At 48.8% G+C, this 60,948-nt stretch overlaps 5 protein-coding genes and 1 long non-coding RNA gene across 7 annotated transcripts; 2 read left to right on the forward strand and 4 right to left on the reverse strand.

Annotated features, from left to right (window-relative positions):
- Positions 1–4,458: 4,458 nt before the first annotated feature.
- On the reverse strand, positions 4,459–7,830 carry LOC133920729 (endoglucanase 4-like). The gene is given in 6 exon segments (XM_062365325.1): positions 4,459–5,120; positions 5,210–5,504; positions 6,850–6,942; positions 7,052–7,122; positions 7,125–7,464; positions 7,547–7,830. Coding segments are annotated over 6 exon segments (1,515 nt in total). The 5' UTR covers positions 7,769–7,830; the 3' UTR covers positions 4,459–4,626.
- Positions 7,831–11,707: 3,877 nt separating this feature from the next.
- LOC133920730 (uncharacterized) lies at positions 11,708–12,647 on the reverse strand. Of its 2 annotated transcripts, XR_009910163.1 has the most exons (4): positions 12,462–12,647; positions 12,335–12,394; positions 12,149–12,268; positions 11,708–12,075 (listed from the first exon to the last, which is right to left on the reverse strand). It is a non-coding gene; the product is annotated as an uncharacterized LOC133920730 (long non-coding RNA). The 2 variants fall into 2 exon arrangements; XR_009910162.1 differs by having other exon boundaries at positions 11,710–12,075; positions 12,335–12,647.
- Positions 12,648–43,663: 31,016 nt separating this feature from the next.
- LOC133922780 (NADP-dependent D-sorbitol-6-phosphate dehydrogenase-like) lies at positions 43,664–46,682 on the forward strand. The gene is made up of 6 exons (XM_062368263.1): positions 43,664–43,912; positions 44,209–44,303; positions 44,844–44,961; positions 45,046–45,178; positions 46,003–46,222; positions 46,359–46,682. The coding sequence occupies exons 1-6, from the start codon at positions 43,759–43,761 to the stop codon at positions 46,587–46,589; spliced, it is 951 nt and encodes a 316-aa protein (XP_062224247.1). The 5' UTR covers positions 43,664–43,758; the 3' UTR covers positions 46,590–46,682.
- A 705-nt stretch (positions 46,683–47,387) lies between these two features.
- On the forward strand, positions 47,388–50,640 carry LOC133922781 (uncharacterized). Its single transcript, XM_062368264.1, has 5 exons — positions 47,388–49,063; positions 49,174–49,324; positions 49,434–49,581; positions 49,660–49,905; positions 50,225–50,640. Exons 1-5 carry the CDS (start codon positions 47,419–47,421, stop codon positions 50,486–50,488), a joined length of 2,454 nt encoding a protein of 817 aa, XP_062224248.1. The 5' UTR covers positions 47,388–47,418; the 3' UTR covers positions 50,489–50,640.
- A 127-nt stretch (positions 50,641–50,767) lies between these two features.
- On the reverse strand, positions 50,768–54,832 carry LOC133922782 (peroxisome biogenesis protein 16-like). Its single transcript, XM_062368265.1, has 8 exons — positions 54,532–54,832; positions 54,072–54,129; positions 52,403–52,616; positions 51,974–52,296; positions 51,600–51,871; positions 51,431–51,498; positions 51,291–51,352; positions 50,768–51,206 (listed from the first exon to the last, which is right to left on the reverse strand). The coding sequence occupies exons 1-8, from the start codon at positions 54,598–54,600 to the stop codon at positions 51,145–51,147; spliced, it is 1,128 nt and encodes a 375-aa protein (XP_062224249.1). The 5' UTR covers positions 54,601–54,832; the 3' UTR covers positions 50,768–51,144.
- A 2,028-nt stretch (positions 54,833–56,860) lies between these two features.
- On the reverse strand, positions 56,861–60,619 carry LOC133922783 (cyclin-dependent kinase A-2). The gene is made up of 8 exons (XM_062368266.1): positions 60,428–60,619; positions 60,090–60,274; positions 59,825–59,942; positions 59,508–59,681; positions 58,650–58,813; positions 58,463–58,550; positions 58,202–58,255; positions 56,861–57,338 (listed from the first exon to the last, which is right to left on the reverse strand). The coding sequence occupies exons 1-8, from the start codon at positions 60,434–60,436 to the stop codon at positions 57,252–57,254; spliced, it is 879 nt and encodes a 292-aa protein (XP_062224250.1). The 5' UTR covers positions 60,437–60,619; the 3' UTR covers positions 56,861–57,251.
- Positions 60,620–60,948: the final 329 nt, after the last annotated feature.

Here is a 60,948-nt window from a genome sequence, read left to right on the forward strand (position 1 = left end):
AATGGAATAGCACGGTTTTTTAAAATAATAGCAGGAGCTCCGACGTTCAGTTAGTACTGAGTGAGGTGAACAACAAGGTTTGAGCCTATGCGGACGTACGGTGCTTGACGGCATTATCTACAACCGAGCAGAGTGCTCGTTGGTCACTAAAAATGCACTGTTACTTGGGAAATACATGCCAACCAACCTGCAGAAGAAGCAGAAGAAAGAGCGACGTGGTCGTAGCTTTATCGAGCTAGCTGCGCTTGTGGTTATATATGGCGCTGCAGCTATGTGGTCTGACCGTAGCTTTGCCTCGTGTCGATGGGATTAAGCAGCAGCACATCGCGTAAATCGCCCTCGGTTGGATTAACGAAGTCATCGTCTCTTCACTGTAAACTCCCAAGACCAAATTCTCAGTTAAGACCGGCTATCGTTTGGCGACTGCAGATCTTCGATCGGAACGCTGAAGACAGGCCTCCTCCAGTATAGTCGATCGATGATCGTGGTCATTTGTGGAAAAAAGGTCGATATGGTCGAATAATGCTCCTCAGTTACTGTTGTGTTATTCCCGGTTATAATCTAAAAAATAGTAGAGTTATAATACATAAGACAAGAAGTTACAATCAAACGTAAATAATAAAAATTAAGTTGCAATTGCGTTATGAATGAACGTAACTCTTAACGAATTTCTTACCTAATGTTGTATAACCTAAGGACACGATGCAAGTTGACGCGATCTGGCATCGGACGGTCCCAGCCAGGAGGGCAAGATCACGCAGCTATAGAGCCACCGACGAACCCTCTGGTATATGTAGCGGTGGGTGGCTGAAACCCTCCGGTACATGTACCAGTAGGTGGCTGAGGAGTACTCGCAGGGTCTGCAGGTTTTACGCTGGTGTCATGGTCTTGTAGTAGGGATGTTAGGCCTGGAGCGGCGATAAGTCATGGGGAGGGGAGCCCTCGACGTCTAGATGGTGTGATAGTCTAGGCGACAATGCCACCGTAGACCGCACTTTACGCAGGGGCTCCTCAGGACGGCATTGGGGATACAGGGGTTGTTTTGAGGTGCCTGTCTGTCCGGCGCCGGGCTGGTTTCCCTCTGGGCGTATAGCCGGGGTTTCACCACCGGCGTTCAGGATAGGAGGGCCTCCGGTGTCCCCTGCTGCATGTTCCGCCATGCATACCTCGCGTTGAGTCTCGAAGCTCTCGGATTCTGGCTCGGTGTCCCATGCCTGTAGTACACCGGGTTCATCCGAATGGTACCCCATGATGAATACATCGCGGCGGCCAGGGTCCTTGGAATGGAACTCCGCGGTTACCATGGATTCAGCCATGGGTGGCCTGATTAATTTTCTTTGAACTTGTTGAAACGACGAAACGCATTCCCCTACTTGGCGTGCAAAATGTCAGGGGTGGATCTCTGACAGTGATTCTGGAGTATGTTGGACGGTGGGTGCGTGAACGGCACCTCGGGAACACATGATGAATGGCGTGTGTAACGAACTCTAAGACGCGAGGAGTTATATATGTTCGGGCCTCCTGGAGGATAATAACCGTACGTCTTGTGTGTTGTACTTATAGAGGATCTTAGTAGGTTACTGAGGGTGTTCTAGCTGGTTGCCAGACCTTCTTCTCCCTTCTACAAAACAGGGTCATCATCCCTTTATATAGGAGGGAGGAGGAGAACTTACACGTGGGTCCAAATAGAGTATTCCTGCCCATCCTAATATCTAACCCAAGCCATTATTACAGAGGACAGAGCGTGCCCACTTGCCTTGAGGGTTTGATACATCCCCTCGTCGTGCGCCGTAGATCTTTGCCTGTCACACTGTCTCATTCGGGTGCTCTGCCTGCCGCTTGTATGTGAGGTTATCAACTTGCCTGACCGGCCTGCTGATACCATCACATCCGTTGTGCGGCGCCGTGCTAGTCTGTACTGCCTCACCCCGTAGAATTTAGTGCCACGGGATGGGACACTGCCCTTCTGCACTGTCCATGACTTTGTTTGTAGGGGAAGGTGTCTGGGGAAGGAAAAAAAATACTTGATTAGATATCAATAAATGTGTTTGGACAGTTTGTGTCAGGTCCGACCCTGCGACTAGTGGGGCTGGTCGTAGGTTCAGGCGAGGTCCCAATGAAGCTGGTCGCGTAAACCTCGTACTGGTCATGGGACTTCCTACCCTGGTCGTGCGACCGACTAGTTTTTAGAAAATATGTATCTTTGATTCTTATATTTTTTTGGGGGACCCTTCTGCCATGGTACCCCTATACTTCATACATCGACAACTAGCATGTGTTGTGTGTATTTTCTTGGAGTGTGAGTGGGCAAGGTGTGCCCGTTTTAGGGAGATAGGTATGGCAGTTGTCGTGGGTTGCTGTGGACGGAGTGTCCAGCTACATTAAAACTTGAGTCCTAGTGACTTTCTTTCATGGCCAAACCCCCTTCATTTAATATTGATTATATCATGTTTTCACAAAATCCGTCTTATGAAAATGAATCCTTGCATGTGTAAGCTTGGTTTTTCCACAAAAGTTAAACTTATAGTCGTACCTTTCTCAATATTGTGTGCATATATTTATACCCCTTGATGTAAGGCAAGGGTTGTGATTTGCTGAGTATGTTTGTACTCACCCTTGATTATGATTTCAGAGGAAGATTCGTACTTCATCGATATCGACAGTGAGGCTGACGAATAAGTCTTGGTTGCGTCCGCATCTGAGTTGCCTGTGGAGTGGTATGTTCCACATGCTAACCATGTTGTGCCCTCTGGTGATGTGGACTATGTTGCCCGTGAGCCTTTGTGTAGCCTTAATAATGACTATGGTATCATCTATTGTAAGGCTTGTATTTAACAGCGACTGATTCAGGGATTGGTATAATAAAGTTTTAAGCACGGAGGATAACCCGGGGCGTTTCACTATTGCTATCTACTGCTATGTGAATCAGAAACGTGAGGTCTACGTGGTGATTCTACACTATTAGGTACACTAGGTGTAGCCATCCGGTGAAAACCGGATTAATTTATTATTCTATCTATTATCTAAGTTGAAGATAAAGCCTAATCAAATATAATCTAATTAAAGAAATTATACTAATTAACCAGTTGAGAGGTGGTTACTAGGGCTTCCTATGGGTTCAAGTGCTTATGTGTCAATTTCCCTATTTTCTAGCATTTTTATCTAGTTAACATGCATTTACTTACTGATTATTCTAAATAAGCTACTATTTATCCCAAAGAAAATTACTTTTAATTATTACCTACACAAATTAAACTATCATAAACTAGTCATTAAGATTTCATATATAGCCTAGGTTATGGTTATCTAATTATCTACAACTAAAACTACTATAAAACTAGCTAAAGAGTTAATTCTAGATTTTTGGCAACGCATAAACGATTGAAACAAAGCTTGATACTGATCAGTAAAATAGCTTGTGAAATTTCTACCACTAAATGACTCAAGCTGTACTTCAATTGTTTGGACATCCCATTCTTACATTTTGAATGAGTAAGAAATATCCTCACCACTGCCCACAGACATAGCCTGAAGTCAAATGATTTTGCAGATATTAACTCGCAACAAATTAAGCTTGACAATGTTTCAATAACTGAAGGCTGAAGCAAGTACCATCAGCAAACTTGGGATCACTGCGCTGCTTAATTTTACCATGCCTGCAGTCAGATCGATCGGATGATCCCTGGTTGTCGAGACCTGAACGCACGTCTCCATCCGTGCAGGTTCCTTGCTGGACGGACGGCATAATTAAGAAAAACTTGGGCATGGCGTATGCCGGTTGCCTCAATCCTCGGCGAGGGGTCCGGGATGGTGCGCGGCGTGCTCCGGTTCGCCCGCGATAATGCGCCGGGGATCATCTTCATCGACGACTACGAGGTGGACGCCGTCGCGACGGGCGCCGACCGCTAGGTGCAGCGCGTGCTCCCAGATCAGATGGACGGTTCGACGGCCGCGCGGACAGCTCTTGCGAGTGTTCACGGCGACGAACCGCGCGGACGCGCAGGACCCGACGCTGCTGCGGCTGGACGTACGGCAAGGTCGAGTTCCCGCATCGGCATCGATCCTTGCTTCTTCCTCCTCGTGATCAAGAACAAAGGCCGTGGGAGAATATTCTTGCGACCGCCGGCCGCCGCCTTCTTGTGCTTGTGCGGCGCCGCGGCACACTGGATGGAGCTCGGCGCAGCACATCGTCCAGGGAACGGCCGTCGATCGCGCGAGGACCGTGGAAAGGTCTCGCGGCCTGCAACTATTCACGTCGATCTTGCCGCACGTGTCTGATCCAATGGCTACGAGAGACCAAGGGTGGTCGGTACCTCGTGAACGAAATAACGACCACCCTAGGAGTCGGGCGTTTGTTTTCTCGTCACCGCCGACATCGCCGAAAATCGCATGCAGTGTCGTTCAGTAGCTACTACGGGCTTACAAGGATCGACATATATACACGATCTTCTTCTAAAATGTCATGCAATTAGATTCATATGCCACGCCGCGCGACAAACACAGTCACACGAATAGCACACCTTGCACGCATCGCCGGTCGATGCTTCGTGTTCACGCGATACAACCTGCACTAGCACACGCGCATTAATCCATTCCCTTTCTACTGCTAGTTAACTTGTGCTTAATTCAGCGGCGCCGGCCGCCGGCGAAGAAGGCGAGTGCGCCGACTAGCGGCGCGTTGGTGTAGGTGCTCGGCTCGGCCTGCGCGTAGTTGTCGCGGCTGTCGGTGAACCCGTCGCTCCCGTCGGGCCCGCCCACGACGGCGCCGACGAGCACGTTGGCGTCCGGGTCCGCCGAGTGCAGGTACCGGAACCCCTCGTCGCAGCCGATGCGCGCCGGGTGGTCGCGCACCGACGGCATGGACGCGCCGCGGTGGTGCACGTGCCGCGGGTACCGCGCCCCGAACCCCACCATGTACGACATGCTCGCCGGGTTCGCGCCCAGGATGTAGTCCACCTGTTTCTTGGCGATGGAGACGAGCGTGGAGGGGGAGACTGCGGTGGCGCCGCAGGAGACGGCGCCGCCAGTCGAGGCGAGGTACTTGGCGTAGGTGAGGAGGAGGAAAGCGGTGGACGTCACGTACTGCATGTTGCTGTCCCCTTCTTTGAACAGGAGCCCCCCTGCAGTTTGGTCAACGGAATTCGCAGTTCATCCTGCTGTACGAGTCTGGAATCTGAACTGATCCTAGAGACGATCTCGCTGATCTCACCTGGTGTGTACTGGGACTGGAAGCCGTTGACCCCCGGCACGAGGGAGCAGATGTAGTTGTCAGTGTGCGCCTTGTACAGCTGCAGCCCGCCCATCCTGCTCTGCAAAAACTCCCTGGAGAGGAGGACCTTGGTGCCGACGCGCTTGTCGTCCCAGCTGAAGGTGAAGTCGTCCTGCTCGGCGCCGAGGGTGTGCCCGTTGGAGCTGATGTACGACATGTACACGTCCGCCGCCGCGGCGCCCTTCCCCTGCGTCGTCGCCAGGTGCAGCCACGACGCCGCCCACAGCAGCTCGTCCTGCATGATTACCAAAGTTCTGTTCCAAATCAACCCGACCAAAACAGTCCATAAAGATTCCGCAGTTAGTAGCTAATCAGCGCTCAGCAGAAAGAGCATGCATGATTGGCCTAAATGGATCCAACTGAACTGAAGCTGCGACGCCATTGGTCGCCAAAAGCTCAGAACAGGTTCAGAGAATGTCTGTCCGTTCCTCGGAGCGTGCAGGGTCGCATGTGCCACCTCTGGGCCGGCCCTGGGCAAGGGCAGCAGGGGCGATAGTCTAGGTCCTCAAAAGTTAGGGCCTCAATCTAGGTATGTATGTAGTATATGACCTAACATATATATATATATATATATATATATATATATATATATATATATAAATAAAGAGAGAGACTATGGCTCAATCTAAGCTCCCAGCAGAAGAAGTCCATATCTTTGCTTGTCACATTGTCGCAACCAACGAACAAGATGATGGATAGCGCGTATGGCCGTGGCTAATCCCTCTAATTTCTCCTCTCTTTCCGAAAATCGAACGCCACAATAATTATCTTACAATCTCCACTTATGTCACCGTAATTAATGGAGGAGAAAATTTTAATTTCATAGATTTCCGATCTACCTGGCTTCAGTTACTTCGATTTGCAACGACTCTACTCTATAATCCGTCAATTAATTGTTGCATACAAGGTGCTACTTCTTTCCCTTCCTATTTGAGAACAACACTTCACCTCTTTAGTAATTCATCGGTCACCGGAGTCCAAAGTGTGGAGGTGAAGCTAGAACCACTTGGCAAGAAAGGGATTGCCGATTGCCGATTGCCGTTGCAACTTGCGAGTTGTGATGTCATGTCAAGTTTTTTCTTAATTGTTTATTTTCATTAGTATCTAAATTATAGCCTTGCACTAATTTTTTAAATAATTTGATTTCCCTTTTTTAGGTAATTTCCCAACTATGAAATATACCATGGTTGAAGTCTTCATCTTCCTATGGTTCCAGATGTTTTTGTTTCTTATCTAATTCTTGTATGATGCGCTCCTTTCATGCTTTGGCTACTATAATATTCTCTAAAAATACTGTCATTAATGCTGTAATTTTTATTTCTTAATGTATTGTCGTTGTGACCAAATAATGTTGTTAAGTGAACGTCTAAATGTACCAGATATTTGATTTTTAATTAAAATATGAATAATATTTTTCTCTGTGGGGCCTCCAATTTTTTTGGCCCCAACGCCGGCCCTGCTCTGCTGCCTTCGCATGCGCCGAGGCAGCAGGTTTTGGATGTTACCGGCCTGTGCATGCGTGAGTGATCGGATCCTGTTCCTATTCGACAAGGTGTCAAAGCTAGGGACAGGGAGCTTACATGGTAGCCAGAGTAGGAGCAGTAGAACGGGCACGCCACGGAGCTGAGCGAGTCGCTGTACGAGCCCCTGTACCGGTCCGCGAAATCAAACACCTGCACCAGCACCACGACGACCACACCGACACGCAACCAGTCACAGGCGCCGCAGCGCAGTAGGCATGCATGCATGTGACTTGATGAGCTCGTCGGATTAATTACGTACCTTTTGCGCTGCCCGGAGCAGGTCGGAGGAGTAGGCCGGGTCGCAGGTCCGGAACACGATGGACGCGGCGCCAGCGCGGCCGCTGTCTCGCCGGCGACGTCCGACCCGGGCTTCTCGGGCGTCACCTTGTACACGCTGCGCGGGGTGTCCATGTCCTCGGGCCGCTCCCAGCACCGGTGGTCCTGGTACGGGTCGGCGACCTGGACGTAGAGCGTGTCCGGCGTCGCCGTGGCCGCCTTGAGCAGGTAGTCGGCGCCCCACCGCACGGCGGCCTTGGCGCTCTCACGTTGGGCGTGCGGCATGGCGTCGCCGAACTCGACGACGCTCCACGACAGCATGGTCACGGTGAACGCCAAGGGCAGGCCAAACTTGACGTTGTCCCCGGCGTCGTAGTAGCCGCCGACCAGGTCCACCTATCACTCTTACAGGCACCAGTGACCTTCCACACACAGTACAAGTGTCATGCGCAACAATGGGAGCTGAGCGATCATGCACCTGCGCAGCGGAGCCGTCGGAGAGGCCGGAGTCGGCGCGCCAAGTGACGCGCTGGTCCGGCGGCAGGTTGCCGGAGCGCTGCGCCTCCAAGAAGAGGATGGCCTTGTCGAGGGCGTCGGCGTAGTTGAACGCCGCGGCATTGTTGCTGCCGGCCGTGAGGCAGAGGACGGCAACGACACCGGCAAGGGTCACCGCGGCCTTGAAGGAGCTCATGGCCATCATTTAGCTAGGTGTGAGTGTGAGTGTCACTCGATGCTAGGTGCATGCTGTCAGGTGTTAATCCGGTGGAATATATATAGTGGAGGAGGAGGCCACGGAGAAGAATGGAGCTGGGAGAATGAAGATGAAAAATTAGCACTTTCAGATTTAATTTAATTTAAATTTTTAATATATATGAATAAGAATGGTTGCAAATAATCAATTCCGACCAGGTTTCCAACTAGCCCGATGAGCCCCAATTAGAGTTTTAAGTAGGATTCCGACGAGTCCCGACTATACTCGACTGGTTTTGTGAGAAGAATTTTGATAATATATGTAATATATAATAGATCACAATATCTAATATATAATATATCACAGTCTACGTACCCGACGACAGCGTGAGATACAGAAACCCTTATGATGTTAATGTAGCAGACGACGATACCATAGATGAAGTAGATCATGATGGTGTGGAGAAAACAGATCGTAAGCAGTTGCATCGAGCGTTTCCCAAAAACCTTATTCGTCTCTTCCCGTGCAGAATTCAAAGAGCGACGGGTTCCAAGACCTACTCTTCTGTTCATCGGTGCACACCGACGCAATAGGATTGAGTAGACTACATGCGGTGGGGGGGGGGGGGGCAGAGAGAAAATAGGCAAAACCTTAATGCATGTATATACTTTGTGGCGGCTGCTAGTGTATATATATGTATATGTATATATAAAGTAAGAATCGCGCGGTTGAGATGCGTCACGATCAGACTCTTATAATTCGAAACGATTTCTATATATTTATCTGTTTCCTCACGCACTAAAAAGAATAAATTACAAAAGGAGACCGCAACTACATAAGTAATTAGACTCGATTTCGACGGATCATTCACGAGCTGTTGTGCGCCTGCGCCCTCCGCCACGGCAAGGAGAGATGAGCGAGCGCATACATGCAGTGTGTTCTCTTAATTCTCTTATCCACATATGCTAAGTGGATGAAGAGACCAAAAGATACACCTCTACTCCACTTATTGGGCCTTTAAAATTTATTTAAAATTTTCTTAAATATATTAGCGAATGCCCGTATATCTAACAGGATAAAGACGGTGCATAACTGGTAGTGTACGTCAGTGGCACCGTGTGCTGCAAACGACAGGTATGGTAGTTGTTCGTTGGAAGCAACCGAAAAGGCGGCGTCTGTTGCGGGGGCAGAGCATGCGCATGGCGTGCATGTGGTCAACCGTGTAGTTTTAGGCAGGGATCACGGGGCGATGGATGGACCGTCGTGCTCCGGGCCGCGCCATAGATAGGCTTGCCGTCCGCTCCCGACCTTGCAGCTAGGTATGGACCACGATGACGCAAGCGACTTGTGAATCAAAAGCTTTCAGAATTCACAAGCGCAGCTGGTACGGATGACTGAAGTTTTATGCATACTGCTCTTGGTTGGAACTTGCAATTGATGGGTTTGCCATAGACTCTTCAGTTCCGCTGGTACATCCAAGCATAGATAGCATTTTCAGTTAACAGCCTAAGCATTTCCGACAAAACATGAAATCTCGCCTTGACATACATACATGTTCTCGCCTTGATCTACTGACATTTGTCTGGTTGTTCGTTTTTCCACCAGGGCATTTGTCTTGTCGCGCTTGATTCAAGTGTCAAATGCAAAGGCATCTCGAGCACCGCACTGTCAGCGTCGAGAGAGTGTCTCGAGTGCAGGCCGACGCCATTGACAGAAACGGCCGATCTGAAAAATTCTTGCACACGTCGCTGTTGCGAAAAATTCTTCTCCTACGACAGCTTGATATGCGCAGGCAATTCTGGCTTCTTCAGTCAGCAGCTTAACTTAATTACAGGGGCCGGTGATATCGATCCTGTCGCTGCGCGCGGGCAAGAGGCAGGTGATTCGGCGGCGCAGTTACTGGCGGCGTGAATCCGGCGTCTCCTGCGTCCAGGCACGGGATTGGCGGTGGCTGCCGGCCGACCGCCGGGGCAAAGCGCAAAGGCAGACGCATGCATGGACCAATCGAATCGTTCCGCGCGCATGCGGCCGTCGCCATTCGCGGCCGCTTCAACTGCACCCATGAGCTCACGGGCGACCGCGCGGGATCCGAGGAGACGGCGACGGAACTGGAATCGGTGACTGCGCGAGGTGAGGCCCGTGACACCGATACCGTCCGGCGACGCACATGGAGTTTTTTTTATTTTTATATTTTTTAGTTAAAATTTAAATAAATAGATTCCCGGCGAAAATATTTACAAAAGTAGACGCCCACCGTCCTCTCAGAGGGCTGCAGCCCTCTGGGAGGGCGGGTACGGGTGCTAACCGCCCCCTGAGAGGACGGTAGGCCTAACCGCCCCCTTAGAGGGCGGCAAGAGGGGCTAGCCGCCATCTCAGGGGGCGGTTAGGCCCTGGGGGGGCGGTTAGCCCCTAGCCGCTCTCTCAGAGGGCGGTTAGGGGTTTTTTTCATGTAATTTTTTTTTCCATTTTATCCTATAAAAATATATTATTTTTGTAATTGAAGAAAAAAAAAAGAAGGGGTGTAAGGAAATTAAGAAATTAAATTTGGAGTAGGTTATGTAATAACGGGAGGAAAAAATCAGTAATTAGTAGTTGCAGCATTTTACGTGGGTATGGGGTGCGAACGAGGACAAACATAGTATTGAACACGTGGTGAAAACATTACAATACACTGTAACCACGACGACACGATGAGGAAACAAAGGTGGCATGTACGGTTCGCACTAAGACCTACTTATTAGTGCGTCGATCCTAATCATAACATGCCTTATGGAAGGAAAGTATGTCGGGTTACATTAGGTACTCTCTACTGCGTGCATCTAGGATACTTTCCCTTTCGGAGGGCATCGGGACCTGCCGCCTTAGCACGGCGGGCTCTCTCCCGCTTACTTTCCCTCTCAGCCTCTCGAGCCTGAGCCACGGTACGGTCGTGCGCCGCCTTCCTCATGCGCTCTTCTTCCTCCCGCTTGAGACGAAGTTCCTCTTGCTGTTGCTCGTACTCCCGACGTGCGTACGCTTCCCTTCTCCACCTCATGTTCATGTCGACCCACAGCTTCTGTGAGTCATTTTGCTCATTGTCGAGCCACTGAATAAAATCACAGAGCGGTGGAGGGGACTGAACAAATGGAACAAGATGAGCGGTTAGTAAAAGAGGGTGCGTAATCGGAAGAGATGAGGCGGATATCTGTTACCGTACCGGTCGATAACCAGTTGTTGCATGGCGAGGCTTGTCATACTCGTAGTTGGCACACATGAAGAAGAGTAGTCTATAGGTGTATGAGATGTCCTGCGACTCGCGGAGCTTACAAAGGTCACCACAGAAGCACATTGGTGGTTTGAGACCTTCAGGTACGGTAGTCCCCCAATGTTTCTTTGGTGGGCTCGATGGAGCTGAGGAAGACATTGCACTTGAGAGATATGAGAAATGAGCGATGCTTCTCTGTGAGGAGGTTTGGCAATTTATAGTTGGGGGAGGCAGGAGCATTGGATTCGCTCTTAAAGAAAGGAGTGAGGGCATGGGCGTAGCTGGCGGGAGGAGCATCGGATTCCATCTTGAAGAATGGGAAAGTTTTGTCGTTGCCCATGGTCAGAGATTCCACGTTTATTGGTACCCGTGTTGTCATTTACTGATTTGAAAAAGCTGGGTAATGTTGTCACATCTTGTTTAAAGCATGCAGCAGGAGGCATGTGTTGTCAAGTCATGGTTAAGTTTAGTGGTGTGGTCACTTGTTCATTGAACGTGTCTGAATATGAATTGCATTTACGAAATGCTAAGTCGACCATACAAAGTGAACGTGTCTGAATATGAAATGCATTTACGAAATGCTAAGTCGACCATACAAAGTGAACGTGTTTGAATATGAAATGCATTTACGAAATGCTAAGTCGACCATACAAAATGAACGTGTCTTAATACATATGAGCATATCACGAAGCGAATATGCATATGTTAGTTACAAAAAATATAAAATGCTACTCATGCCTCCCTCGTTGCCGTCGTCCGTGCGCCCCATCGTGGTCCCGATGCCGCTGGTTAACCCTCACGTGACCCCTGGAGTAGGTGAGGGGGTCAGGTGGGCCGACGTGTCTGGTAGGCCTAGTAGGGACCACCGGTGTCGAGGGCTCGTCGTGCGTGGGCTGGGTCCGAAGCGGTGCACTGGAAACCTGGGACCGCTGAAGGACGTCGTAGTCAGGTGTGCCCCCGAAGAAGTCACGGACGATGTCGTATGCGGTGTCGGGGCCAGCCTCATCCTCCTAACTAGGGTAGGAGGACTGTGAAGGCTCGGCAGGCGTCCATGTGTACTGGCTGGAGGGGCCTGTGAACAAATAATCACGTTAGATACAAACAATATGGTATTGAAAGTAGTAGTAAAAAATGTATAATTGTACCTGCGTGGTACGACGGTGCAGCAGAAGAAGGCCACGCTGACGTGCCGTAGTACGTTGCGGGGGGGGGGGGGGTAGGGTGTGGGGCCGCCGAAGACGGACCAGCCTCGTCACCGAAGTAACCTGAGCACAGTTCTAACTTATTTTGCTGAAAGTACTAGAAATTAGGAAGAAGGGTTCCCGGAGTACCTGACTGTGGACGTACAGGGCTCAATCTGCGAGGCTGCGTCGAGACTTGTGCAGACGGACCTAATGAATGTTTAATAACAATAAGTAAAGGATATTGATCAATATTATTCAAAAGTATAATTCGTACCATGTTGCTCGGACCCTCCAAGACGTGATAGAAGGGGTCGTGTGGGTGCCGACACTGAAGAACGTCGGTGCACGTCTGACGGCCGAGACGACTCGGCGTGTACACCACTCGTCCTGGGAGGTGGCCCTGCTACATCTGTGGTAGATCAGCAGGAGGTGAGCTTCAGGGCGCGTGTCGTCTTGTCGAAAACCCGTCTAATGAAGCTCGCAACATCCGACGCACTTAGGTGATGCCCTTGCCGGACGCGGTCCATGGCAGCTGCTGCATCCCTATTTACATCATAAATGATATCTGTCTGCGGATACGAACAAAAGTGAACAATTAAAGTATACGGTTATGTTCATTCAATATGGAGTACGGACTTCAAAAAGTGACTTACTGCTAAAGCGGCGTCCTCGTCCCAATGCACCGGTGTCGGTGTATCAGGAATCAGGGGTCCCTGAGTCCCGAGGCTAGGCCAGCCGTCCGCCACGTGTCACCATCCTGCGAGATCCCTCCTGCGGGATGAGAAAAATCTAAGTTCCGGGAGAAGGTGCTCGGGGCCACAGCCTCTGGTCCCCGAGCACCCCAGTTCCCCGATGACCCGTAGAGTCCAAGTACCGGGAAGAAAGTGCTCGAGGAGGTGCCCGCTCGCCCCCGAGTACCCTAGTCCCTCGATGGTCAGAAGAGCTAAGTACCGGGAGAGAGCGCTCGGGGGGCTGCGTGCGGCAGCCCCCGAGCGCCCGGTTCCCCGAGGGTCAGTACAAAAGTGCTCGGGAGAGAGTGCTCGGGGCTGCACGTGGCAGCCCCCGAGCACTTGGTTCCCCGAAGGATCGTTCAAAAGTGCTCGGGAGAGAGTGCTCGGGGCTGCACGTGGCAGCCCCCGAGCACTCGGTTCCCCGAAGGATCGTGCAAAAGTGCTCGGGAGAGAGTGCTCGGGGCTGCACGTGGCAGCCCCCGAGCACTCGGTTCCCCGAAGGTTCGCGCGAGAGCACCCGATGCCCCGACGACCCAGAAGGGCCCCCGAGGGTCCCGCCGACGAGGTGTCAACCAGCCAGAGGTCCAAGGTCACATTTAATGGGCATGCGCGGCCTGACATCCTGACATCCCCAACTGCTCCCGCCGCAGTGTCAGTCCCTGCCATGCTTTGACAGAGGGGCGTGGGGGCATTAATTGCACGGGTCCCGTCCCGTATCATCCGGTGTATCTCGGGATAACGTTGCCAGGATCAAGGCGTTCTGCCTGCCACCCTGCCCTGGCAGAGGAACAAGACAGGGTGGGCGCGCCGGGTGCCTCTGTGGCTGCCCGGTGGGCCCTCTCAACGGCGCCCGGCGCCGGGGTGTCCACAGTGACGGGTGGTCGGACGCGCGCCGCGTTTTTCCACCGCCCCTGTCACTTCGCCCAGAGGAAATGATGACGCCTTTCTCAGTCGTGGCGTCTTGGAACATGTGCCCCTTCTTTCCCGTTTGGTGTATGTCGTGGCCGGCGAGTGCATAAAAGGATGGGCGTACAGAAAGAAGAGCACGATCGAAAACATCACGGAGAAAGACGAAGACACCGGATTGACTCGGAGCAATCGACCGTGCCACACTTAGACGAAGAACACCACAAGCAAGCTTGAACAGAGCTAGAACAAGGGAGCCTCAAGCTCTCAGTTAGGCAATATATTCTTGTAACCAGACATATCCCTGAGGGATCCCCCTCAGGGAAGGATATTGCATCCACACAGGAGTAGGGTATTACGCCCCCGTGCGGCCCGAACCTGTCTAAACTCCGGTGCATTTATTTCTCCCTGCACTAGGTCGATCATCCCCCACCACCGGCCGTTGTATTTATTTCCACTCCCATTTATTTCTTCGGCGAACTCATTCAGGATCATCCCCCCGGCCGAATCTCTAAAAAGGGGTCTCTCGGGATCCCTGCGATAGGAGTTCACCCTCCGACAGCTGGCGCGCCAGGTAGGGGGGAACATCCCTGAATCTGTTCGTTTGTTTTCTTCCACAGGAAAAGATGGCCGGTGGGCACCGTCTCCAGCGTTCCGGCTTCACTTCCAGTGACGGAGTGCTGCCCGACGTCCAGGAGGCCCAGTCGCTGCTGCGTTCCAGCAGCAGCCACTATCTGCGCGCGCGGCTTTTCCCTCCCAAGGGGACCAAGGCGCTGGGCCCAGCAGGGCCGCCGCCGCCGCCGCCGGTGCACCCTCCGACCCCCAGCAGGTGGCCGAAACCCCGGTCGCCAGGTCCGCCTCTGGACAGCGCCGGGTGCCACTTCAGCGTAGACTCGCCTTTAGCGAGGCCAACCCGGGGAGCGCGCTGCTTGCGGCGCATGCTCTCCTCAGGCATCCGCCAGTCCAGGCAACGCCGAATACTCCGGAAGGCCGGTGGATCCAAGATGTCGTCGCCCTGGTCGGCACTGCTCGCCGCCAGGTGCTGGCCGTGAGTTCTCGCGCCATCACCCAGCGTGGCGCTGCCAAAACCGGCTCATCAACGGGCAACGTTCGCACAGGCCGGGGGGCCTCCAGGCGGAGTGCCGCCCCCCTGGCCGTATCCGAAGCTCGGGACCTCCGCTTGCGTCTCAACGAGCGGAGGGGCCACGAGGATGCCCGCGTCACTCTCGAGCGCCAGCGGGAAACCCGGCAGGAGGCCGAGGCAGAGGATCAGGCTTCCTCTTTCCCGGCCCACGATCACCGGGAATCCCCGGCTCGCCGGCATTCGCCACCAAGGACTCCCGCCCGCGCCGCGGGGTACGGCACCGGTTGCCGTGCCTTTACCACTGAGCTCCGTCGGGTCAAGTGGCCCTCCAAGTTCCGCCCCGAGCTGCCGGAGAAGTACGACGGGTCCATCGACCCCGTCGAGTTCCTCCAGATCTACACTACGGCCGTTCAAGCGGCCGGAGGCAGCGAAAAGGTGATGGCGAATTATTTTCATGTTGCCTTGAGGGGCTTTGCCCGTTCTTGGCTTATGAACTTACCCCCAGGGTCTATTAGCTCATGGGATGACCTCTGCCACCAGTTTGTGGCTAATTTTCAGGGCACATTCACGCGCCCCGGTTTGGAGTGCGACCTCCACGCCGTCAAGCAACAGAAGGGGGAGACGCTGCGGCGCTTTATTCAGCGCTTCAGCCAGGTTCGCAACACCATCCCGCGGGTGGCCCCCCACGCTGTCATCGTCGCCTTCCGGCAGGGCGTCCGCGACGAGCGGATGCTCGAAAATCTAGGTACGCACGAAATCGAGACCACTGCGGAGCTTTTCGCACTGGCCGATAAGTGCGCCAAGGCGGCGGAGGCCCGGGCGTGGCATGCTCCACGCCCCACCGCCGACCAGCCAAGTTCTTCCCGTTCCGATAGGCGGGAAAAGAAGAAGAGAAGAAAGCGTGAAGCCGCTCCTGTCGAGCCGGCCCAGGGCCCCGCCCATAGGCCGGCCCAAGAGCCTGACCGCTGGCAAGAGCGCCGGGGGCCGCCGACAGACGGCCCGCGCCCGCAAGGGCCCCGGCACCAGCTAGGGCACCGGCTCCCGCAAGAGCCCTGGCACCCGGCCGGGCTCCCGCTCCAGCGAGGGTCCCCGCTCCAGCGAGGGTCCCCGCTCCCGCGGGGTCCGAAACAGGCAAATGGTGCCCCATACACCAGACCAGATGGCACGATCTCACGGAGTGTCGTACGGTCAAAGGCCTCGTCGAGCAGCGCCAGAGGGAGCGCAACGAGTCCCGCAGGGGAGGCGACGCTGAGGCCGCCCCCGACAACGCCGAGCTCGGCTTTCAGGAGCCCGAGCATGCCGTCGCCTTCATCGACGGAGGCGTCTACACGCCTTCCTCGCGCCGTGGCATCAAGGTCATGCGGCGCGAGGTGTGCTCGGCAACCCCGAGCGAGGAGGCCGCCAGGCCCCTGAGGTGGTCGGACGCCCCGATCACGTTCAGCATGGCCGATCACCCCGCGAGTACTGCAGCTGTGGGGCGACTACCCCTGGTGGTGTCCCCCACCGTCTGCAATGTCAAGGTCGGCAGAGTGCTGATCGATGGTGGTGCAGGCCTCAACCTCCTCTCCAAGGAGGCTTTTGAAAAGCTACAGGTGTCCTCCAGGCGCCTAAGGCCGTCGCTCCCCTTCTGCGGAGTGACCCCCGGGCACTCCCTGCCCCTCGGGCAGGTCGAGCTACCCGTGACCTTTGGGAGTCGGGACAACTTCCGCACGGAGAACGTCCTCTTCGACGTCGCGGAGCTCCCCCTCCCCTACAACGCAATCCTCGGGCGTCCGGCGCTCGCCAAGTTCATGATGGCCGTGCATTATGCGTATCTCACGGTTAAGATGCCAGGCCCAGCGGGCCCCATCTCCGTGATCGCCGACTCCGGCGGCGCCGTCTCCTGCGCCGAGCAGTCGTACATGGCTCTGGTCTCAGCGCGGGCCGAAGTCGAAGGCTGCACAGGGGGCCCGGGACCCTCTTCATCCAAACCCCGACTCGCCGCCGACGCCTCTGTTCCTACGAAGGAGGTCGTGGTGGGCGGAGGCGCTACCCAGGTCGTCCGGATCGGCGGTGACCTGGGCAGCAAATAGGAAAGCGCGCTCGTCACCTTCCTCCGGGCTAACGCAGACGTGTTTGCCTGGCAACCGTCCGACATGCCCGGGATCCCTAGGGAGGTGATCGAGCATCACTTGGCGGGGCGCCCGGACGCCTGCCCGGTGAAGCAGAAGGTCCGGCGGCAGGCGCCTGAGCGCTAGGAGTTTATCCGGGAGCAGGTCAGCAAGCTCCTTGACGCCGGATTTATCCGGGAGGTTCTCCACCCCGACTGGCTGGCAAATCCAGTCATCGTCCCGAAGGCCAACGGCAAGCTCCGCATGTGTGTGGACTACACCGACCTAAATAAGGCTTGCCCTAAAGATCCCTTTCCCTTGCCTCGCATTGATCAAATTGTAGATGCAACTGCGGGATGCGATCTTTTATGCTTTTTAGATGCGAACTCTGGGTATCACCAGATCCGCATGGCCGTAGGGGACGAGGAAAAAACTGCTTTTACCACTCCGGTGGGGACTTACTGTTATATGTCAATGCCTTTTGGTTTGCGCAATGCTGGGTCCTCTTTCCAGCGCGCCGTTCGCATTACCCTTGATTCATAGGTTGGCCGCAATGTCGAGGCTTACATCGACGATCTCGTGGTCAAGTCCCGAGACCGCGCCACCCTGCTCGAGGACCTTGCCGAGACTTTCAACAGTCTCCGCACAACCCGCCTCAAGCTCAACCCCAAGAAGTGCGTCTTCGGGGTGCCGGTGGGCAAGCTCCTCGGTTTCTTGGTTTCCGGCCGAGGAATCGAGGCCAATCCAGAGAAGATCCGGGCCATCGAGCAGATGCGACCCCCGGCTCGACTCAAAAAGGTCCAGCGTCTCGCCGGCTGCATGGCGGCCCTCGGGCGTTTCATCTCCAAGCTCGGGGAGCGAGGGCTCCCCCTCTTCAAACTTCTGAAGAAGACAGGTCGTTTCGACTGGACGCCGGAGGCCGAGCAGGCCTTCCGCGATCTGAAGAAGTACCTCACCTCGCCACCAGTGCTGGTGGCTCCCTCCGAAGGTGAGCCCCTACTGCTCTACGTCTCGGCCACTCCTCAGGTCGTGAGCATGGTGCTGGTGGTGGAGCGTGATGAGTGCGTGGGGCCAGGTGCTGGGCCCCAGCTCCCAGTGACCCCCGAGCACTCACCCGACCTCGCGGCTCCCCCCGAGCAAGGGGTCAAGCCCGAGCACTCTGCTCCTCCCGACCAGGGAGTCGAGCCCGAGCACCCGGCCAGCCCCGAACATGCCGCCGAGCCTGGGGGCTGCTGCAGCCCCCCGGGTAAAGCCACCGTCCGGGCCCGCGGGGTACAGCGACCGGTGTACTTCTTCAGTGAAGTCCTCCGGGAGGCCAAAACAAGGTATCCTCAGGCTTAGAAGGTGCTCTACGCCGTGCTCAAAGCTTCCCGGAAGCTGCGCCACTACTTTCAGGCACACAAGGTCTCGGTGGTTACCACGTATCCACTGGGACCCATTCTCCGGAACCGGAAAGGCTCCGGGCGTGTTGTCAAGTGGGCGGTGGAGCTGGCGGAATTCGACCTGCACTTTGTCAGTCGCCAGGCGATCAAAAGTCAGGCGCTTTCCGACTTCGTGGCAGAGTGGACACCCGTCCCCGAGATCGTCCCAGAAGAGATCTCTGCGTATCCCGGGCACGACGCGCCCGGGTACTGGGTCATGCACTTCGACGGCTCCCTCTCGCTGAAAGGCGCGGGGGCCGGAGTGGTTCTCACCTCCCCAACGGGTGAAGAGCTCCGGTACGTCGTGCAGTTGCAGTTCCGCGCATGCAAGAACATGGCGGAATATGAAGGTCTCATCGCCGGCCTCCGGGCTGCGGTGGGGCTCAGGATTCATCGCCTCCTGGTTAAAGGGGACTCCCAACTGGTAGTCAACCAGGTATCCAAGGAGTACCAGTGCACGGATCCTCAAATGGCGGCGTACGTGGCAGCGGTCAGGAAGCTGGAAAGGCGTTTCGATGGCCTGGAGTTGCGGTACATCCCTCGCCGCGACAACACTCTGGCCGACGAGCTCTCCCGCCTGGCCTCCTCCCGTGCGCGCATCCCTGCCGGAGTCTTTGAAGAAAGACTCGCACGGCCTTCCGTCCTGCCTGCCGAACAGGACGAAGGGGAAACCTCGAACTCACTTCAGGGGACCCCGGCGGTGCCCTCAGTGGGAAGCCCCGTCAGGGCGCCGCCGTCCGGCGAGTGCGCTGCACTCGCTGAATGTTCTCAAGATGCCTCGTGGATGTCTAACATCCGAGGGTACTTGAAGGAAAAGTCCCTTCCCGGGGATGAGGCGTCTGCCGAAAGAGTTGCTCGGCAGTCCAGACGCTATGCCATAGTAGATGGGGATCTCTACCGGCGTAGCGCAGGAGGTGTCCTCCTGAAATGCATCTCCCGGGCAGAAGGCGGCGATCTTCTCGCTGAGATCCACGAGGGCGAGTGCGGTGGCCATTCATCGTTCTGCACGCTGGTCGGGAAGGCTTTCCGGCAAGGTTTCTACTGGCCTACAGCTCTCCAGGATGCTTCCGAGCTGGTTCGACGCTGCAGGGCGTGCCAGTTCCACGCAAAGCAGATTCACCAGCCAGCTCAGGCTCTTCACACCATCCCCTTGTCATGGCCTTTCGCGGTCTGGGGGTTGGACATTCTGGGTCCATTCCCCCGAGCAATCGGGGGCTATGGGTACCTCTACGTCGCCATCGACAAGTTCACCAAGTGGCCGGAGGCGGTCCCAGTCCTCAAGGTGACCAAAAACACGGCGCTCCAGTTTATCCGCGGTATCACCAGTCGCTTTGGCGTCCCGAACCGGATCATCACCGACAACGGCACCCAGTTCACGAGTGCCCTGTTCGGGGACTACTGCGAAGACCTCGGCATCAAGCTCTGCTTCGCCTCCGTCGCTCATCCTCGAAGTAACGGGCAAGTCGAGCGCGCCAACGCGGAGATACTGAAGGGCCTCAAAACCCGGACCTATAACGTGCTCGCCAAGCACGGGAAGGGATGGGTGGACGAGCTGCTCGCCGTGCTATGGAATAATCGGACCACGCCAAGCCGCGCCACCGGGGAGACTCCATTCTTCCTCGTCTACAGCGCTGAGGCGGTCCTCCCCTCCGAGCTCACTTTAGGCTCCCCTCGGGTGCATGCATATTCTGAGGGTGAGCAGGACCAGCAAAGGCGCGACGACGTTGACTACCTGGAAGAGCGCCGGCGGCGCGTCGCCGTCCGGGCGGCTCGGTACCAGCAGAGTCTGCGGTGATACCATCTGCGCTATGTCCGGACCAAGTCTCTCGAGGTGGGGGACCTAGTTCTCCGACGCGTCCAGTCGCGCGAAGGAAAGAATAAGCTGTTCCCCATGTGGGAAGGTCCCTTCACCGTGATCGGGGTCCGGCGAGAAGGTTCTTTCAGGTTGGCGGCAGAAGATGGGCAGCCGCTCCCGAACCCGTGGAACATCGAGCACCTGCGCAGGTTCTACCCGTAGACGGCCATGCTCGCGCCTCAGGTAACCAGGCCGGGGCTTCCCCCCGCCCAAGTTGACCGGGGGCTACCACCCATTGGGTAAGTCACCCAAACTTGTAAAATTTGTAAATTCAATATCTCAATATTCAGTCGTATGTCAATTTCTTTTTCCTGGATTCCGTATGTTTAACCTGTCTGGTGAGATGCTCGATTGTGCGAGAAAAAGTTCGCTCCCTCTTTTTCCCCGCTGATAAAAGAATCCCAATCGGTATGCACGCGGGCAGTTGCCGCTGACTTACGTCCGACATGGTAGGCTGTGGTGTTCGGTGTCGTGGCAGGCTCCCGGGCACTACCGAGCTCCGGGGCGCTCTGGGTAATCCTATCGCTCGAGCTGCTCGAGTAGTCCGGAGCCCAGGCCCCCGGGGCGGGCTGTCGGTGCTCGGTCTGGTCTGTCATACCCAGGCGCCACCGGACCATAGGACCTCTGGGTTATGCCTCTGTCTGCTCTCGTCCGCCGGTTTGGGTATTCGAGAGGTTACGGGTCGAAAACGAGAGCAGTCTATAACAAGTACCGCACTGACAGAGCGCACCAAGCAAAGAAATTCCCTATTCCCTCTTAAGTCACAGGCCGACAATCAAGAGCAGCTCGACCACGAGGGCCTCGATGCCCAGGTCGCTGATCGGCCCCAAGGGTCCTCGGGTGGTCCTACCGCTTAGGCATAAGTGGTCGAGATCACCCAACCCCGGGATCCTCATGTGCCCCTTGACGCTCGGGCGCTCCGGCTGAAGGAACCAAGTCCCCGGGCACCCCGAGCTTGGAAGCACACGCTCCTCCTGGATCGGTTGGCCGGAAGGCCGACAGCTGTCTGGTGAGTGGTTAAATTCAGACAAATTTGCGTTCAGTAATACTCTGTTCCCGAGTCAACCTCGAGGGCCCTCGTTTTCTAAATCTGCCCGGTGAGATGATCTCCTTGCACACAAAACCCTACCGTGTGTCTACTTTTTCCTGGGACGACAGAACGGTTCGTAGAAAGGTGTACCGCACGTACGGTAATGTCCGTCCGAAGCCCTTCGTGGTGATCGTGGTGTTCGGTCCGCTTTTAAGGACCCCGAGCACTACCGAGTCCCTGGGTGCCCTGGGTAATCCTATCACTCGAGCCACTCGAGTAGTCCGGAGCCTAGGCCTCAGGGGCGGGCTGTCAGTGCTCGGTTCGGCCCGTCTTAAGCCCGGGCACCACCGAACCACGGGGACTCTTGGTCACATTTCCGCCCGCGCGTGTCTCCGGTCTACTGACTGAGTGGTCGCAAGGTGAAAAAGTATTCACCGGTCACGGCGTGTTCCGTGCTGGATCGATCCATCTCCCGAGCAAGGAAGTTCGTGTCTTTGTCTTTTGACTTAGACGATGCGGACTCGCGAGGTCTCGGGGGCTGAACGCGCCAAGAACGACGATCGGGACGACTTCGTTCTTGGAGACGAAAAGGTCGGGAACGGTCCGACTGAGTACTCCCCGGGGCTTCAAGACAAAGTATCGGAAGGAACACTAATTACTCAAGAACACTGGAGTTGCGAGCCCAAAGAAAAGCTGCCATTATATTCACAAGGAAGATACAAGCATTTCTGAGGGATCACTCCCATATTTACATCCATCCAAGACAACAACAAAAGAAAAGGAAACTACTGCAAAAAGCCTAATCGGCGGTAGAGTCGGCATCCGAGTCGTCTGGGTCATCCCCGGGGGCTGGCGGCGGCGGCACTTCCCGCCTGAAGCCGGCCGCCACCTCGGCAGCGGTGCTCCGAACCGCTTCCCGGGCGGCCTCTCCCTCGGCTTCAACCACTCCTTCCCGCGCCGGCTCCAGCGGGAAGTTCGGGTCTCTGCTCCGATAGCAGGCCAGGACGTGCTCGGCCACCGCATGGGCCAAGCCGCGTCCTTCCCGGGCGGCGAGTTCCTGGACAGCCCAGGGCAGCGCCTCGAGGCGCTCGCAGACTTGTTGAAGCCCTAGGACTTGTCGTGCGGGGCTATCACTCTTCTTGTCCGCGACGAGTCGCCCAAGGCCGGCCCTCTCCACGGCCCGCCGCATCCGCCGGAGTATGTCCTCCAACATTTGCTGCAGGTTGACCCGCGAGACGAAGGCAGTCTCGAGCTTCTCCTTCGCGGCTCGCAGCTGGTTGGTTGCGGAGCCGGCGGCTTGCTTTGTCTGCGCCACCTGTTCGGACAAGGTGCGCTCACGGGCGGTTAGCTCCGCCTCGTGTTTTGCGTTCTCCTCCTCCCTGGTGGCGACCGCCGCTGCCGCCGCGGCAGCCTCCCCCTCTCAACGGGTCAGCTCCCCCTCCCGGCGGGTCAGCATGTCCTCCTGGTGGGCCAGCGAGTCCTCCCGAGCGCCCAGATCCGCCGCCGTGATCTCATTGTCCACCTCCCGGAGGGAGATGTCCTCCTCCCACCGGCGGATATCTTCTCTAATCTTCCGGAAGTCGTCTTCCCAACGCTGGAGGTCGGCGCGCGTCTGATCGGCCTCGCCCTCTCGGCGGGTCAGCTCGGCCCGGAGCTCCTCCGACGCCTTCTCGCGGACCGCGACCGCTGCCTCCCTCTCCTGCGCCTGCCCCGCCCTGGCAAGGGCCTTGGCAGCCTGCTGCCGCGACGCCTCAACCAGGAGGGTGGCGTCTTCTCGTTCCCGCGCGGCTTCGGCGCGGGCGGCCTTCAAAATCTCCCGTTCCCGCGCGACCTCCGCGCGGGTATCTCCAGGAGTTTCTGCTTCCGCACAGCCGCCGCGCGGGCCTCTTCCTAGGCGCTCGCAAGCTGCGCCCTCTCCAAAATCAGCCGGGTGCGCTCTGCTTCGAGCTGCTCCTCCTTCGCCACGTGTCACCATCCTGCGAGGTAGAGCAAGACGATCATGGGGGTCGACGTCGACGAAGAACCAGTCCCGTCGCCATTCCTCCCACTTGCTGCGCAGAACCTGGGGGATGTACTGCTCCCCCAAACCGTCTCGAAGCCGAAGGTTGCAGCACCCAGCGACGTCCGCCGTGGAGTACCCCCTCTTCTTCCCGGCCGGCCGCAAGACGAAGAAGTGTCGGAGAAACGTCGCCGAAGGCACCACCCCCACGAACATCTCGCAGAGGTGCACGAAGACCGCCAGCACCACGACGGAGTTGGGGCTCAAGTGCACCAGCTGGATGCCGTAGGTATCAAGAACTTGGAGGAAGAAGGTTGAAAACGGCTGCACCAACCCCGCCGCCACGAAAGAAGTGAATAAAACAATTCGCCCGGGAACGGTCGTCGCCGGCGGGAAGTTCGCCGGCGTCACCACCACGGCTCCCTCCTGCCCCTCGGGCACCAGCAGCTTCCTAATTTTAGCTGCCGCTGTCCGGCAGAACGCTGTCCGGAGTCCTCTCGCGACGGCCTCCTCCGACTCTCGGCATCTCGACGGGAGCGGAGGTGTTCTGGTGGTGGAGAGAAAGGAGGAGAAGCGCTCCGATCGCCTGAAAGGTCTCTAAGGGCTTCGGAGCACGAAAGAGGCAAGAGCAAGATTGCAAGAAGGCGTAAAGAGAGGGGCGGATCGATCCCCTCCCCCTTTTATATCTCAGAGTTCAAACATTGCCGGCCAACGGTTCGCTCGGCGGGATGGCCTCCTCGGTCGGTGCAACTGCCAGGCGAATCTCCCGCCGATCGTGCGGCGTCAGCGGCTGCCAGGCGTATTTTCCTCGATCTGCGTGGCAGCCGCGCGTGCCGCCCGTACCGTTGTCATGCCCTTCGGGAGTTGTGTGGACACGCGTCTACTCGTCTCCCTGCTAGGCCGTACCCGAGGCCCGGGTCTAAAAGGCCACCTCTTGAAAGCCTGCCATGTGGCGTCCGCGACGAAGGGCCCATCCGCAGTCTCCGTGCCATCACCTATCAATGGGCCCGGGGGCTACTGTCGGCGTATCAGGAATCAGGGGTCCCTGAGTCCCGAGGCCAGGCCAGCCGTCCGCCACGTGTCACCATCCTGCGAGGTCCCTCCTGCGGGATGAGGAAAATCTAAGTTCCGGGAGAAGGTGCTCGGGGCCACAGCCTCTGGTCCCCGAGCACCCCAGTTCCCCGATGACCCGCAGAGTCCAAGTACCGGGAAGAAAGTGCTCGGGGAGGTGCCCGCTCGCCCCCGAGTACCCTAGTCCCCCGATGGTCAGAAGAGCTAAGTACCGGGAGAGAGCGCTCGGGGGGCTACGTGCGGCAGCCCCCGAGCGCCCGGTTCCCCGAGGGTCAGTACAAAAGTGCTCGGGGGAGAGTGCTCGGGGCTGCACGTGGCAGCCCCCGAGCACTCGGTTCCCCGAAGGATCGTTCAAAAGTGCTCGGGAGAGAGTGCTCGGTGCTGCACGTGGCAGCCCCCGAGCACTCGGTTCCCCGAAGGATCGTGCAAAAGTGCTCGGGAGAGAGTGCTCGGGGCTGCACGTGGCAGCCCCCGAGCACTCGGTTCCCCGAAGGTTCGCGCGAGAGCACCCGATGCCCCGACGACCCAGAAGGGCCCCCGAGGGGCCCGCCGACGAGGTGTCAACCAGCCAGAGGTCCAAGGTCATATTTAATGGGCATGCGCGGCCTGACATCCTGACATCCCCAACTGCTCCCGCCGCAGTGTCAGTCCCTGCCATGCTTTGACAGAGGGGCGTGGGGGCATTAATTGCACGGGTCCCGTCCCGTATCATCCGGTGTATCTCGGGATAACGTTGCCAGGATCAAGGCATTCTGCCTGCCACCCTGCCCTGGCAGAGGAACAAGACAGGGTGGGCGCGCCGGGTGCCTCTGTGGCTGCCCGGTGGGCCCTCTCAACGGCGCCCGGCGCCGTGGTGTCCACAGTGACGGGTGGTCGGACGCGCGCCGCGTTTTTCCACCGCCCCTGTCACTTCGCCCAGAGGAAATGATGACGCCTTTCTCAGTCGTGGCGTCTTGGAACATGTGCCCCTTCTTTCCCGTTTGGGGTATGTCGTGGCCGGCGAGTGCATAAAAGGATGGGCGTACAGAAAGAAGAGCACGATCGAAAACATCACAGAGAAAGACGAAGACACCGGATTGACTCGGAGCAATCGACCGTGCCACACTTAGACGAAGAACACCGCAAGCAAGCTTGAGCAGAGCTAGAACAAGGGAGCCTCAAGCTCTCAGTTAGGCAATATATTCTTGTAACCAGACATATCCCTGAGGGATCCCCCTCAGGGAAGGATATTGCATCCACACAGGAGTAGGGTATTACGCCCCCATACGGTCCGAACCTGTCTAAACTCCGGTGCATTTATTTCTCCCTGCACTAGGTCGATCATCCCCCACCACCGGCCGTTGTATTTATTTCCACTCCCATTTATTTCTCCGGTGAACTCATTCAGGATCATCCCCCCGGCCGAATCTCTAAAAAGGGGTCTCTCGGGATCCCTGCGATAGGAGTTCACCCTCCGACAACCGGGTATGTCTCCGTTGTCGATGCGACGTGGCCCCGGACATCCTCAGGGGTGTAGGTGACACGAGTCCGCGTACGAGGTACGTACCACCGTAGGTACTCCCTGAAGTTTCCCTCGGTGTGGGGACGCGCCTCATCAACGACGTCCTGTAGCGCTTGGGCCCATGTTGCCACGTAAGGGGCCAAGCGGTCCGCCCAGAGGTGGCCAGCTGGCTGGCCTTTCCGCGCGTACCTGCATTCAAACCACGGTAAATGTAAGTCGAACTGAAACGAAGGTTGCTCAAACTAAAAATTTTCAAATGTACCTGTGGACGTGCAAGGTGACTGTACGGATGGGGACGAGCGGGAATGCCTGGTGACGGCCAAACTACCGCATGACGCGCTGCGGTGAGTACTCTTCGACGTAGATGTCGAAGACAAGGGGCGCCTTGGTGAGCCAGTACTCCTCATCGCGGGTGCACAAGGGTGACAATCCCAACCCTGCACGTGTATGCACGGACCGAGCGTTGTATGGCTCCCATACCACATTGTTAGGACGTAGCCTGTCAAACTGGGTACGAAAATGCTCGTACGCGCTGCGAGGCTGCTCGTGGGCCCAGTGTGGCTGAGTGACAAACATCAATACAGATATTTAGAGACTAACATAGTACGAACAAAACTGTTAATATAAATTACGTACCCATCGACGACACCACAGCGAGGCCATTGTCGGCGCGTCCTCGTCCATCTCGCCGTACCACTCCTCTGGGTACGGGGAGCTATCCACCACCGGCCTGCCTATGGCGAAATGCTCGTACGACCATAGCTGAAGAAGAAGTGGACACCCGGCAAAAGTGGCTAGCGCCTCCTTCTTCGTGCATGCGTCGCAGAGCGCCCGATACGTCGCAGCAAGAACAGCTGATGCCCAGCTGAACTGCGGTACGTCCTCTGCATCAGCGTCCGCTATCGACCTTGGCCACTAGTGAACATCACCCACCCAAACAACCAAAGGAGGTAGGCCTCCAAATGTCTAGAGACCGCGTATGCGTTGGCTTGTGGGTGGATGTACGCCGGCTGCATATATGACTGGTGTCAGAAAGAATAATTACGACATAATTTGTTAGTAATCGATAGGTTGCATGTTACCGTACCTGAAACTGTAGGATCCACTTCTTCGTTGGCCCTCGTGTATCGGATAAGAACTCAGGCACGTAGGGGGGTGCATCCGCCTTTCGCTCCACCGGCCCAAATCGCTGATGCATGTCGTTCATCCAGTCAGCCTGCATATCGATCACCCCAACCGCAGCTCCCGCGCAAGGAAAGCCTAAGAGGTAGGAGACGTCCTGCAGGGTCGGGGTCATCTCTCCGCACGGTAGGTGGAACGTATCTGTCTCCGGCCTCCAATGGTCGACCAGTGCTGCTATCAGCGACCGATCGAAGTAGAAATGACGGGCCGCAACATCGGGGTTCTCCGTCGCTCGGGCCTCGACCAACCGGCAAAGCGGTAGGAGTCCGGCCGCTCCCAACCTATAAGTATTGCAGTACATCAATAATATGTAACAACAGCAGCGAAATGATATGTAACAACAGCAGCTTTTCTAAGTACCTGTGGGTGAAAGTGCATCTAGCCCCTATGTGTGGTTTTGGTAATTAATGACAATGCCTATGGACTAACAATCATATTGAGAATTGCTATTAGGTTATTCCATAGGAGATGCATAAATGATGAAGCATGGATTCTTTGAGAAATGCCATGAGTTCAAAGAATTGCATCAAAAGTCATTAAGATTTTAGTGATGCTCATAAGAAGAAGAAGAAGCTCAATAAGATTAGCAATAAGCTTGAAGGCTAAGTTACTTGTGGAGATCAAGTAACTAAAGGTATGACTTGTTAATAGAGTTTTATGGACTAACCCGTGTGCTATGTGTTTAATAATGAATGGGGTTAGGTTCTATATGAAGATTGACAATATGCATGAAGGCTAATAAGTTACTTGTGGAGATCAAGTAACTTAAGGTATAAATGTTGTCATTTAGGTTTTATGGACTAACCCATGTGCTTTGTGCTGGAGAATGAGTTGGGGTTAGGATCTATAAGAAGGCATAAGTTGAATTGAAATCACATATGCCAAGAGTGAAGAACAAGAGTGGACTCCATATATGAAAAAGTGAATTCATTGAAGATGTCGAATACAAAGTGGTTTTCTATGGCAAGACGGTGAAGGGCAAGCAAGACTAGGCTGCGATGGACCATCCGTGGTGAAGGGCAAGCAAATGGCTTGGCGCCGAAGGACCAAGGCGGTGGTGAAGAGCGAGTGAAGGCTTTGCGCCGATGGACCGTGCGAGGCTATGTGAAGCTATGGATGATTCACATCAATCATATGAAGAATCAAGAAGAGATGGAGTGAAGAATATATGGAAGTTGGCAACCCTCAAGGTTTGAAAGAAAAAGAAGCGGTACTTGAAAGTTTTCAAATGCTCAAAGTGGTTCAAACGAGTTTTATCTTTGAATTTGAGTATAGGTATGCCGCACTATTAAGAGGGATGCAACGTGAGCTAATTGTCGCGTCTCAGTGCTCAAGAGTTCCCAACCAAACCCAAAGTGAGAGTTTGTTGTTAAGAGTCCGGAGCGGAAAGTGGGGAAGTGTCCAAAATGGGTTTTGGAGTGTTCCTAATTTGATCCTATGTGTTTTAGGTCATGAATTCAGTTGGGATGTGTAGCCCTCTGAATAAGCTTTCCATAGAGTCCAAAATCGTCGAAATCGGACTCCGGGATCAAAAGTTATCGCCGTTCTTCGGAGGTCAGCTGTGCTGTACTCGGAGACTCCGGTGAAGACCGGATTCTCCGGTACCTGGAAAGGCCGGAGACTCCGGTGTAGTCCGGATACTCCGGTGAAGTCCGGATACTCCGGTACCTGGAGTGGCCGGAGACTCCGGGAAGTCTCCGGGGGTGTTTTCTGGGTTAAGTGTCGACCGGAGACTCCGGTGTAGGCCGGATACTCCGGTAAAAGTCCAGAAAAGAGCGTAACGGCTAGTTCTGACACATTCTGTGACCGTTCTGACGCCGTATTTGGATTTAGGGCCGGATACTCCGGTGTTCACCGGATACTCCGGTCAGTTCTGTCAAAAACAGTAACGGCTAGTTGTTTGGAGTGGGCTATTTATACCCCACTCACCCCATCCTTTGGGGCTGCTGGAAGGGCACGAAAAGAACACATTTCTAGAGCCAAAAGAACCTCTCCCACTCCATTCTAGTGTGTGATTTGAGAAGAAAAGTGAGTTGGGTTGAGAGATTGGAAGATTGAGTGCAAGTGAGATAAAATCCAATCTTGAGCACTTGAGTTCTTGACAAGAAGTTCTCGAAGCGTTTGTTACTCTTGGAGGTGAAGCCTCCTAGCCGGCTAGGTGTCGCCGGTGAGCTCCCGTGCTTGTGGTGAGCCGCGGGAAAGTTTGTGAAGGGCTCGATTTCGCCTCCGCAAGGGAAGAAATCAAGAGTGGATCGAGGAAAGCGGTTGAAAGAGACCCGGCTCGTTGGAGCTTCCTCAACGGAGACGTAGGATTCACGGTGGTGAATCCGAACTTCGGGAAACAAATCTTGTGTCTCCTCTCTTGTTTCTTTACTTTTGAGTTCTTGTTCAAATCTTTGTGCATATTGCTCGATATACTTGTTTGTGTGTATTTGAGTGTAGGTTCTTCGTGAATCTACTTGGAATCATCTCCGGGAACACACGACATCACTTGGTTTGAGCTAAAACTCTCTACACATCCATTTCACTCAGTTTCGGCCTCTGTTCTGTACAGAACCCGGAGAATCCGGCCTTTACCGGAGTTTCCGGACCTGTACACACCGGAGTCTCCGGACTACACCGGAGTCTCCGGTGAACAGTAATTCCAGGCATATAAACAGTATTTTCAGCCTTTTTCAATTTAAGTTTTATTGCATATCTCTTGCTACAATTGAGTAATTTTTGTCACCTTAGGATTGTAATTTCCACACTTCTTTAGGGTGATTGTGCACTAGTTGAGCCTAGCATATTTAGGTTTTTCTCTTGTGAAAAACTCGTTAGTTTATATTCCGCTGCAAATTTAGGCCAACGGTAGAAAGGGTTGAATTTTTGTAAAAACGCCTATTCACCCCCCCTCTAGGCGACATCATTGTCCTTTCAATTGGTATCAGAGCCAAGTCTCTCTTTTCGGGCTTTACCGCCTAGAGAGTAAAGATGTCGACTAGTGGTTTAGTGCACGTAGAGCCACTCCTTTTAGATGGTTCTAATTATTGTGATTGGAGTACTCGCATGCTTAATATCTTTAGGGCCATGGGTCCTCAAATAGAGCGAGTTGTAGATGTGAGCATTTCTCCTCCTAATGATAAACTCATATCACCCGAAGAGGAAGAGAAATGCATACATCTCAATGCTCAAGCTACTAATGTCTTATTTGATGATTTGAGCATAGATGTTATTGAATCGATCTTGCCGCTTGAGGATGCTCATCTCATTTGGACTACTCTCAAAGAAAGATATGACAAGCCCAAATGTGATGAAGAAGAATTTCTTTCGGAGACATCATTTGGAGAGTGCTCTACTTCATCTTCACATCATGAAGAACTCCAAATGATTTCCTCTCTTGTCCAAGAGGATATCACTCCGTCATCCACTTCACCAACATTTAACAATGAGCAAGGTAATGAAATGGTGAATGCGATAAGTGAGTGCCCAATCTCTTATTTGGACTTTAACAACACTTGTAACGAAATTTCCATATCTAGTAATGTTGTTAAGCCTTGTATATCATCTAGTGCTAAAATTCCTATTCATCATGATGATATAATTCTTGGTCCTCATAGCGATGCATCTATTTTCACTATTACTTGTGAGACTAACTTTTTGAAGGAAATAGAAGTTTATGAGAGACAAAGCCTAGGTGGAGAAGCATCCACCTCTTCAAGATACTCATCTCTTTACACCGATTCTCCATTATGCCTTATGGCAAAAGGTAAAAGGAAATCGGTAAGTGAGATAAATAATGCTAATGCTAGTTCTAGTGCTAGTGATAGTGATGAGCTCGGGTTTGATCTTTTGAGTAAAAAGAATATGTCTAAAATGATCAATCTCATGACCACCATGGAAGGCTTAGAAGAAAGCCTTGAGAGGCAAGATGAATTCCTCATTGAGAAAATTGAGGAACTTAAAGCCTTAAATGTGAAATATGAAAAACTTCAAGAATCCCATAATTCTTTGTCTAATCTTTATGGGGATCTTAAAGTTAAGCATATTTCTTTGATTGGTAAATTAGATGTTATGCCTCGAGTGGATTTAGAAAAATCATGTCCTAATTGCAATATTTTATCTAAGGACAAATCCACTATTTCTCCTATTGATAATGCTTGTGCTACTAACTCTAACTCTTATGTAGCATCTTTAGAGAAAGAAAATATTGAGCTAAAGGCTCCAGTTGAAAAGCTTACTAGCAAGCATGTGGATTTGCAAGAAAGTCATGATGAGCTTGTGTGCTCTCATGAAAATCTTGTGGACTCACACGCGATGCTAGAAATAGCTCATGAGGTAATTATCACAACGGTAAAATCCTATAAACCTCATGTGGACATTAGCACACATTCTTTGCATAATATCGATTTAACATGTGCTAGTTCTAGTAATTCATTTAATGACAATTCTATATCCAATGATGAATTGCCTACTAATCTTTGTTGCTCTAAAGCTAATATTTTCCCTAGTGTTGCCTGTAATATTGATAGCAAAGGGAAAAGTGAGAAGCACAAAGATCATGGACTTGAAGCAAAATCCAATAAGAAGATAGCTCATATCAAGTGCTTCAAGTGCTCAAGCATGGGACACTATGCCTCTATGTGTTCCGACAAGGTTGATGACAAGACCACACTTCCAAAGAAGAAAACAAGAAGAAGCAAGAGGAAGTGTTATGGATGCAATGAGAAGGGACATGAAATTGCATCATGCCTCTACATGAAGAATGAAGGTCTTATGTCATCAAGGAAGAGGCTCATCGGCAAGGAAGCAAGCAAGAAGCAAGATGAGAAGGCATCTTGCAAGGACAAGCACCGCATTTGCTACACTTGTCGGGCCAAGGGACATATTGGTAAGAATTGTCCTATTGGTAACATTCCTAAGCCTAACTCTTCAATTGATAATGATTTATCGCTTAGGAAGGCTAAAAATGGAACTTGTGCTACTAAGGTGATTAGTTCATCATTTGCTAGCACAAAGGCCATTTGGGTGCCTAAATCTTTCATAACTAACCTTAAAGGACCCAACATGGTTTGGGTACCACAAAGTGCTTAATTTGCTAAATAGGTACTTGGAGATGCAATTGAAGACTTGGCTTACTTGAGAAGAACTATATTGAATATCTCATCTCAAGATTCTTTCAAATTGGGTTTTCTCATGATGTTTGGAAAGAAGTGCCAAGAGTGTGGTTTGTTGGTTTATTTCAATCTTCAATGACATCTCGGTAACAAGTATCTAACTTAAGCCATCTAGCCACTTATCTTAGCATAGGTGCAAATGTTCACAATTTTTCATTATTGGGAACACTTGAAGGTGGCTAGGTAAAATTTGAGCAAAATTTATACTTTGTGTAATATGATGCTTTTAACGGCTCTCTAGTAGAGCAAGATCTTGTTAATAATGTAGGTGATGGATACTTTGTGATGGCTATGGAAGATGAACTTAATTTACATGATTTCATGGTTGTAAGTTCATTCTTAGCACAAGTATTTCCATTGTAAAGTCATTTTGTACCTTAACTCAAAATATAGGGTAAACTCCTCTAGATTCTTGAATGAACCAAGTGCATATTACAAGTAATTCAAATACTTGGATGCACATATATATGGGGAGCTCATACTATGTTTTGTGCTTTGAGACTAATATTTCTTCAAGTAAAATTTGTGTTTAGTCTCTTGGTAAAATGGAGGGCATTGGAGACTTGGCTAATTATTTGAAGATTTATCTAATTGATTAAAGAGTCAAGTTTTATGGAATTATATTTATTTTTACTCAATGTTACTCTATAAAGGTAACTCTCTATCACAATGCCTTAAATTCATATTCTTGTTCATTGTGTTAGATTTATTGTTCTACACTTTTTCTGGAAGTTTCTAGCTCTCTGCATGTGTAGGTTATGTATCTATGCTTGTTTAGAGCTTATGCTTATACTAGCATGTGTATACTTGAGTGCAATCTTGCCATGCTTACTCGTTTCATATTTATACATGTCTTGATTGCTTGCTAAGTGTGCTATGAATTTGTTTCTAGTGCACCTAGCTTTTCCTGCCAACTAGTATGTGTAAGTCATATATCTAGTATGTGTAGGATACATTCCACTTTCATGTGTTGATAGTGGTTTTGGAGCCTTATTTGATCTTACTCGTCTTATTGAATTCTATTCGGCTCTCTTTTGGAGATATTAATGGATTATCACATTATGGTGGAGTATTATGCTTTATGCATCTTAAATACCCATAATTTGTGAACATTTGAGCAATACCATTTAGAATTGATATTATTGTTTATCTAGCATCTATGTGGTATGTCAAGCTCATATAAAGCTCATTTTTGCAAGAATCCATTAATTGATCCGCTTTTGGTTTAAATTGAAACTTGAGATTCGTGGTATTTATCTAGTGATCTTTTCAATCTCAAGATTTTTAATTTGAATCATTTCTCATTCGGATCATATCAATAATTGTTTTCATTGTCCGGAGTCTCCGGTGTTCACCGGACACTCCGGTAGTTGGTGTTTTTAGTCCGGAGTCTCCGAGGTAGACTCCGGCAGAGAGTCTCGGTTAAGCATTTATTTTTGTTGAAAAAGACCGGAGTCTCCGGTGTTCCCCGGATACTCCGGTAGGAGAAAATATTTTTACCGGAGTCTCCGAGAGAGACTCCGCCAGAGAGTCTCGGTTAATATTTATTCTTTTGATAAAAAGGACCGGAGTCTCCGGTGTTCACCGGATACTCCGGTATCTGGAGAACCCGGAGAGTCCGGCAAGTTTCCGAGTCTTTTTGTATGGCGACTGAGTGCCACCCGGAGTCTCCGGTGTTCACCGGATACTCCGGGTAAGTTTAACAGAACTGTATCAACTATTGTTTTTATTTGTGTTTTCTTGTAATAGTTGACTTTGTGAGGAATGTGTTTGAAGCTTGTGTTTAATTTCTAAAATCCTTCTTTCATGCTTCTTGAAAGAAAGTTGATCCATGCCTTGTTGTAATTACCGACTTGTGATATCTCCATATACCATTGTCTTCTTACAATTGGTAATAATACAAGTGGTAATCCTTGTTGATCATCTTTGTTTCAATTCTTGCTTTCAAGTGACTTCCTTTTATGTGAAAGATTTCTATGTTAGGAATATTGGTTTCTTCAAGTAAACTTTCCTTTTTGGAGTATTTGGAAGCTTGCTATCTCAATGCTTATATCATTTTCTATATACTTGCTTGAGATAAGTTTTTGAGCATGAATGCAATTCTATTCTTTATATGCTCAAATCTTGCTTAGTTCACTTGTTGAACTTTGAGAGCGATCATTTGTTGATCTTTGTCTTAGATGAAATTTGGACAACATTTTGATGATTGTCTTTCATTTGGTATTTTCAAGTCTAATATGCTATTTTTGTCCAAATTATATCTTCATTGGATCTTGAAAGTGACGAGCATGCTTGTTTGACTTAAATGTTAATATCTATAGCATGTTTACTTTCTTTGATCCTACATTTAGAGTAAGCCTCTCTCAAATGCTTTTATTGTCTAAAATGTGCATAAAGCTTTCATTTGACTTCAATTGGTATATATCTTCATGTGGTATATATTTTCAATTGGTTTCTATCTATTGGTATGAATTTAAATTGTTATCACTTCTATGTCATATCAATATGCACAAGTTTATGGGAGAGTTTGCTCTATATGGTGTTTTTGCTAACCTCTTCGGACCCAATGAGTTTGGGGACCAAATTGTACTTAAAAGAGTTTTAGGTACAATGAAGATGCATTGGATGCTTGAATTAATCATAATGGAGGTCCTTTCAAGTATAAGCTCATTTCAATTGAAATTCATGAAGATGGTTTTGTCCTTTCAATTGGATTTTTCATGAAGAAGGTCTTTATCTTTCAATTGGTATCTACAAAGAAGATCATCTCCTTCAATTTCAATTGGAATCAAGAGAAGGACCATATCAAAGTGAGCAATTCAATATCACTCCAAGTATTTTGTTCTTGATTCATGCATTTAATTTCAAAGATTCAATCTTGTGTAGATTGCATCATATCATGAAAATATCTTGCAAAAAGGTGTTTTTCTTGCAAGTGCTTAAAACCTCTTTATTGCAAATATGAGCAATTTGAAGTAGCATATTTTTGTGGAAACTCTATAATCATGTTTATGATTGATTCAATCCCAAATATGCAAAAGATTTCATATCAAATGCTTGAGTTGCTTCTATATGCAATATTGATGAAAATTGCAAAATCTTTTGCTTGAGGTCTGTAGTCCGCTTTAAATTGCTCTTTTGGACATATATGCTTATGAGATGTTGATACTTTGTGATAAACGAGAAATTCGTTATATTGTCAACAATTTTTCTATGTTCAACTTCGAGCATAATCCATTGCACTTGTGCTTTAGATATTTATTTCGGACTCATGCTTGTTTTGCCTTCAATTGAATTAGTTTCAATTGGAATTGGTATCTCTTTCAATTGTTTCAATTGGTATGATTTGAATTTTTAATTGATATCTCTTATAGGTATTCAATTGATATCCTTTGGAATTTTAATTGGCATCTTTTTCAATTGGTATCTCTTGTGGGTATCTAATTGATATCTTTTGAAGTTTTAATTGGTATCTCTTTTTGAAATCTCTTTTGGCATCTCTTTGAACCCCTTTGACCTATTGTATAGCTTGTTCTCCTCACATAGCTCGTAATTGGATAAGTGTATTTGGTTTAACTCAAATTATGAGAAATACACATATTACGAGGAGTTTACACTATACATGGTCACGCACTAGCTCTCGATGATTCCCTCTTGTGGGATAGGGCTAATGGTGTTTTGGAGAAAGATTTCTCTTTTAGCAAGTCCTACTTAATTCTTACCAATTTGATGTAAATTGGGGGAGAATTTATTTCGATGATTCCATTTTGGCATTGATGTCAATTGGGGGAGAATTTGGACTAGATGTTATATTTTGTAAGAGGACTTTGCTTATGGAGGATGATTTGCTTATATGGGGAAGATGTCAATTAGGGGAGAATTTGTATGATTGCCTTTGAGAAGTATGATTGCCTTTGAGAAATGAGGTTAAAGGTTTGCTTTGCATGAGCATATTCATCTCCATACATACTTTGTCATGCTTGCTTGATATGTATAAAGGAAACTCCATCCAAAATTTGAGATAGACAATATATGCAATGATATTCAAAATTCATTCACACATGCATAGATTGTGGGGGAGTTTATCATATACATATGTTGATTTTTACTAACATCAAAACCTTTGTGGTGTTTGATGCTAGTAAAACTAGTTTTGGCAATCTCAAATATCTTTGTGATATTTGGTATTTCCAAAACTTGTTCTTTGTATACATTCATCTTCGGACTATATGTATACTTAGAACTTTAAATTTCGTCAAATATAATCATCTAGTGAGATTGTCATCAATTACCAAAATGGGGGAGATTGAAAGTGCATCTAGCCCCTATGTGTGGTTTTGGTAATTAATGACAATGCCTATGGACTAACAATCATATTGAGAATTGCTATTAGGTTATTCCATAGGAGATGCATAAATGATGAAGCATGGATTCTTTGAGAAATGCCATGAGTTCAAAGAATTGCATCAAAAGTCATTAAGATTTTAGTGATGCTCATAAGAAGAAGAAGAAGCTCAATAAGATTAGCAATAAGCTTGAAGGCTAAGTTACTTGTGGAGATCAAGTAACTAAAGGTATGACTTGTTAATAGAGTTTTATGGACTAACCCGTGTGCTATGTGTTTAATAATGAATGGGGTTAGGTTCTATATGAAGATTGACAATATGCATGAAGGCTAATAAGTTACTTGTGGAGATCAAGTAACTTAAGGTATAAATGTTGTCATTTAGGTTTTATGGACTAACCCATGTGCTTTGTGCTGGAGAATGAGTTGGGGTTAGGATCTATAAGAAGGCATAAGTTGAATTGAAATCACATATGCCAAGAGTGAAGAACAAGAGTGGACTCCATATATGAAAAAGTGAATTCATTGAAGATGTCGAATACAAAGTGGTTTTCTATGGCAAGACGGTGAAGGGCAAGCAAGACTAGGCTGCGATGGACCATCCGTGGTGAAGGGCAAGCAAATGGCTTGGCGCCGAAGGACCAAGGCGGTGGTGAAGAGCGAGTGAAGGCTTTGCGCCGATGGACCGTGCGAGGCTATGTGAAGCTATGGATGATTCACATCAATCATATGAAGAATCAAGAAGAGATGGAGTGAAGAATATATGGAAGTTGGCAACCCTCAAGGTTTGAAAGAAAAAGAAGCGGTACTTGAAAGTTTTCAAATGCTCAAAGTGGTTCAAACGAGTTTTATCTTTGAATTTGAGTATAGGTATGCCGCACTATTAAGAGGGATGCAACGTGAGCTAATTGTCGCGTCTCAGTGCTCAAGAGTTCCCAACCAAACCCAAAGTGAGAGTTTGTTGTTAAGAGTCCGGAGCGGAAAGTGGGGAAGTGTCCAAAATGGGTTTTGGAGTGTTCCTAATTTGATCCTATGTGTTTTAGGTCATGAATTCAGTTGGGATGTGTAGCCCTCTGAATAAGCTTTCCATAGAGTCCAAAATCGTCGAAATCGGACTCCGGGATCAAAAGTTATCGCCGTTCTTCGGAGGTCAGCTGTGCTGTACTCGGAGACTCCGGTGAAGACCGGATTCTCCGGTACCTGGAAAGGCCGGAGACTCCGGTGTAGTCCGGATACTCCGGTGAAGTCCGGATACTCCGGTACCTGGAGTGGCCGGAGACTCCGGGAAGTCTCCGGGGGTGTTTTCTGGGTTAAGTGTCGACCGGAGACTCCGGTGTAGGCCGGATACTCCGGTAAAAGTCCAGAAAAGAGCGTAACGGCTAGTTCTGACACATTCTGTGACCGTTCTGACGCCGTATTTGGATTTAGGGCCGGATACTCCGGTGTTCACCGGATACTCCGGTCAGTTCTGTCAAAAACAGTAACGGCTAGTTGTTTGGAGTGGGCTATTTATACCCCACTCACCCCATCCTTTGGGGCTGCTGGAAGGGCACGAAAAGAACACATTTCTAGAGCCAAAAGAACCTCTCCCACTCCATTCTAGTGTGTGATTTGAGAAGAAAAGTGAGTTGGGTTGAGAGATTGGAAGATTGAGTGCAAGTGAGATAAAATCCAATCTTGAGCACTTGAGTTCTTGACAAGAAGTTCTCGAAGCGTTTGTTACTCTTGGAGGTGAAGCCTCCTAGCCGGCTAGGTGTCGCCGGTGAGCTCCCGTGCTTGTGGTGAGCCGCGGGAAAGTTTGTGAAGGGCTCGATTTCGCCTCCGCAAGGGAAGAAATCAAGAGTGGATCGAGGAAAGCGGTTGAAAGAGACCCGGCTCGTTGGAGCTTCCTCAACGGAGACGTAGGATTCACGGTGGTGAATCCGAACTTCGGGAAACAAATCTTGTGTCTCCTCTCTTGTTTCTTTACTTTTGAGTTCTTGTTCAAATCTTTGTGCATATTGCTCGATATACTTGTTTGTGTGTATTTGAGTGTAGGTTCTTCGTGAATCTACTTGGAATCATCTCCGGGAACACACGACATCACTTGGTTTGAGCTAAAACTCTCTACACATCCATTTCACTCAGTTTCGGCCTCTGTTCTGTACAGAACCCGGAGAATCCGGCCTTTACCGGAGTTTCCGGACCTGTACACACCGGAGTCTCCGGACTACACCGGAGTCTCCGGTGAACAGTAATTCCAGGCATATAAACAGTATTTTCAGCCTTTTTCAATTTAAGTTTTATTGCATATCTCTTGCTACAATTGAGTAATTTTTGTCACCTTAGGATTGTAATTTCCACACTTCTTTAGGGTGATTGTGCACTAGTTGAGCCTAGCATATTTAGGTTTTTCTCTTGTGAAAAACTCGTTAGTTTATATTCCGCTGCAAATTTAGGCCAACGGTAGAAAGGGTTGAATTTTTGTAAAAACGCCTATTCACCCCCCCTCTAGGCGACATCATTGTCCTTTCAGTGGGTCCAGCGCTCGTCTACCGTCAGCAGCTCTCCGGGGCCTCGTGGGTGAAACACTCCTAGCTCCGTCTGGTGCTCGGCGGATAAGAAGCTGCGATGCTTCTTGTCCACGGCAGCGTCCAAAAGCTCCGGGGTCGAAGGCTGAGCCATCTCTGCATTTGAAAGACATGTACATTAATACATTGATAAATAAATACAAGAACAATATACTTCGAATGCAAATTAACTATATGCGAAATTAACACATATTAAACTGGTACAAAACTAGCTGACCTAGACAACAGGTGCATCACTGCCTGCACTTTTGGGACAATATTTGTAAGTGTGACCTACTTCATTGGACTGACTGCATCGCTTAATCCTAGGGCCAGCCTCGGATTCATCCATATCGTTACGAATCCGCCGAGATTGTCTTCGGCCCGGTGCGTTCTTCATCTTTCCCAAATCAGGCACATATATTCTTGAAGGCCCTGGGTTACTTGTAAAAGTGTCAACAATGCCGTAACCATACAGCTCCTGGTTCCAGGTGTTCAGTACTTGATCTTTCATGAAATATTGTGACACATATTGCCTTGGAAGCATATGGTGCTCCACGCACGCAGCTATGACGTGTGTACAAGGTTTGTGGAGTAATTGTGGCTTCTGACAACAACATATGCATGTCCCACTCCTTAGCACACACTCTTGAATATGCCGCTCACGTCTAGCCCCCCTCCTACCCTTATCCCGACACAGGACACTGAACCTGTGCTCTGCTGTGCCCTCTTGATTTGCGCGATGCATGTGGGCCTTCCTATTTGCCTTCTCCATGTACTCACATAGCATCCGGCCATAAAGCATACGATTGTCCTCCATTGCAATCTTAGCAACTGCATACCGATCAATGAAGTACTTGCAGGTGCCATGCAAAATGCCTTCTACAATTCCAACTAGTGGTAGGGACCTCATTCCTCGCAAGACCCAGTTATAAACCTCTGCAAGGTTTATAGTCATTACTCCATACCTGGCACCACCACTGTCGTACAGCAGAGCCCATTTTTCATTCGGCTCATTGCGTATCCACTGTGAAAAGCTCCTAATAGATGAGCCCGATCTCCTTACAATCTGCGGAGTATCGGTTGGGAGAGGACTGAGAGCTATTGGTTCCTCACCGTTAGGTGCGGCCTCCGCAGTTTGTTTAAGAGTCAGTTCATCAAGTCTTGCCCATAATGCATTGAACTTACGTTGCTGGTTCTGACTGCACAACTTCTTGAAGAGCTTCATTAACTCTTTGTTTTTAAACTGTCTGTAGAAGTTCGCACCCATATGGCGCATGCACCACCTGCTTTTGAGATCTGGCCACTGTACTGGTACACCCCGTCGCACGCTACCGTGTTGCATATCCAGCAAAGCCTGCAACAATCCTGCATGTCTATCATGAATGAGACACACATCTGGTCGGTCAAGAACAATTGCATGCTTCACCCGCTCTAGGAACCAATACCAGTTGTCCCCATTCTCACTCTCCACGAACGCAAACCCTAGTGGCAGGACTTGGTTGTTACTGTCGACCCCTATTGCAGACAATATCTGCCCTTTGTACTTCCCAGTTAGGAATGTTCCATCTAGGCATATGATGGGTCGGCAATATCTAAATGCTTTGATAGTTGCACCGAATGCAAAGAAAGCACGCTGCAACACTCTTTTTCTGCTGTACTCCACATCAGTAGAGGGGTAATGCTTGATATCATAGTAGCTGCCTGGATTTCTTGCACAAATTGTGGCTAATTGATGAGGTAGATTATGATACGAATCTTCATATGTACCGAACCTCATCTCAATAGCCTTTTGTTTCGCCCTCCATGCCTTCGCATAATTTATTGTGTACTGGAACCTTTGCTCAATAGCACGGATTATTGATCGTGGCTCATACCTTAGGTTGTCCACAATCTCTCCGTACATAACATTTGCAATGAAAGCAGAAGACAGGTTCCGGTGGGCGAACTCTATTTCCTCAATATGACAATTATGTTCCTCAACTATTGAGCATTGCCAGTAGTCTGCCCATTTCCCTCTGAATGCGTACACCCGCCAAAGGCACTGAGGAACCAAGCACTTCACATCGTACTCTCTTTTACTTGATTTAACAACCTTGAATTGCCGACGAAGAGATAACGACCAGAATTTCACTGCATCAATAACTGCCTCTTTTGTAGGGTACATAGCACCCTGTGACACCTCATTCTCATGGTATTGCCACGGTGTCTGGTCAGCCTCGCTAACCACCAACTTCGAAAATTCTTGATCCCGCCACTCTGCAGGAACTGCAGCATTACCCTCCTCATCAGAAGAATCCTCATCGGCAAGGCCTTCCTCCAACTCTTCATCCTCCAAATCCATATCTTCAATGATGCTAGGGATGTGCTCCCCTTCATCAGCTACACCCATCGGCTGCAGCTCTAGAACATCACCAACCTCCTCTCTGGACCCTACATTAGCCGCCTCTGACTCATCTTCCACTGCCTCACTTGGTCCTGCTACTGCTTCTGCAGAGTTCACCTCATTTCGATCTTTCAGGTACGCCTCAGCTAATAAAACAAGCGGCAGGCCACGATCACAGCATATATCTACATACTACCTCCAAGTTGATGTGGCTTCGATGGGAACAAGCTCACCAAAGTATCCATGACTAGCACGGCTCAGAACAGCTTTCAACTTCAGCTCATATTGCTGCGGATCCAGTTGAAAAAACCGCATGAGCCATTTGCACACACCCACAATAATCCTCTCATTAGCCTTACTAAGCCCCTTCATAACATGACGAAATCCAAATAGATCTACACCGTTGGGACCGTACATAATTTCACCCTCACCATAATATATCTGAAAAATTAATTTATCTGCCATTCCTGGAAACACCCACAAACATAACACATGTTAAGACAACAAACTATATTTCTGATTATCGGATAAAATAGTTTTTAAATGCTACCCTAGGTTCGCAAATTAGCATCTATTATTGACTCATACGTCCGTATGTACAAGTAATATACTATAAACTATATACTACAAATAACATACTGAAAATAATATACTAAAAATAATATACTACAGGTAACAAATTGAAAATAATAAACTAAAAATAATATTCTATATTGAACTATTATCGTACAATTTTCTAATTAAATTTGACAATTTTCTAAACCCTAGATCATAAATATCTAAAATCTATGTCATATACTACTACTGCACTAATTAACAACAATAAAAAGGATAAAAAGATTTACTTGAAATTTTTTTTCAAATCCGCGGCCCAAATGCAGCAGGGCTTCGCCGATCTCTCTTCCTCCCCTCTCCTCTCCTCTCTTCTCCTCTCTCTTCTCAACTTTTCTTTTTTTCCGAATTTTATGATTTTTTCCCCATTTTTCGGGGTTTTTATAGACTCCAGGGCGCGAGGGGCCGGCGCGGGGCGACGGGCGGGAGGAGCCCTTACCGCCCCCTGAGAGGGCGGTAAGGAGCTCTATCCGCCCCCTCAGGGGGCGGTAAGCCTGTGGGGCCCGGGCGGGAAGCCCTAACCGCCCTCTGAGGGGGCGGTTAGGCCTACCGCCCTCTCAGGGGGCGGTTAGCACCCGTACCCGGCGGTTAGGCCTACCGCCCTCTCAGGGGGCGGTTAGCACCCGTACCCGCCCTCTCAGATGGATGCAGCCCCCTGAGAGGGCGGTGGGAGCCTACTTTTGCAAATATTTTCGCCGGAATCTATTTATTTAAATTTTAACTCAAAAAAATATATAAAAAAAAAACTCATGCACATGCGCTATGCGTGGCCCAATTTGGGCCCTATTTCGCAAAACCCTCGGCCCGTTAGCCCGAGATTTCGTTGAACTTCTTGTTTTTATACTATTTCTTAAATCGGAAAAATATAAAAAATAGACATCTCTTTTGAAAAATCGCACATCTAGACGCTGTAGACTTTCCAACATGCGACAGGTAAAAAACAACAACATTCTAATACTCTCAAAATTCATAACACTATAAAAAAAGTCACGAAAAGTTCTGAAAAAATATAGAATGTAGATGATGTTATAATCTAGCTCTCTAAACGTTTTCAACTCAAATAATTACTTATACAATGAGAAAAAAAAGACAATTGTTATGGTACAAAGTCTATCTCTCATTGTACATATCATATTTTTGTTTGAAACTTTTTAGAGAGCTAGACTATAGTATCCTCAGTGCCATCAATTTTTTTAGAATTTTTATGAGTATTTCAATATTTTTTTGAATTTTGAGAGCAATAGAATACATTATTTTTCATTTTTAAACATGTCACCTTTTCAACTGGCGACATGAGTCTATATTGTACATATAGTATTTTTATCTGAAATTTTTAGAGCTAGACCATGGTATACTCTAATCACTAATTTTTTTAGAATTTTTTTATTACTATTTATATATTATTTTGAATTTTAAGAGTAATAAAATGCAATATTTTTATTTTTAAACTTATCCTCTTTTCAACGGGCGGCCGGAGTCAAAGTGCGATTTTTAAAAACGGCATCTAGTTTTGCAATTTTTCTATTTAAGAAAAAAAAAAGATTTCGTTGCTACTGGTTTGAGGAAAAAAGAAAGAGGAAAAGAGGAAAAGAAAAAAAGACCAAATCGATAAGGCGGCGCCGGTAGTGAGCAGCCTGCGGCGAGCGAGCGGGGATGGCGGCGAAGGGAGTGGCTCCGGCGGTGGCGCTGAGTAGTGGCCACCGGATGCCGGCGGTGGGGCTGGGCGTGTGGCGGATGGAGAAACCCGCCATCCGCGACCTCATCCACTCTGCGCTCCGCATCGGCTACCGACACCTGGACTGCGCCGGTACGTACGCCTCCAAAAACCCAAACCCGACGATCTTGACCTCTAGCAGTACATCGAACCGAATCCCCATGTTTCTTTTGATGCTACAAGAGTGTTCGTGTCCTGACAAGTAGTAGATTCGTATAGCTTTCTGATAGTATGAATGATACAGGCATGCTTAGACAGTTTGCGTTATGCTGTAGACGAGTGAGATTTCTTTGGCAAACATGCTAACGAACAGGGAATATCCGAATATGAAATCAAAGTTCTGGTGCCTCTACGGGAATTTTATTGTACTTAGTTGTTTTGGTCTGCAGCTGACTACCAAAATGAAGCTGAAGTCGGCGTTGCACTTGCAGAGGCATTCCAAACTGGACTTGCCAAGAGGGAGGATCTGTTCATAACAACTAAGGTTATCCGAATTACAAAATGCTTTTACTTTTCGGAATTTGGAAAACTGGCCTCTGGACCAACTTGCGTACACTATGTCAATTTGGCTGGAATTTTCCAAGAAGTCATGCGCTGACATTTAAACATCATCTGTTGCGTGCAATAACTTAGTCAAAGTCTTAAAATCTACTCATAGTCTCTAGACTGACCGGATCACAAAACATGAATACTGGATTGTACCAGTGATTTTCCAAGCCATGATTACCATTTAGCGTTAACTGACTATGAGTCATGTGCTCTTGAATTCCAGTTGTTTTACTGCATTTCATCCTTTTGGGAATTCTTATGGCCCGGATGTGATGTCATGGGGACCCTGATGTAGTTTTTGATGAAACTACGAGCTTGTTCTCTAACTCTGGAACATACACCTGATTCTTAACTCAACAAGAGCGTCACTCGTCCTCTTAGCTGATGTGTCTGATTCTCCATCCTGCTGCAGTCTTTGTTTATCTCTTCCACAATTATTATGTGATTGAAAATTCCACATCGGTTATGATTGTAGCTATGGAATTCAGATCACGGCCATGTGGTTGAAGCCTGTAAGGATAGCTTGAAGAAGCTGCGCCTGGATTATCTTGATCTCTATCTTGTTCACTTCCCAATAGCTACTAGACATACCGGTAAATTCCTTGCCCTATTTTACATAATAGTTAGGAAGATTCAATGGGTGGCTCACAGAATATGAGTATTTCAATTGGTTACAGGAGTTGGCACAACTTCTAGTGCTCTTGGTGATGATGGTGTGCTAGACATTGATACCACTATCTCATTAGAAACAACATGGCATGCAATGGAAGAACTTGTTTCCGTGAGACTGGTTCGCAGTATCGGGATTAGGTAAATTAGAATTATGTTTTTTCTTTGTCTTGTTGGATCAGCTTGACTTTTGAGATATTTAGTCTTGGCAAGCCTGCCTTGGTACTATGATTCATTACTTTGACAATTTTGTTGAAATATGATTTTGTTGTTTTTAGCTGTAGTCGTAGTTTAGTTCAGACAGAAACTATTTAGTTCAGTTGTTCCCTTATTTACCCAGTGCAAAAACTCGCTTGATATACATGTGCCTCTTATCTGCAGCATCTCTCATGATTTGGTTCTCCCAGATCTTTCCGGTTATTGCTGTTGCATTGTATAAGTTTGTGTGCAAATTCACTCCTACTTTTTGCCGTCCTCCGTTTATGTTCATCCCTTTTTAGTTAAAAGTGTGCAGTTATTTTTCTGGCAATTTTTTTATCCTTGCTTAACCAAAATCACTAAGGTATTAATTATGTTCAGTGTAAAATTTAGGTTCTCTGGGTATAGCTCTTGCCTTCATCACAAAATTCTTGTATTCTATTTGACTGGAAGTATGGCTACTCATTCCAAAAGGATCTGAAAAATGGGTGTCAGCTATCATCTATACAGTCCACTATAATGTATTTTGGGTTTTGTGCTAATCCCTGTTTTGTGACATTGCACAGTCTTTGCCGTTCTTTTGAACCGGCACCATTGATGGTGCCTGAGTGATTAAGATTCAGAATAACCAGAGGGATGAACTACCATGTATCTTACACTTCAATTTTGTTGTTCCCACTTTTGTCATGCTTGGAGACTTTCATGGTCTACTTTTCATCACAGATGAAATCATTTTCACAAATCTCATTATAGAGTTATTCGTGCAGCAACTACGACATTTTCTTAACCAGAGACTGCTTGGCATACGCTAAGATAAAGCCTGCAGTGAACCAAATTGAGACGCACCCTTACTTCCAGCGTGATTCTCTTGTTAAGTTCTGCCAGAAGCATGGTATCTGTGTCACCGCTCATACCCCCCTGTGTGGTTCAACTGCTAACACAGAGTGGTTCGGCTCGGTGTCATGCCTCGACGACCCTGTCATCAAGGTGTTTATTCCAAATCTCCAACGCAGCATCACACTAATGTTTCATATTTTTATACCTACCTTGCACTTTGGCACCTTGTATTGTGCAATTCTGGTGACAACTTGGCAACTTGTTGCTCGGCCGCTGCAATTTACAGGGTTTGGCTGAGAAGTACAACAAGACTCCTGCTCAGCTCGTCCTCCGGTGGGGTCTCCAGAGGAACACGGTGGTCATCCCCAAGACCTCCAAGGAGGAGAGGCTGCGGGAGAACTTTGAGGTCTTCGATTTCGAAATCTCGGGGGAGGATATGGAGAAGATCAAAGCTATTGACAGGAACTACCGCACTAACCAGCCTGCCAAATTCTGGGGCATCGACCTGTATGCTTAGTTTACTTGCATCTGAGCTCCCATGTACACGTTTCTGAATGCTGCTCCCAGACAGCATCAATAATAAGGAGTAATCTTCTCCATTTGTGCTCGATGTTATCATTTATCACCCCATCTATTCCCTCCAGCTCAGATTCACCATCTCTGTTCGTGTCAATTGTCTTGTGACAGATACTGTTTTGTCTCTCATGCATTATCTACTTAAAAGGGTTGCACCTAAGGTTAAAAAAAACATGGAGAACTTTTCATTCCATGGTTAACCCATTGTATCAACTGGAGTAACTTGTTTGCTGAGAGGCTAGAACAACGTGCACGGTGCCAAGAATTGAACCAGATGGAGGCCTAGCACTAGGATGAATTTCATAAATCTGAGGTTGTGCAACCATTGTAGACCTCTGAATGGAAGAGAAGAGTCGATATGCTCCATCTCAGCACAAAACTTTATATTGTTCAGGATCTTGGTGAAAGCGGAGCATGCCATCCTTCAGGATCCCAGCATCGGGCGTGGAGAAGAAAGGGGAAGGGTAACGGGTGTTGGTTAAGAAAACGCCTGCCGGGGGGGGAGGGGGGGTGGTGTTCGCTGCAAGTGCTCGCAACGCACGCCCGTCAACTAGCATTTCAGTATGGTATTTAGAAACATATTATTATAAATCCCCTGCTATTAAAATTACAAATCAAGCACATATCGTAATGAGATGACCCGATTTAATTTTTTTTTGTAATAATATGAATTTAAATTTTAAAAGATTTGTAATAGGATTAATCTATTTTTAGAAAATTTGTAATGGTGTAATGGATGGACCGAATTCCCAATTTCTAAGAGATTTATAATGGCTCTTGGTGAGCTTTGTGGCAGCGGCAAGCAAGCAACGCATCCATCCATGGCGATGACGATGCCCCAACCGGGACCGCCGGCGCCCCTCGTCGACTACCTCGAGTCCGACACCTTTGCCCCTCCCCCTCCCCCGCCGCCGCCGCCCGCCCCCTCCACCATCCTCTCCGCGTGGTCGCGCCTCCGCGACTCCTCCTCCTCGCCCGCCGCCGCCCTCGAGACCCTCCATCTCCACCGCCGCGCCCTCCGCCTCTCCGCCGCGCACGTCTCGCTCCTCCTCCCGCTACTCCCGGTCCACCCGCGCCTCGTCGCCCCGCTGCTCGCCGCCTCCCCGCACCTCCTCCCCGCCTCCCTCCCGGCCGCCCTCCCCCTCTCCCCTCTCCTCCTCCTCCTAGGCGCCCGCGCCTCCGCCAGGAGCGCCAAGGACCTCCCCAACAACGCCAGCTTGGGGAGCTCCACCGCCAAGAATCTCGGCAGTGGTGAGTCTGGCAATAGCCATGATGATGAACCTGTTGTGGCTGTGAGTCGCATTCTTGAAGATATGGAGCAAGGGGATCAGAGTATCGATGATCTTGATCACCTTGCGCTTGCCGGGATTGGTTACGTGCTGGCATCTGCTGATGAGGTGCAATTCAGAAGGATTCTTGTATCCTTGTTTAGGATTTGTGGGAGGATTGGGAATCTGGCTGTTGGTGTTCGGGTTCTTAAGCTGGTGGAATGGCTGGTAATGGGGCTCGTCGAGTCGAGGAAGATGCGGAAGGTTCAGGTGCTCTTTGAGATTGTTTCGCCAGAGAAGTGCGAGGGCGAGGGTTATGTGCTGTTCCCGGTGGTGATGGCGGCCTGCGGTGGATTGCGGGCATTGAGGGTTGCTTCGGCGAGATACCGGCTGGACTTTGATCCAAGGTTGAAGGAGGCGCCTGAGCGGACAATTCAGTTTGCAGCTGAGAGGGCAGTTCTAGAAGGGAGGCGAGCCGATGATCAGCGTATCCTTGTTCAGTGTCTCGCAATGGGCTTAACACGGTGTGGGCAGGTCGCATTTCATGAGTCGGTGTTACAGTGTGTCTGTATGGGATTACTGAAGGAGCTCCTCCCCCTGCCTGATATGCTCAGGATGTCAGTTGAAAGTGCAGAAGGGAATTCAGCTGAGGTTGTCAAGGCTCAGGTCAACCAGCACCTTGATAGTGTCCTTTTCAAAGAGGCGGGCCCGGTGACCGGGGTTTTTTGCAATCAGTATTCATATGCCATTGAAAAGGCTAAAACTTTTGTTGAAACTTGTGTGTGGGAATATGCCCAGGAGTTGTATTGTCATCTTCGTGCAGCAGTGTTGCTGCACCGGGGGAAGCAGGATGATTTGCTCATGGGGTTTGACAAGATTGCCGAGGCAGCTTTTCTTATGGTTGTAGTCTTTGCAGCCGAGGTAACCAAGCACAGGCTAAATGCTAATTCCTTGGAGGGGTTCCAACCTGAGGTTGCTGCTAGGATCTTGGTGGCGTTCTCTTGTGTGGAACATCTGAGGCGCCTGCGTCTTCCTGAGTACACTGAGGCAGTGCGGCGTGCTGTACTTGCCAATCAAGAGAATGCAGCAGCTATTGCTTTGTTCATTGAGTCAATGCCTTCGTATACTGAATTGACAAGTAAACCAGGTTATTTAAATGCCACCTCTCTTGCTGTGTCGTTCTGATTAGAATTCCTGTTGTGATTACTAGGATGTGCTGGCAACTGTTGATTAAGATTCATGTTTGGTTTATTATAGATTTACCAACCTTGGCTGGAACAAGGTATATCTGGCACAGAGATGACGTTGAGACATCACGCATGTTGTTTTACCTGCGGGTTGTGCCAACTTGTGTTGGCCTCATTCCAGCTCATATGATTCGGGATAAAGTGGCTTCAATCATGTTCTTGTATCCTTTTTATATTCCATTATATTTTTCTGTCTTCTTATTTATTATTTTTTACTTCATTTATCAAGATTCTCAGTATTAAAAAAATGTGTTCCTTAGCACGAACAAGATACCTACAGCATTCAAATGAGAAAGTTACAAGTGCTTCACACTCTGTGATGGTATCTTTCCTGTCATCCGGTAATGATCCTGATCAGGATGATCGAACGGCTTTGAAAGAACAACTTACCTTTTACTACATGAAGAGATCTTTGGAGGTAGTTCATGCAGTATCCTTTTCCATGTTTGATTTCTGACTGGAAGATGACTTATTTTCTGACTTCCTTTCTTGATAGGCTTATCCTGGGGTAACCCCATTCGAAGGATTAGCATCAGGAGTTGCAGCACTTGTTCGACATCTTCCTGCAGGGAGCCCTGCCATTCTTTTTTGTATCCATAGCCTTGTTGTCAAGGCTAAAGATCTTTGCGATACTGCAAAGGTTCAGGACAAATCCTTATGGAGGTCATGGGAAGAGAGCACAGAACCTTGTAAGAAAATATTGGACTTGTTGCTGCGGCTCATCTTCCTAGTGGATATTCAGGTATGACCACGTGGTCCTTTTGCCCCCTCATGGTTTGTAGAGCAGTAGATTTTTTTGTAAGATTGGTTGTTGGTGCATTCAGGGTATGGTTGATCAATTTTGTGAGCAATTCATTTATCACTGCATAATGTTGGAGATATGGACCAACTTTTCTCTCATAATGTTTTACTAAAGTAGCTAGGAGAACTTGTTGGATATTTTTCATGTACTGGCTAATGCTTATGAAGATGGAGGCTATTGCGGTGATTGATATTCAACGACTCTCGAACCAAGATGTTCCACGTTTTGTAGTAACACACCCTTTTTTCTGTCTTTGCAGTCATTCCCTTACCTACTGAAGGAGGTCGCAGAGTTCGTCACTTTGCTACCAAAGGAAGGCCAGGGTGCGCTCCTCGACGACATGTACGCCCGCGTCGCGGAGTCTGACGATGTTACTCGGAAGCCGGTACTTGTGTCGTGGCTGCAGTCTCTCTCCTACATAAGCTCACAGTCGAGCTGTGAAAAATCTCATAGCAAGGTCACAGGTGCGTCCTCTGTAGGAAGCGATGAGCTGAGCCTGAACAGAACTATGGCACGTCTGTGATATCATCTTGCTCGTGCTTGTACATTAACAGGAATGCATAATAGAGTGGATTAGATGCAAAGTGTGTGAGCTATACGTTATACCTTTTTCAGCGAGGATTGTCTGTGTACATATAACGTTCATAGTAATCCGGTATTGTTGTTGGATCCTAATTTCACAATTTACACAGGCAAGAGGACTTGCAACAGTGTGGTCATCCGTTGATTTGATCTGACCTTTTGCACAGATGAAGAGTTTGGCTTCTGAATCTACCAAATATCGCAAACAAAGTGAACATACTTGGACAAACCGAAAGTTTCATAAGCTGTATTGCTTCAACTGTGAGCATTGGGTTTACCGATTTGAGTCGATGACAATACAAACGGACCTTCCGTTCAACTGTTCAATGCCCATTCGGAATGGGTCAACACGATTTATTATAGTAAATACATGGTATTATCGCGTGCCTATATACTACTGTATAGTTAGATGCTCATTTGCCACCAGGGGTGATATGGCCACAAACTTAGCAGCCTATGTCATACGACAATAACGCCAAATCTCAGGAAATGGCAGGGACAGGACCTGGCACAAGTTCTCGGCTAGTGAAACAAAACCCATCAACCAACTAGCATGAAGCTCAATGGCAAACCAAGACAATGTCACTTCTCCCCTTTTCATGAACCTGATGTGTACGTGTATCGTGTCTGAACCCCCTCCAATAGCTCCATGAGTTTTCCTACAATGAATTGAGCAAGGAATGCTTACTGCGACATGCTTTGGCAGCAAAGAAATACATCGAAGGAGAGGAAGGCATGCATACCTGTGAGGAAACCGATCAATGGCACTGGATTCAACATTTTCTCAGCCTTCTGGAGATGCCGCCTGTCAGGACACAACAGTAAGCATGGGCACAAAAGACTAATCAAGCCATTTATCATCTTAGGGAGTCACGTTCATTACTTGGTGTAATTGGCGAAGAACGGGTCTCTCATCACATAAAGGGCCCACATCATCTTTCGCCTTTTCAACTGATGGAATTGAAGCAAAGAAAGAAAGAATAGCTAATTCAGCACCGGAGAGGACATGATCAAATAAAACTGAACTAGTTGGCAAACTGAAATCATCTTGCCTCGTCCCTCTCAGCAGAGGAGAGCTGAAGCACTTTCCCTCCTCTATGATTTAGATCAGTTACATGAGAATGGATGCCAAGACTTGTGAGCTCCACAGCAAGCGACACTAACCACGGGGTCCATGATCTGATCCCAAACTTTCTGATCAAAAGTACATACACGAGTGGTCTGAATATGTGGACAACCTCACCCAAGAAAAACAAGCGCCCAGAAACACCTTTAGCGGACCAAATACTTGCCAGAGTTGGCTTTGGCTTCTCGAGCACCATCACTACACAGCAGAGAAGGATTATCTCACTATACAATGAACTGTGGTTCACAAAGATCAAGACAATTAATAGATGGATGCCTGATTCAGTTTAAAACGTAATACCAGGTGGCTCGGGAGTAGGTTGGAGCCTCATCCACATGGGATCTGACATCATCTTTGCATTCTGGCCAAACTTGTTCAAAGCAGCTACTGCCCTTCCCTCAAGACTCTTAGATACAAATCCATATTTTCCATCCAGACCGTTCGGCGCTGATTTATGACCATTTTGGGAATGTCCATTCATTGGATAGATCACTGGAACCCCATTACCATTTACTCCATAATTATCTTCAGGAACAGTCACCTCTTCTTCATTTGCCACCTCCCCTCCTTGTAAGAGCATCTTGTATCCACTCTGCCGAAAAGCGGCTAACCTGACACCTGCTCTGAAATGTTGCGCAGCTATTTATCATTTGTCTGAACCAAACCAGTAATGCCAGCCAATATCAGATATGCAGCTAAGAAAACCAACAAATAAAGTAACTGTCTTACTTCACCCCTTCAGTAACAGCAAGGAAACCCCACTTGCGATCATCACCAACGAAGTGCTGGGCAGCGACCTCAACAACTGCCTCTACATCCTTTAGTACAGAGACAACAAGACCCCATGGAATAGCTTGCTCCTTGGAGGCCAATGAGTGAACTTCAGTCGGCGTGTCAATTATGTGCTGGTTGACGGAACTCACAACCCCCAGTAGTGCATATACTGTTCAGACAATGAAATGAGCACTAATGTCAAGATATCAAGCTTATACCACTTAAAAAAGACTTCACTCAAACAATGCACTGAAAACATTGTCATCTTAGCATGCACATGTTTACAAACCAAACAAATGTCTCCATAGGGGATTGACTTTCCTAGGCAAGATTATAGCAAAATTCAAGAGCTAAGCTTTGTGATGTCATGTTTTGGATTAGTAACAAATTAGCTGGGAAGATAGTCTGCATTCCTAGATTTTAGTAACAGCAGAGGGTTTTGATTCCCCAACACATATGATATCCTGAAGCAAAACATGTTCAATACAGACTGTTATCTGCAAACCCTGAGATCTTTTCAGACGGGTGAGTGAAACAAATTTCTACGGCCTCTTACATTGAATTGCTCAAAATGAGCATGACACTAGTGTTTTTTTGCCAACAGGAGCCGGAGCCGGAAAAAAGGAACACAAATTCTGAAATATGCTTAATCACTTCAGTGCTAGGCTACCTAAGGCATCCGCACATGAGTTCCATAAAAAAAATGACCTGATACTATAGCGTCCATGGTAACACAAAAGCTAATTCTGGACTTCTGGTACCTATGTGATTTTATTAGCTTCTCAACAAGAAATATGGTTTGTACTTTGGCAGTAGAGTGTAACAAACAGATTGTTTTGCCATAACAATATTGATCGCATCTTGGCCCGAAGTACAAAAACATCATGTTTTCCTCCGTGCAATGTGCATGCAGACATGAGATCTCAGAAACCTAGGAGAGCAGTTACGGTAACACCGGAAACAAGGCCAAACAGGAAACACGGTTGCCAAATTATGTGTAACCATATGGCATCTACATAACGTCACTTATTGATGATGAAAAATCAAGGTAACACGGTTGCCAGATTATGTGTCACCATATGCCATCTACATATTGTCACTTATTGATGATGGTGAAAAATCAAGGTAACACGGTTGCCAAATTATGTGTCACCATATGCCATCTACATAACATCACTTATTGATGACGATGAAAAATCAAGGACCTTGGGCACGTGAATCACATGCAACATGACTGAGTGGGCACAGGGTGTCACCACATGTCAACTTCTCCCACCCAAATTTTGGCACCTGGGCCTCCATATATCTTCAAAGTAACTAGATATACAATCTATACCTCTTAGATCATAATTATTCCAGCACATTATACCTTCAAGCAGTCCACAACATATTTCTGGGAAGGAATGTTAGTTGTGCCCCCTAATTTTTCATCTGATTAACAGTTAACATACAATTTCACACTTCAAGACTTCCATTCGCAAACGTAAGGAATTGGTACAGCTTAAAGGCCAAACAACATGATCCGAGAGACAGTAAACATATGACTGGATTCAGATAAGGAAACCACACAGTGGAACTAGATGTTACTGCAACTGAAGGAAGAAGGAAGGATCATTGACAGCACCTGCTTCCGGTGCGATCTCTGAGTTGGCGAAACGCTCAGGGAGTATCCATGTCAGACCCTGAAAAGAGTTAGAGCACGCATAAGTCGTAGCCTTCAAATTAAGAGACCATGGTAAGGAATTGGCAAAATCCGCGAACCCAACTATGTTCCATGACTTGGAGCAGAAGCAAGACGAAAATTGGAAATCAAACATGAAATCAGTAATCATACGTGCTCAGTAACAACACATGAGGTCCCAAGCAACAGCCGGAGCACACGAATTCGTGTAAACCCCAACCGACCACGAAACCGCGCGATTCAGGCAAACCCAACCGAAACCCATATCCCAAACCCTAATAAAAGCACCTGAATCGACGAGCCCCACGCGGACCGTGCGCTACGAGCTCGCGGGGCACAACAGAAGGCACCAAGCTTGAGGCGCCCAACGAAAGTAAAGAAGGACGCAGGGATCGGGGATTACGTTGGCGAGGGACTCGAGGGAGCGGACGAGGTCCCGGTTCTTGCGCACCCAGAGCTTGTAGGCCTCCATGGCGACGGCGATTCAGCCGCCACCGCCTGCTGGGCTCCTTCTCCTCCTCCTCCTCCTACTCCTCGAGCAGAAGCTAGGGACAGTGGACGTGGAGGATCGGAACCCGTGTGATCGGCGGCGTGGCAGCCTCGGAAGAGGCAGGGGGCGGGCGGCGTCAAGTGCTTGCCATCGGGGAGGTCCGGGTGGAAGAGGATTGGTTTTCTAACGACGGAGCTGCTGCTGCTGCTGGAGATCGTGGCGTCAGCCTGGCAACTGGTTGCCTGACTGGTGGCCCCGCCTGTTCAGTGAGGCAGAACTCGATTTCCTTTTACAACTTTTTTATATATTTTTAAAGAAAAATACTTTTTCATTCCATTAACCGCATAGCTAAATCGTCAGCGACCTGATCTAAAACGAAACCGGGGCACAGTCAACCCACACATGGGTGTTTTGCTCGGATAGACACATGGCTAGTAAGAACATTAGCTACTAATAGATAATCATAAATACTTGTTATTTAGATTAAGATCTGATCAAATTTTTAAAATTTTAATCGTAAATAGCTTTTAAAATATTTAATTTAAAAATATAAAAATCACAGTGTAAATTTATTTTAAAAAAATACTTTCATAATATTATATTTTTATTAGATATTATAACTATATTATAATAGAAAATGATAATCAAAGTTGCACGCCGAAGATTGTAAAAAGTCGAAAGCGACATATATTTATGACCGGAGGAATATCGCTTCGGATAAGACACGATCTCCTAATGCATGACTTTGATCACTATTTTCTATTAGAATATATTTATAAAATATATCGATTTTACAAATTATTAAAATGTTTTTCAAGATAATCTACATATGATTTATGGTTTTAAACTAAATATTTTGAAAGCTATTATGAATCAAAGTTTTAAAAGATTAACATAATTTTTTTCAAAATTACATGTATTTATGACAGGAGTTGTACATAAGCATTCAAACCACAATTGACAGTTGGGTTTGCGCTAGCTCGCGACTCACATGCTCCCCGCTCTACTTAGAAAATGGAACCTTCTGCCGAGTATAAACCTACCATCACCTTGCTGAGTTCCCAAAAAAGGGAAAAGATAACACCCCTCGCAACCCTCCCAGCATTAACTCCTCAGGCGTTGCTGCTCTCGCTCACGCTGAGTTACTCAAGAAAATGGTAGCATGCCAAAGCAGTTGTTTCCAAAATAAGCCCTTGCTTCAGATCACCTTATTGCATAGTGCAGATGGCGACCCACCATGCTGCGATGCATCCTCTGCTCCAAGTCCGGCAAATCCCAGTTGAGAGCTCTGCCATGGATGCCAGATTCGAAGGCGGAAGTAGGGAGCGCTCGACCTTTATGGAGGTGCAGAATCTGGCTTATTTGGTGGTTGAAGGAGGGGCGGTTGACAAGGAAGGGGCGATTACGGAGGTTTTGGTAAGAGGCGGCGGCTGATGGCAGGGGCACTAAGACAACGAGCTTGGGAGGGGAGCACAATGAGAGGAGTCGAGCTGTGGAGAGCTATGGAGAGGAGCCAAGCTGCATGCCTGCTATGCTGGATGAGCCGACGGAGGTCACACAGCACGATCTACGGTCATGTGGTGTACACGTGTAATGATCAAAACGATATATGGATAAGGGTATCTGAAAATACTTTAAATTTACATGTATAACATTGAATTGAAAGTTCTTATGAGTAGGTAAATGAAAATCATGTCATACAAGTGGATTTTTGCAAAAAAATTTTAAAAAAATCGTGATTATACATGTGGATCGAGTTTTTGATCTCTCTCTCCCCTCTGCCGATCACAGAAGCTTCCGTAGTGATATTAGCGGCATGCCATCGGAGGATTCCAGCGAGGATTGGCCCAGAAAACACACGTTCGATTGGCATCTCGGTTACGAGGATGGAAGCCCCCCGTGTCCAGTGGGTGCATGAACGTACGCCTCGCCGCCTCGGCGACACCGGGAGGAGGAGATCGCGCAGGAAAGCACCCCCGCCCTTGAATCAGTGAATCGTACTGCATCACATCTGATGCCGAATCTTGACGACATCACATCTGATGCCGCTTCAGATCTCTGCGCAAGCATGCGAGCATCTTTTCAACGATCCATTTCGGTTCAGAATCAGATGTGATCTTGCCTTTCTGTTAGAAAATGACGCCATGTGATCGGTGAACTCAAGCGATAGGTCAAACACTCACTTCACAGCAGATTCCATTGATGACGATAATGACGCTTACCAGGTACCAAACACGATCACATCAGTTAATAAACTCTGACAACTATGAGTCTGTCTATGGCATAGGACCAACTGAACCAGAGAAGTTCAATAACTGCTACTACAAAGTTCAAAATCCACTAGTCCAGCAACCAGGCACAAGAAAACCTCAGCTTCGACGTGAATTCGAGCAAAATTGCGGCATAGGGCTCCAATGGTACAAGGATATTTCAATCTGGCTCGGGTTACACAGAGGGGTGACTGGTTGGAACCACCTGTTCTCATTTCTCTACAACACAACCGAAAATCAAAAAAATTGGGGGGGGGGGGGGGGGGGAGCACACCATCATCTTAGATTAATGCAGCCGAAACAGAACTCGGCGGAGCAGACAATGAAATCTTAATGTACAATGGGGGCAGGAGGCACAATCTACTACGCTACTTCGAGATCCTTGAAGTACTCGTGCTCGAGAGCAGCCCGGGCATTGATCCTTTTGCTTGGGTCCAAACAGATCATTTTCTGCATGATAGTGGGGAGAAGTCAGCAAGGTTATGAATGCATGTAAATATAACCATATATTTGGGATAGGGTAAGGGTAGTGTAAAGCAAATGATGCCACCAAGAACATATAAACTAGTCCAATCATGTGTTGTAATGTTGATATGTTACAATTCGCACATACAGTGTAGTACAGGAAGCACAAGCAGAGAATTTGTAAGTTCATCTCAGTCATACTAATGACATTTGTATACGACACACACAAGGCGGTTTCCACATTCCACTTTAATGCCCTGTGTAGGTGATGGTAGACCTATAACTAGAATGGACAAGTTGCAATACCTCATCAAAAGGATGCCTCTGCCTATAGCTGCAACTAACAAAATGCATCCAAAACAACAACGGAAGAGAAATACCTACATTGTTACTATCCAGGTGGCACTTGCAGTCAGCAAAAGTGCTTACATGATGACAAATTGGTACAAAGGATGAGAAAGGGTTTATGCACAGATTGGCCTGAACATTATGTAGGAAACACAACCTTAGAACACCATTATGCAGTATTTGCAGACAATGCAAACAACAGGTTGACAAAAAAGTGAATGGCGATAGGATCGCGCAAAAAAAGCAGCAGAAATTATATTACTAGGCTGTAGGTTTCCCTCTTCTCCCAGTTGATTAACCCTTGAGTTCTTCAGATGCAATTGAATGTCAGACTTCGCATAACCCCACACCAAAAAGGCCCAAGTCCTCTATTTACTAAGCAAAACTAGTGACAACATGCAAAGCACAGAACATGACCAAGGAAAAGTGGCGTTGCTAGGAAAACATAAGAAAACACAAGTAAAATTATGGAATGCAAAGCATTCACAAGTCGGACTTACAGAGAGAAGATCAAGGCCTGCAGGTTCAAGAGTTGGGACCACCGTTGCAAGATCCTACAGCATGAACCTCGTGTTAGAACAAAAAGTATCTAGTATAGCAATCATAGTAATGTTGAATTATCCTCATACACAAACATAGAAGAGCCCCAAACTTGTCGATTAGCAAGCAGAGCCCAATAAAAAGAAGTTTCAACCCCTATCCACCGCCCCATGTCATATCCCACTATTCACAGTGATAAAAGAAACTTGTTTATGATTTACCACGGGGGGCCACTTGGGGAAAGATGACTTGTAGTCAGGTAATGAAGCGACACCTGGCCAAGTTTCTTCATTTGGAGTGCCCATAATTCTGCAGTGACCGAAGAGAATGTACGGCCCAGGTGAGGTATTTGTTCAGAAACATGCAAGAAATTAATGCAAGTTTGAACAACATTTTTTAAACAGAAACCTGAAAATCTTGAACAGCTCATCAATCTCAGAATCCCCAGGAAACAGTGGCTTCTGGTTCACCATTTCAGCAAAAATGCAACCAACTGACCACATGTCAACAGGGGTGGAATAATGCCTTGCACCAAGAAGAATTTCAGGTGCTCTATACCACAGTGTTACCACCTAGTGAACAGCAGCTCAGTTCCAATTAAATGAAAACAAGCACAAAAGGGAAGGGAATATAGAAGCTGAATGTCATGGTAACAGCCCATATATGCCAGCCACAATATGTTAGCCTCAATGCAAAAAGGTTCTTGTTCTAGTAAAAGAACTTCATTATCCATGCAGATGGTGGTTGTTCTAAAACTGTCCTGTTCAACAGCCTTTCAAATTTTATGTAACAGCCATTTCAGTATTTCACTGTGTGTATGCATATGTTTTTGTTCCTTTTGTCCTTCCCATTTTAACTTTTAACACTTGCTCTGTTGTTTGTACAAAACAATGTAAAGAATATTAAGACACGCTACAGAACAACACACGCCAATGGAAGGCATCAATCGTTAATGGCGGTTACAGAATACTAATCCATTGTTTTATTATACCTACAAATACACGTGATGTGCAAGCGAGTCGGAGAGTAGTACTGGTACACCATGAAGAGAGGTGGTGTGCATGTCTCAACTACAGAGTTCAATAACTACAAAATGTGTTGCGATGAAAGGGGAAATGATAGCGCATTTGGTCTGATTCATGAAAAGTAACTGCATTCATTTTAGAACATGTAAACATGGATATTCATCTGCAACGTCCGGACAGGTGAACTCCATACAAAGTGTACCAGACCGACGACATTTGGTCCGGCTGTAGAATGTAGTACCTCGTGAGTGAACGTCCGAACAGGAATGCCGAACGCCCTTGCCAATCCAAAGTCAGCAAGCTTCAACAAGTTGGTACGCCGATCTATCAGCAGGTTCTGCGGCTTCAAGTCCCGGTGGAGCACGCGGTGCGAATGGCAGTACGCAATGCCCCGCAGAATCTGGTAGAGGAAGGACTGCACAGAGAGCATAGCACAACATTACATTTCACATCTCATAATCATCACTCGCGGCCTCAGTGGAGTTACTGTTATCTGTTACTAGTAAGTGATACTATGTGAATCCAATTCAAAGCAAAGCAAGGGGACTAGCAACTGACTTTGACTATGCGGTGGTTCTTGAAGTCCGGGGAGGAGTCCATGTGCTTCTTGAGGTCGAGGTCGAGGTACTCGAAGACGAGGTATATGCACTTGTCGTTGTGCACGACGTCCTGCAGCCTGCAGCACACAGGCGACGACAACTCAATCAGCAGCTTAGATGGTAGTCATTACCCATCCATCCATCCAGACAGGCAATCACTCCTCGGCTGCGCCGCGGATCGAACTCAACATGAGTAGGCGGCAGACACGGGAAAGTAGGGTTACCTGACGATGTTGCGGTGGTGCATCTCCTTGAGGAGGGAGATCTCGCGGATGGCGGTGGAGGGGACGCCCTCGTCCTCCTGCTCGAGGCGGATCTTCTTGAGTGCGATCGTCTCGTTGGTGTGGCGGTCCTTGGCCTTGTACACCACCCCGTACGTGCCCTCCCCGATCTTCTCCATCTTCTCGTACTGCGCCACACCATTTACCGCCCCGCATTATTTACATGGGATCGCCACCACACACACACACCGCTCATTCCTCCAACGGATTGGAGAACGGAGGGGGCGAAGAGAGAGGAAGCGGGAGCAGCGCGATCGGAGGGGGCGGGCTGGCGGGCTCACCTGGTCCATGGCGGGGCGATCCGTGCGGCCGCGGTCGGATCGGGAGGGGCGGCGGCGGCGACGGCGACGGCGGCGAGGGGTCTGGTCTGTGTGGGTGGAAGGGGAGGGGAGTGGGGGTCGTGTGTATGGTGGACTAGTAGAGCCGGGTTGGCTTGGACTAGTAGTGTCGTGGTGCCGTCGCTGTCAGAAAATCATATGGCTCGCGCGGGTATTATATGCGAATCACCAAAATGCAGTGCCGCGAAATTATTATGACGACGGCGGGAACGGCCTGTGGAATAAAGGTGATGCTATTCTCCACACCTCTCATTTTGGAAGCTATCTCAGTTAACAATTATCTTTTTTTTCTTTAACCTCCGTCCGCTCAGCTCCGCCGGCTTGATCCGTCCGATGTTGTCTGCTCCCGTGGCTCTCTATTCTTCTCTGCCTACCGCCCACGTCCTATTGCATCCTTGCCTCTTGCTGTCGGCACCGTCCACTGATCATCTTTCGTCACCTATAATTGGCGGCTTCCTCGTCAC

Source organism: Phragmites australis, chromosome 6 (genome assembly GCF_958298935.1).
Source record: "Phragmites australis chromosome 6, lpPhrAust1.1, whole genome shotgun sequence".
Taxonomy (NCBI): Eukaryota; Viridiplantae; Streptophyta; class Magnoliopsida; order Poales; family Poaceae; genus Phragmites; species Phragmites australis.

Coding starts and splice junctions, on each gene's coding strand:
- LOC133922781 (XM_062368264.1), top strand. CDS start 47,419: ATGGCTCTTGGTGAGCTTTGTGGCAGCGGCAAGCAAGCAACGCATCCA. Junction 49,064..49,173: donor TGAATTGACAAGTAAACCAG/GTTATTTAAATG, acceptor GGTTTATTATAG/ATTTACCAACCTTGGCTGGA. Junction 49,582..49,659: donor ACATGAAGAGATCTTTGGAG/GTAGTTCATGCA, acceptor CTTTCTTGATAG/GCTTATCCTGGGGTAACCCC.
- LOC133922783 (XM_062368266.1), bottom strand. Junction 59,943..60,089: donor CACCACCGCAACATCGTCAG/GTAACCCTACTT, acceptor TGTGTGCTGCAG/GCTGCAGGACGTCGTGCACA. Junction 58,551..58,649: donor GAGCTGTTCAAGATTTTCAG/GTTTCTGTTTAA, acceptor CGGTCACTGCAG/AATTATGGGCACTCCAAATG.
- LOC133922780 (XM_062368263.1), top strand. CDS start 43,759: ATGGCGGCGAAGGGAGTGGCTCCGGCGGTGGCGCTGAGTAGTGGCCAC. Junction 44,304..44,843: donor ATCTGTTCATAACAACTAAG/GTTATCCGAATT, acceptor TTATGATTGTAG/CTATGGAATTCAGATCACGG. Junction 45,179..46,002: donor GTTCGCAGTATCGGGATTAG/GTAAATTAGAAT, acceptor TTATTCGTGCAG/CAACTACGACATTTTCTTAA.
- LOC133922782 (XM_062368265.1), bottom strand. CDS start 54,600: ATGGAGGCCTACAAGCTCTGGGTGCGCAAGAACCGGGACCTCGTCCGC. Junction 51,499..51,599: donor CCTCTGCTGAGAGGGACGAG/GCAAGATGATTT, acceptor CAATTCCATCAG/TTGAAAAGGCGAAAGATGAT. Junction 51,353..51,430: donor TTCTTCGCCAATTACACCAA/GTAATGAACGTG, acceptor GTGTCCTGACAG/GCGGCATCTCCAGAAGGCTG.